The sequence below is a fragment of the Lactuca virosa genome, chromosome 6 (genome assembly GCF_052849685.1).
Source record: "Lactuca virosa cultivar CGN04683 chromosome 6, Lactuca_virosa_CGN04683_v6, whole genome shotgun sequence".
NCBI lineage: Eukaryota > Viridiplantae > Streptophyta > Magnoliopsida > Asterales > Asteraceae > Lactuca > Lactuca virosa.
In genome coordinates, this window is record NC_136431.1 from 59,028,964 (window position 1) to 59,101,052 (window position 72,089).

Sequence of the window (72,089 nt, forward strand, 5' to 3'; positions counted from 1 at the left end):
GGGTTAATTGAAAGAGCTTGTTTTGGTTAACTAAATAAGGTAAAAGAGATTATACTATAGCTTGTTAGTTTTTCTCAATACCAGCTTAGATAGAACGCATCTCTAATAACCAAATCCGGGTTAGTTGCATGATTAGGAAAGTCACAGCAGAACTGAAACCACTTTTATTATTGATTTTCGTTTAATTTAATATCACTGCATTTTTAGTTTTTAGTTTATAATTAAACCCCCTTTTCATATACAGTTTCATGACTAGATGTGCCTGATGCAAAAAGGCATTGACTTTTAGGCTGTGTCCCTAAGGATTCGAACCTGCTTCCATATGCTATATTTTTAGTGCAACCAACATTGATAAATTTATTTTCTTAATACGTGCATAACAGCGTGTTAACAAATTGGCGTCGTTGTCGGGGACACGGTGCTTTCTAATAGTTTATGCCAAGAATTTTTCATTCAGGTACACCTTTAGTTTTTGATCCAGAAATTGAGCGAACTGCAAGGAAACTGAAAGAAAGAAGCAAAAAAGAGAAAACAATTAGCTGGTTCATCATCATCTTCAGTACTTCCAGAAACCTGCACACCACAAGGCACTCCCTTGTGGAACGAATCAGATCCGTTTTTTCCAATAGTACCCCCATCTTCTCCTCAAAACAACCCTTATAAAAGATAGTCCCCACCCTCTTCCGTTAAATCTGAACCCATAGATTCTTCAGAATCCGAATAAAAAGGATCAAATATGAGTGGAGACGAAGCAGAAAAGACTCTTAGAGAGTGGGTCACTCAAGAGGTCAACCAGCAGCCCCTCTGCATCATGTTTCCAGAAGCCCATAACTTTGAACATGAATATGGGCTGATTCATCTTCTTACCACATTTTGCGGTCTAGAAAACGAAGACCCACATAAATTCCTCAAGGAATTTCATGTGGTTTGTTCCGGAATGAAGTCTCATGTTGTCACAGAAGACCAGATAAAGTTAAGGGCATTCCCCTTTTCACTTCAAGATTCAGCAAGGGAATGGTTATATCAACTCCCATCTGGTTCCATCACCACTTGGACCGAGCTCGCAAAGCTGTTTTTAGAGAAATACTTTCCAGAAACACGAGTTTCCAGTCTCAAAAGAGAAATCCTTGGGATCAAACAAGGAAAAAGAGAAGCTTTACATACTTACTGGGAGAGGTTCAAAAAGCTTCTGGTTCGGTGTCCACAATATGGGATCAGCGACTATTAACTTTATAATTGCTTTTGTGAATGACTGACACCCATGGAGAGGCGCCTGATAAATGCTTCCAGTGGTGGTTCTTTGGGTGATATGACACCAACTGAAATTAGAGAGCCGATCGAAAAGCTGGCGATCAAGTCTAAACATTCCAGAAATGAAGACGAGTGGTATCCAGATCAGCCAAGGGGAGTTAAGGAAGTCAGCAATGTTCATATGGAAGCTCGGATATATGAATTGATGAAATCCGTTCTGCTCTTGACAAAAGAAAAAGCAGCTACGAAGAAACCAGGTGGCATCTGTTTGAAGACGGAACATCCAACATATATATGTCTGTTACTACAAGAGGATACAACTGCAGTAAAAGCTATTGGAGGCTATCAAAATGATTACCAGAATAATTTTCAGCAGAAGCAGCAATATCAGATGCCATCAGGATTTCAGCAGCAGCGAAATTATCAGCAAAGACAACAATTTCAACCACCATCGGGTTTTCAGCAGACAAACTTTCAACATCAAAATTTCCAGAACCCGAATTACTAGAATCAGAACACACATCAGCAACCCAGTAGTTCCAGCGTGGCCTTAGAAGATATAGTGAAGAATCTTGCCACGAGTACCCAAGCATTCCATACCGAAATCAGAGCTAGTATTAAGAATCTGGAGCAGCAGGTGTCTCAACTTGCCACTTTTGTGGGTCGTGTAGACTCTTAAGGAAAGTTACAAGGGCACACAGAAAATATTCCAAAGCACAATGTTAGTGTTATTTGCTTGAGAAGCGAGAAAACATATGGAGGCCCAAACATATCTGAACCAGACGAAGCTGATGAAGAATTTGAAGAAGTTCTAATAGATGAAGGAGATATGGATGAGACAGAAAAAAGAGCTGAAGCTGAAGAGTTTGAAGAGGTGTTGGTTGAAGAAGAATCTGAAAAGTTGGAAGAAAAAGAAACTCCAACACCAGTCCAACAGAATCTGAAAGATTACAAGCCTTTACCTCCATTTCCATCAAGATTGAGGAATACGAAGCGCGAAAGAGACGATGAAGATATTATGAAAAAAATTCGCAAGGTTGAGGTAAATATCCCACTTTTAGATGTTATCCAACATATCCCTCGCTATGCTAAATTTCTGAAAAATTTATGTGTCTCAAAGAAAAAAATGAAATTTAATGAGATTGTAAAAGCTGGCAAAAATATTTCTTTAATTTTGCAAAAAGGTTTGCCTCCAAAGTGCAAGGATCCGGGAATTTTCTTAGTTCCTTGTAAATTAGGGAACCTTGATTTTCCAAAAGCTATGCTTGATTTAGGAGCTTCAGTCAATGTCCTTTCCAATTCTGTTTTTGAAAAATTAAAAATGAGAACTTTACAAGAGACCGGGACAATTATACAGTTGGCTGACCACACGACAGTACACCCAAAAGGTGTGCTGGAGGATGTTCTTGTCCAAGTGGATAATCTGATTTTTCACGCTGATTTTTACATTTTGGACATGGAAAACTTGGACCCTTCAAATACAAACTCTATTATTTTGGGAAGGCTTATATGAAAACTGAAAAAACAAAAATTGATGTTTTTAATGGAATGATTTCAATGGAGTTTGATGAGGAAGTGGTTAAATTTCAAATTAATGATGATAATGTTCCTTCTGAAAATATTTTTGTTAATTATATGGGTACCAGCAGTCCTTTGTCAGAGGGCTGCTGTGGGTTTTCTAATGTCTCTGTGCAAGAAAAGTTTGCATATAGGAATTTATCATATACATTGGAGGAGTTGGCTAAAGTGTAACATCCCGGAATTTGCAGGTATTTCTGAATCCTCCCTTTTATTATTATTTTGTCATTTTTAGTCCTTGGGGATGGAAGGGTGTAGCCATGAGATACCCTAGTATGCTGGGCATACACTTGTGTACGTTGGGCGTACTCACGTCAGGTGAAACCCTAATATTTAGGGTTTGGGTGGTATATAAGTATCCTTATAGCTCATTTCTCCCAACACTTTCAGCCTCCATACCATTGAGACGTTTTCCAAACCCTAGCCTTGTGTATGTGTGAGTTTGAGTATGTGAGAGTTCTTTGGGTTGAGAAGAAGAAGAAGAAGAGGAGACTCCTTGAAGAGCCTTGGTGTGGATTCAAGCTTTGGATCTGTGATCTTCATCCCTTGGGGAAGCTCTAGAAGGTAAAAAGCCTTTACCTTTACTTGTATTTCCCCATAGATCTTGCATGGAAATTTTATGAGTAAATAGGTCCCTTTTCTTGGTCTTTATGAGTTAAGCTACTCTAAGACCAAAGGATCCGTCCTTTTAGAAGATGTAGAGTGTTTTGGACCATAAAAATGCTATCTTGTCCCATTTAGGGGTTTCATGCAAGCTATAAAGGTCTTAAATGGTTAATACAAACAAGGGTTTTGAGTTTATGGACTTCTAGGGCATGCATAACCATGAAGTTGGAAACTTTATGGTTTGGGACATCTTTTTAAGTGTAGATCTAACTTGGGACGTCTGGACGAGGTGTATTAAGAACTTAATGAAGTTTTGCATGGCCATAGCGTACGCTGGGCGTACCAAGGCGTACGCCGGGCGTAGGTGGTCAGCATCCCGTTTTTCGGTCAAGGTGTTTACGCCGAGCATACAGCTGAGTACGCCCCGCGTACTCAGCCTGTTGGGCTTAGCTATTTTGGGCTTCGGGTATTAGGCCATCTGTTGGGCCTTGATGCTTGGGCCCTACTGGATCATCTAGATAAGTGTAATTGTGCGCTAGATAGAGGACCAGATCTTTGGTTAAGGCCCAATAAGGGATTTAGGCCTAGTTTGGAAATTGGGCCAATTATGGGCCTTGTATATTTGGGCCTTTGGATCAAGAAATTGGAATTGGGCCTTGGCCCAAATTGGGAAAAAGTAAAATGGACTATTACCCTATGTTTAGACCCTTAGCCAAAATTGGTATTCAACGGTTGTGGAACTCACTAAGCTTCTGGCTTACAGTTGTGGATTTTGTTTCAGGTACATCGGATGATCGTGGGAAGGCGAAGGCTGATCGTGCACCTCCTCATATTTTATGACTTTGATTTCAGGGATTCTATGATATGAAACTATTTTGAAAACATTTTGTAATAACTAATTGTAACATCCCGAGATTTTGCAGGTATTTTCGAACCCTCCTTTATCATTACCTTGTCATTTATAGTCCTTGGGGTTGGAAGTGTAGAGTCAAGATGAGTTTAAGGGCCAAAGTTGCAACATTGGGGCCAAGAAGGAGTACGTTGCGCGTACATAAGAGTACGCTAAGCATACTAAGGTCCGCCTTAGTACGTTGGGCGTAAACTTGTGTACACTGGGCGTACTAATGTCAGGAGGAAACCCTAATATTTAGGGCTTGGAGGCTATATAAACATCCTTATGGCTCATTTTGCTCTCATCATTCTCAGCCTCCATCTTACAGAAAACGTTCCAAACCCTAGTTTTGTGTGTGAGTGTGAGTTGGTGTGTATTTTGAACTCTTGAAGGTGAAGACATTGCATCAAGTGTTGGAGAAGGAGAACAAGGCTATAGATCTGAAGTTGTGTTGTGCCCTAGAAGCTCCAGAAGGTAAAAAGCTTGGAACTTTATACTTGTATGTTATAGATCTAGACATTTTAGCTTAATGGAAACATTCTTTTCCCAAAAGTCCCAAAATGGTGCATGTTATGTTTTGGACGGAATGAGCTGTCCTTTCAGACCTTAAAAGAGGTCCTAAGTGATAAAAATAAGGTCCCAATAGCTGAATGTGTCCCATGCATGGAATAAGAAGGTCTTAATGGATTAAGACCAAGTATTAAGAGTTTTCTGGACGTCCAAAGGGATAAAGTTCGTGACTTTATGGGTCCTAGGGACGTTAGGTCTCTGGATCTGAAGTTTGGGCTTAAGTGCTTAAGCCATTAAGCACTTAATAAGATTTTGGCAAGACACTGCGTACGCCCAGCGTAATGGGTCAACCACCCCGATGGTGTTCAACATCTGGACGAGTACGCCCCACGTACCAGAGGAGTACGCCCCGCGTACTTCCTCTATTGGGCCTTTGTCAATTGGGCTTCGAGTTTTGGGCTGTTTATGGACTAATTGGATTTGGGCCTTTGCTGGACTTCATGAATATAATGTTTAGGCCAAGTTCTGATAATGGATCTTGGGATTAGGCCCAATTAGGGAGTTAGGCCCAATTTGGTAAATCGGGCCAATAATGGGCTTTATGTATATGGACCTTCAAGTTAAGGACTTGGTATTGGGCCTTGTCCCAATGAAGATAATGGATTTAATGAGTTGCGTGGACACTTCGTCAAGAAGGTTATTTTAGGTATTAACTTGAGATGGCAGTCAGGGTGGACCAGCAGTGCCCGAGACCATTGGTCAGATGACACCAGATGAGTTGGATGTCAGGATTAGGGAGATCCTGCATGATGAGGTTGCTACACTTCTCCGGGGTTAGTTGCCGGAGATGTTTGGATCTATTAAGACCGCTATGGTTGAGTACATTGATGAGCACTATGCAGCCATTGTTGAGACAGCTACCGCTGCAGCTTCCGCAGCCGTATCAGCTGCAGGTGGTCGGGCCAGTCGGGCTTTTCAGTATCGGGACTTCGATAATATGAAGCCCCCGACCTATGATGGAGTTCATGACCCGGTCATAGCCATGAGGTGGCTATATGACGTGGAGGGATGCTTTTTCACATGCTCATGTCTTACTCACCAGAAGGTCAAGTGTGCTCTGAACCTGTTGAGGTCCGGAGCGAAGGACTGGTGGACATTGATGGCGGGGTCGTATTCTGATGAGCAGAGAGTTGTGGTTACATGGGATCAGTTCAGGGAGATGTTCCATACTCGCTACATTCTGCGGGTTGAGCAAGAGCGGCTGACAAAGGAGTTTTTGGATTTGAGATAGGGATTGGAGTCGGTGACGGAGATCACCCGTATGTTTACTGAGACGACGCTGTTTTGCCTGTAGTTTGCTTCCGAGCATACTCAGATGACACATTATTTGAGCATGCTCAAGACCGACATCAGACAGTTTGTTGCTACCCAGCGTTGTGATACATTACTGGATTTACAGGAGGCCGTTATGCGGCGTGAGCTTGAGCTTGAGTTACAGTTGAGAGAGCAGAGACAGGCCCCGACTCAGTCGCAACCGGCGCTGAAGCGGTCCAAGACCGCTGATTTGTTGGATTTAGTGTCTAAGCCCATAACTATAGTTGGGATGTACTTGACCCGATAGTAGCATGGTCCTTTTGGGTTGCCTTCACCAGTGTAATTTGATAGGATGGACTTTTGAGAATAAGGTTATTTATGATTTATTAATATATTATAAGTATAATATATTAATTGAGAAATCATATTATTTAATTAGTATTGATCAAGAATTAATTTGGAATTAATTTTGTGATCAAAAGAGACTAATTAAATATGTGGGGATTGATTATGTAAATCAATGATTCTTATAGTGTGGGCTAATGATCCATGGTTATTTAGGATGGGCTAAACCAATGAGATAGTCCATGGATAGTCCATGGAGGTTTAACCCATGGATCCTAAGTAATATGAAAGGTCATTAGGGTTTGCAACGTGTAACCCTAGCATTTGCTACACTATAAAAGGACCTCCCTAGAACCAAAATCGGTTACACCATTGATTCTAAGAGAGTCATAATCGATTTTGAGATAAGTAACTTATTCTCTCAAGCCTTCTCTTGCATTTGGTGTTTGTGACACATTAGAGGCATCACACTTGAGGTGCTTAAGCTTTCAATGGCCAAGAACTACTCCCTACATCAAGAGGTATTCATCTAAACTAGTTTTTATATTGTATAGCTTCAATTATATGCTAGTTAGGATGTATGCTTTGGAAAATTGAAAATGCATTTATAATTAGAGAAAAATAGATCCAAAGTCAGTCTTACCGTTAGTAGGCCTCATTCACGAAGCCGGTCTATAAGGGGGGTATAAGGTTACTGCCTATAAAATGGCATTTTAATGGGTGTCCACTCTCACCCACCGCTTCCTGACTGGTGGAGGGTCGTTAGCCGAACGGGTAGGATAGGACATTAATTCTCGTTAAAAGTATAATGATAATTATAAAGTAACTAAACTTTTATTCAATTCCCATTCTTAGTTACTTTAGGAAAATGTGAAAATGGTGCTAATCCATGAAATTACACTTTGCAACTTGTTAAGTCGTTAGTGGAGCGTGTGTGGTTAACCGGCACACTAATCTGGGACTGACAATGTGTGGTAAAGGGTAGCTTGATGTTAATCATAGATCAATGGAGCGTGTGTGGTTAACCGGCACGTTGATTAGGTGATTTGTAACATTGAGTGTACCAAGCTAATTTGCATGGTTATTCACACCTTGTTTGTGATCCTCGGCATCCCAGTCGCAAACTTGAAGGGCACAATCGAGATTTAAACATGTCATTGAAAAGTTCAACGAATCTCATAGAATCTAGGAATTTCAATCCATTTAAAACTTAATAATCTGTTTCGTTTTTCATGGTGGAAATTGGTAAATCGTCATTTACCTACCTTCAAATATTTTACAATTGGATTACGGCATCCCTCTTCGCAATTGTAAAATATTGTGTTGGGTCCTAGCCTTAATATTTTGTTTTGGGTGTAATATTAAGGACTTAAATCAACTAACTTGAATTTCTCCCATTATAGATTTCTAGGTCAGACAACTATGGTCTGATGGGTTTTATACAAACAATCCTATGTGTGCATGCAACCCTAGTATGGATCTATGTTTTCACTATTAGTCATACAACATTATGAACACAAAAGAAACCTAACATGCTCCTAGTAATTTCGAAAATCATAAGGAAGAATGAATTACATACCTCTTGTTGTTATATTGTAATAACAACTTGTTTCTTGAATCCTTTTATCTTTGAAAGCAAGTACCACAAGTGTAGTACCTCTAATGGCTCACAAACACCAAGAGCAATTAAAGAAGCAAGAGAGAGAGAGAGAGAGAGAGAGAGAGGAGAGGTAGAAATTCGGCTCTAGGAACTCTAGGGATCAAGTGCCCGAATTTCTTATGCCAATGGTCCTTTATATAGGTATAGGAATTAGGGTTTCAATCTTTATCCTTATCTGGTTGCTTAACCACCAAGCAGCCTAAAGGATAATTCTAGAACCCTTATCTTGGACGAATTCTAAGGCCTTATCCCCTTGAATTCGTCCACCCTATCATATAGGGCTTCCTTGCCCAACTTTGTAACTATAACATAATTACAGTTCAGTCCCCTAAGTTCAATTAACTTCTTTTTTATCACAAAAATCAATTCTTAATTAATTCTTGACCAATGTTAATTAACCAAATATGATTTCTCTTTTAATATATTAATATTATAATATATTAATAAACCATAATAACCTCCTTCTCTATTATTTCTCCAGTCAAGTTGCTTTGGTGAAGGCAACCCAAAAGGACCATGCACAACCGGGTCAAGTACTTACCAAATATGGTTACGGGCTTAGACACTAAACCAACAGTCTCCCACTTGGATAAGTCTAGTAATCATAAAAGCAAGTACAACCCGATTAGCAACCGTACCTCTCAAATATGCTGTCGAATTCTGATCTTATCAGTAACCTGTCCTTTAGATAAGGGATCGTATAATCCTCTGTTCTAGATATCGTGTGGACAATTACATGGAACATAGTCATACTTATTGCCCAGCAATTTGTTTCTCGATCTCAGATTCGTTTGACATAGAACTTAATTGAACACATCAATTCAATCCTGACCGGGCCCGGCACATAAGTCAAACCAAACCATCGAGGGGCCCTAATATCACTTTTACCCTCTTAGGATAAAAGGAACAGATAAACTTCGACTTATATGCATTTACTATTCATTAATTAAATCATACACAACAATGCGTTTTATAACATCAAGTTACTGATGCGTTTACGCATTATCAATGCATAACCAATTAGAAAACAATAAACCATATATCTAGGTTTTAAGACCATATGATATTAGCGTCTTGCGATCACTCGTGATAAATTCCATGAAGTGATTCCAGCAAGCGTGGGTTTATTCCAATGCTCAAAACTTGTTCCTAAGCACTCATGAACGTTGTAGAAAACGTTTGCTATGTCTAATACACTTTAGACAATCTACACACCAGTTCATGACAGTCTTCATTCATACCTACTTCCAACATATGAACGACTGTGGACCGTTCGAATAAATTTATTATTCAGGAAGTCAAAACATGCAAAATGAAACAATAGGTAAACAATTAACATAAGACAGTAACTTTACTAATAAATAATACTTATTTTTTTAATCATCAAATGTCAATTACATTTATCTATTACACGTTTCTAAACTATCTAATCCAAATTAATATCGTCCTTCAGCCCAATGCTCCTAGCGTGCTGTAAGTGCTTAACCCTACTCAGTCCCTTCGTAAGCGGATCTGCTGGGTTATCTTCTGACGATACCCTCTTTAATACGAGGAGTCCTTCTTCTACCCGATGTCGAATAAAGTGATATTTTCTGTCGATATGCCGAGATCTACCATGATCCCTCGGTTCCTTGGTCAAGGCAACCGCTCCTTCATTATCACAGAAAATTTCCATAGGCTCCTGTATGGCTGGCACTACTCCAAGGTCTCCAATGAAATTCTTCAGCCATATTGCCTCTTTTGACGCGTCGCTTGCTGCAATGTACTCTGATTTGCACGTTGAATCAGCTACGGTCTCTTGCTTGGAACTTTTCCAAGTCACTGCTCCTCCATTAAGGGTAAAGACCCAGCCCGACTGCGAACGGTAGTTGTCCCTGTCGGTCTGAAAACTGGCGTCATTGTACCCTCGCACCTTTAAGTCATCACTCCCACCGAGGACTAGGAACCATTCCTTGGTCCTCCGAAGGTACTTAAGAATGTTTTTGACTGCAATCCAATGTGCTTTTCCAGGGTTTCCTTGATATCCGCTGACCATGCTCAAAGCGAAGGCCACATCAGGGCGAGTACAAGTCATCACATACATGATCGAGCCAATTGTGGAAGCGTAAGGTACTCGGCTCATTTCTGCTATCTCGACTTCGGTACTCGGGCTTTGAGTCTTACGCAACTTGGCATTACTTTGGATCGGTAACTCCCCCTTCTTTGAATTCTCCATACTAAAACGTTTTAGTACCTTGTCTAAGTAAGTATTCTGACTAAGTCCTATTAGTCTCTTACTTCTGTTTCTCACTATCCTTATTCCCAAAATATAGGCAGCCTCTCCGAGGTCCTTCATAGCGAAGCACTTCCCAAGCCAGGACTTAACTTTCTGCAGCGTCGGGATGTCGTTTCCTATGAGCAGTATGTCATCGACATACAATACGAGGAAGCTTACTATACTCCCACTGGCTTTGACATATACACATGATTCATCCTTGCTTCGCAGAAAGCCAAACTCTTTGACCTTCTCATCAAAACAAAGATTCCATCTGCGAGACGCTTGCTTAAGTCCATAAATGGACTTCTCAAGCTTACACACTATATTGGGATGCTTCGCATTGACAAAACCCTCTGGCTGAGCCATGTAAACATCCTCAGCCAACTTCCCATTAAGGAAAGCGGTTTTGACATCCATTTGCCATATTTCATAATCATGAAATGCAGCAATGGCCAGCATCACCCTAGTAGACTTTATCTTTGCAACTAGTGAGAAGGTTTCATCATAGTCAACTCCGGGAGTTTGAGTAAAGCCCTTTGCAACCAATCGTGCCTTATAAGTGTGCACATTCCCATACATGCCGGTCTTCTTCTTGAAGATCCATTTGCACCCGACCGTCTTACGACCTGGTACATGATCAACCAAGTTCCAAACTTGGTTGTCATACATGGATTGAGTCTCGGTGTCCATAGCCTCTTTCCATTTCGCAGACGTCGGGCCTGTCATGGCTTCCTTATAGCTGTTAGGTTCATCCAGATTCACTAGTGTACTATCACTAATGATCGTATCCCCTTCTGTAGTAATATGAAAACTATAAAACTGGGGTGGAACACTAACCCTTTCGGAACGTCTAAGAGGTAAGGACTCGTCAATCGGTTCAACCGGAGTTTCCTCCCCGGGTTGAGCGCCAGTGTTAGAGGTTCCTTCATCGCTTGACTCTTGAAGCTCTTCAAGATCGATTTGCCTCCCACTGTCTCCTTGGCTTATGAGCTCTCGCTCTCGGAAAACCCCTCTCCTCGCAACGAAGACAACATTGTCACTCGGTCTATAGAAGAGATATCCAAAGGATTTCTGCGGGTAGCCGATGAAAATACATCGCTCACTAAGAGGTTCGAGCTTTTCGTGAGTCTCTCGTCTTATGAAAGCCTCGCAACCCCAAACCTTGATATGTGCTAACAAGGGAGCCTTCCCTGTCCACATCTCGTGAGGTGTTTTGGCAACCTTCTTCGTAGGGGCTAAGTTAAGGATACGGGCGGCAGTTTCTAAGGCATACCCCCAGAATGAGATAGGTAGTGAAGCACGACTCATCATGGAACGAACCATGTCTAGAAAGGTTCGATTATGCCTCTCAGCCACATCATTCAACTTTGGTGTCCTAGGTAGCGTTAATTGCGAAACAATTCCGCATTCCTTGAGGTAGTCGTGGAATTCAAGACTTAGGTATTCTCCACCTCGATCAGATCGAGGCATCTTGATTTTCCTGCCCAACTGATTCTCCACTTCTTTCTTGAACTCTTTGAACTGTTCAAAGGTTTCTGACTTATGCCTGATTAAGTAGATATAACCATATCTGCTATAATCATCGGTAAAAGTCACGTAAACGCAGCACGCATCCCTTGGGGTGGATCTAAAAGGTCCACATACATCTGTATGTATGAGATCCAATAAACCCTCACCCCTTGCACAAGTGCCAGTGAAGGGTGACTTGGTCATCTTTCCAAGCAAACAAGACTCGCACACATCATCGTCCCTAAGGTCGAATGACTCCAATACTCCATCATTTTGGAGTTGGGCTATGCATTTCTTGTTGACATGTCAAATACGACAATGCCACAAGCATGCTTTATCCAAATCATTGGAAGAATCAATACACAACATATCATTTCCTAAATTGTCTACAACCATCATAGTTTCATATATTCCATTACAAGGCAATGCTTCAAAATATAAAACACTATTAAGATAAGCATAAATAGAACCCTTTTCATTATCAAATGAATATCTAAATCCTTGTCTATATAAACCATGAAATGAAATCATGTTTCTTGCCATATCTGGCGAATAGCAACAATTATTTAAATCTAAACCTAATCCATTACTAAGAACTAAGGAATATACTCCAATCTTGGTGACAGGCGACGATCTTCTGTTTCCCATGATTAGGTTTATCCTTCCACGCTCCACATCCCTATTTCTTCTTAGTCCCTGCAAATCAAAACATATGTGAAAATCACATCCTGTATCAAGAACCCAAGAAATAGCATGCGATGAATCATTAGATTTAATAGTGTAAATACCTGCAAAGGACGGCTTAATCTTTCCATCCTTGATAGCTTGCAGATATTCTGGGCAACTTCTCTTCCAATGCCCTATCTTGTGGCAGTGGTGGCACTCTGCCTCCTTAGGGTTAGAGTTGGGTTTAGCAGAACCAACTTTGGTTCCACTAGAAGAGGTTCCATCTTGGGAATTTCCCTTGTGGTGGCTCTTTGAGGGAGCCTTCCTCTTCTTACCCTTCCCTTGCCCTATTGCCAAGACAGGGGCAGCAGCGGGAGTTGGAGTTGATACAACATATTTGTCCATGAGGTTGCTCTCAGCAGTTCTCAATAAGCCCTGAAGCTTGCTCAAAAAGACCTCCTCATTGTTCATGTGGTAGGTCATGCGGAACTGGCTATAGTAGGAAGGCAAGGAATGAAGGATGATATCAATTGCCAGCTCTTCATCAAAGTTCACATTCAACTTTAGCAGGCGATCGACATATCTCTGCATCTTTTGCAGATGAGCGGTAAGGGACTCTCCATTACCCATTTTGGTAGTGATCATCGAAGTGATGATCTCGTACCTTTCTTGCCTAGCGCTCTGGTGGTACCGGTCCAGCAGATCTTGATGCATCTCATAGGGGTACATGTCCTCATAGGACTTCTGGAGTTCTGCAGTCATAGTCGCCAGCATGATGCAATGAACTTTCGTGGCATCACGCTCGTGGGCCTCAAAGGCCGCGATCTCTTCAGCAGAGGCAGTGTTGATGTCAATCTCCTTCAGCTTCTCATCGAGTACATACTCTTTGTCCTCGTAACGAGTGACCATTCGAATGTTGCGGATCCAATCATTGAAATTGGTCCCGTCAAAGATCACTCTCCCACACAAGTTTATGAGTGAGAACGAGCCAGAGGAAGTTGAACCAGAAGCGTTGTTGTTGACGTTCGACATCTGAAAAGAACAAAGAACAAAGTTTGATTAGAAATGAATCCCCAATTAAACACCCAAATGAGAAATTAGGGCTAGGATCCAACAACATTATTTACAAATTAGAAGAGGGATGTCGTAATCTAACAAGTAAATAATTTGAAGGTAAGTGAATGACGATTCACTAATTCTCCACCATGAAAAACGAAAAAGAGATTAAGTTTTAAATGTATTGAAAACTCCTAGATCTTTTGAGATTCATTGAAATTTTCAATGGCATGTTTAAATTTCGATATGCCCCTCTTGTTTGTGACTGGGATGCCAAGGATCACAAAGCTGGTGTGAATAACCATGCAAATGTACATGGTGCCCTCATTGTTACAGTCACCTATTCGATGTGCCGGTTAACCACACACGCTCCATCGAACTATGACAAACATTGAGTCACCCTTTGCTACCTTTTCTTAGAGCCCAATTAGTGTGCCAGTGTGACATCCCCAAATTCACGGCCAGAAAAGACCGATTTAATTTATGCTTTTAAAATAATTTCAGAGTAATCATTTGATTAAAAGAGTTGCAGAATTTGTTCCCAAAACGAAATATGATAAAATAAGATTTACCAAAGCATTTCTTAAAGAAATGTATTTTCATTATATAACAAAACTCGGGATGTCATGTTCCGATACAGACCAAAAGCATAAACGGCACATTATAAGCCTTACAACAGTTATATACACTACAGGCCTATAGTCAAAATATCTTGATAAGTCGTTCAACTTATGCTCTCGCGCCACTACCTGTAATACAAAGAAAACTGAGTGGGTCAGGCTTGGGAGCCTGGTGAGCATATAGGGTTTTCAACCCACAATAAATAAATTTATTAATTTCATCAAACAACAACAACCTGATTACCCATTCCCGTTATCCTCACTTTACGTCCCTAAAACAACTATCACAATGGACCTAGTCTAAGGATTTTCATCGGGGCGACAACACTACTTTGGGGGTTTCCAAGCAATTTATGTCAAATAAGGCAACCATGTGGGGGATGGAGTACAGCAAATGAACACCCAAGCTCATTAACACCTACAGGTTGCGAGCCTGCCAGCGTTCCACAGGACTATCTAGAAACGTTCGTGGTCGTCATCCATACTCCGCTAGATGACTGGATCACAATAACATCGAGGCCTCTCACCATTTTATTTCATCACACATCAACTATCTACCTATGTTTTACTCAACACATTTGTAGATAAAAATACATATACAGTTTAATTTATTTAAAAACCTGTATAAATCATTCATTCATCATCCATCTCAAATAAATAAACTATATATGTATATATATATATATATTCACATAGCATGTATTTTATATAAAATACTTCCTATCTATGTGTAAGATGAAAGTGACTATACACTCACTTAATTTAAGGATAATCGGGCAGCACTTCGTTTCCTAAAACGATCGTTTTCGATGAAACCGGGAGCTTTTTAATGAAAAACCGGGCCTTGCGAAGGTTGAGCTTCAAAACCGAAAAGGTAAATTTTTCCGGGTCTTCGGGCACTTCGGAACGTATTTCAGGTGTTTGGTATGATCCCGGGGCTTCGGGGGAAGTCGAAATGATAAAAATATTGTTTAAGGGGTGAAAAGTGGCAATTTTCCAAATTATCACCAGGAGGGTTCGCACGCTTCTATTTATAGGGGCGAGTCCGAAGATCTACGGCTGAGAAGGCTCCACGCGGCAGCAGATGCGAGGCTCGGATTCGGAGGGGACGGACGCGCGTCGGATGCGAGGCAAGGGCAGGTGGCTCGCTTCGGATCTGCCACCTGTGCGACGCGTGTCGAGTTCTTACTAGGCCGCACCTTCGGTCGAATCAGCAACTAGCACGTGGCGGACACGAAGCGGCCTGCGAGCGAGGGTGACGTGGCCGAACCCCAGCCATGCGAAATTCCTCGGTTTTAGCATGTTTCTCGAATTTTGTGTCCCAAACTTCTAAAATCCATAACTTTCGCATACGAGCTCCGTTTTTGACGTTCTTTATATGCACGCATAGGTAAAATTATGCTCTACAACTTTCGTTTAGACTCCGTCGGCTAATTTTGACTTTATTTTTAATATTATATTTTTAACGGGCCGGAACATGAAAAGTCCGTTAAAAATTCATAACTTCTTCATCCGACGTGCGTTTTCGTCTGTCTTTTTACCGTTGTACTACTATTGACGAGACCTTCGATTCTCATTTAGCTTGTGTCGGCTAAAAATCACTCGATCTAAAATTCGAGTTTTTAGCTGTCTACTACTAAGCTGAGACTTAGAAAAATCATAACTTCCTCATACGAAGTCAGATTTGGGCGTTCTTTTTATAAAAATTCCCGGTTTAACGAATACTACGACTTTTATTTAGATCTCTAAGGCTAAAAATCGTTCTATCGTAAATTCACTATTTACGTCACGCAGTGGCATACCGGTTCTGTCGCGAAACTTTGACAGGTCATACCTTCTTCGTTATAACTCGGATTTCGGTATTCTTTATATCTCCGGAATCCTTGTTTCAGACACTACAACTTTCTTAATAGATATCGGTTTTATCTAATATTTATTTTCGACGCTTATTTTTATCATTAATCATAATAATTAAGCAGATAAGCACATAATTCACATAATATTCACATAATTCATCTTTATTACTTCAAAATGAGTTACAAAGGTTAACCTAGACTATTACGTCAATATTAATGCCTAGCCTAGAAACACGGGCGTTACAACCGGTTAACCACACACGCTCCACTAACGTCTTAGCAAAGGTACAAAGTGTAATTTCATGGAATTGCATCAATTCACTTTTTCCTAAAGTAACTAAAATTTGGGAATTTTATAAAACATTTAGTTACTTTATTAACCATTATACTTTTAATGAGAAATTAGTTGCCCTATCCTACTCGTTCGGCTAACGACCCTCCACCAATCAAGGAAGCGGTGAGTGAGAGTGGACACCCATTAAACGGTCATTTTATAGGTCATAACCTTATACCCCCTTATAGATCGGCTTCATGAATGAGACCTACTAACGGTAAGACTAGCTTAATCTTATACATATATATAATTATTAATCTTATAATATTATAATAGTATAAGGGTGTACTTTAAACATTTCAAAATACTAGGGTTTTAATCATATTTAAAATTTTCGAAAATTATAACCTTTTAATTTTAAAATCTTAAATATTAAAACTTTAATTTAATAATTATCCCAAAATTAAACAATTAATTTAAATTATTAAATCTTGAAGGATTATCTTATTAAATTAAACAATTAATTTAACCTAATCCCTTAAATCCCCTAAAATTCGAAAATTTGGATGGGATAATTCAAAAATCTTTAATTACCATATTTAAACAATTAAGGGATAATTACAAGATATGGCATTATCCAAATCCCTAAACTTTAGGGTTCTTATCTTGGAGAGGAAGCAAATTTCGAAACCCTAGGGTTAGATAACCCTAAAATTCGAAATCTCAGATGCTAAGGAAAGGGTTTGGGAAACCCTATCAAATTTCGAAATCTAGGGTTTATGAACCCTAATTTCGAAAATCATGCCATTAGGGTTTATTGGCTATAAACCCTAATATGTCAAATTCATACTTTTGTATAAAACTAATTGAAAACAAAAACCTAATGCTTTGATACCACTGATGGGTTTTATACAAACAATCCTATGTGTGCATGCAACCCTAGTATAGATCTATGTTTTCACTATTAGTCATACAACATTATGAACACAAAAGAAACCTAGCATGCTCCTAGTAATTTCGAAAATCATAAGGAAGAATGAATTACATACCTCTTGTTGTTATATTGTAATAACAACTTGTTTCTTGAATCCTTTTATCTTTGAAAGCAAGTACCACAAGTGTAGTACCACTAATGGCTCACAAACACCAAGAGCAATTGAAGAAGCAAGAGAGAGAGAGAGAGGGGAGAGGTAGAAATTTGGCTCTAGGAACTCTAGGGATCAAGTGCCCGAATTTCTTATGCCAAGGGTCCTTTATATTGGTGTAGGAATTAGGGTTTCAGTCCCTATCCTTATCTGGTTGCTTAGCCACCAAGCAGCCCAAAGGATAATTCTAGAACCCTTATCTTGGACGAATTCTAAGGCCTTATCCCCTTGAATTCGTCCACCCTATCATATAGTGCTTCCTTGCCCAACTTTGTAACTATCACATAATTACAGTTCAGTCCCCTAAGTTCAGTTAACTTCTTTTTTATCACAAAAATCAATTCTTAATTAATTCTTGACCAATGTTACCAAATATGATTTCTCTTTTAATATATTAATCTTATAATATATTAATAAACCATAATAACCTCCTTCTCTATTATTTCTCCAGTCAAGTTGCTTTGGTGAAGGCAACCCAAAATGACCATGCACAACCGGGTCAAGTACTTACCAAATATGGTTACGAGCTTAGACACTAAACCAACATGGTTTTCCCGAATCTATTGGAAAAGGCTTTCCATAGGAAGATGATATTCCAAAATATCATACTTCACTTCCTCCACCTCCTCCAATTATTCTCCCTGACCTACATGTTCGAAGACTTGAAAAGTTCAAGGTCACTCAGGCCCTATTGGTGAGCAAACATGAAGATGGAAGATCTGTGTGTGCACATGTCTTGGAGAGGAAGTCACACATTGACAGTCTGGGAATGTTAGGAGTCGATGTCTCAAGGAAGTTGGCTGTTGACTTGGTTCTTCAGTCACTTCCCGAGTCATATAGTCAGTTTGTTAAAGACTACTATATGACAACTTGACCCTTATTGATCTTACCTATTTGCTTATTGCTGCTGAGTCTGCAATGATTTGGCGCACTGGTAAGGCAAATTTGATTAGAAGATCTACTTCCCAAACTTCCATGGACATTGACAATAGAAACATTAGAAGTCCAGAAAAGGTTTCTCTTCCCAAGGGAAAGGGAAAGGCTAAGTCTGAGATTGTCCCGTGTACCATTCCAGAAGAGTTTGTTTGTTTCTATTGCCAAGAAAAGGGACATTGGAAGCGAAGCTGCCCTGACCACCTGAGAATTTTAATCAAATTGTATGGTTCTACTTCAGGTAAGTCCACTATCTAACTCTATTAAGTTCTTGTTTGTATATTCTTAATACATGATGTGATAAGTTTACATTTTGATGTTTTGTAGGATCAAAATAAGCTTAAAGGAAAGGCATGCAAAGTCTGATCGCGAACAGATGGATTTCGATCGCATGGTTCGATGATCGGATTTTTGAGCTGCTGCTTAAGAGTTATGATAGATTGCTTATAAATTTGTAATAACATAGTTTTCATTTGTAATTGACTTGTAAGGAAAAGTATTTCCGCAATTATATAAATAAAGAAAAAGATTTATTTTATCTTACTTTATATTTCCTTGCAATGGCATATGTGAAAATTGATGTTTGTATTTTTAGCAATATGGATTTGATTCTTTCGTTTGTGGTAGTGTCTAAATTTATCAAATAAGGAAAGATTCTCATCACCCAAGTTTCAATTGGACAGAAACTTGGGATCATGCAACTTGTATTGTATGATGAATGAGAACCTTCATCTTTAGGAAATTAGGACTAATTCCTTGTTCACATACAGAGGTGAGTTAAGTGAAGGACCAGAGAATCGGGTACACTTGGTTGTGCGCTGGTCAGGTCCACCACAAAGAACGATAAGACTATTTGTTATGGTTTACTAAAGTTAGTAAATATAGTTATGGTTACAAGATTAAGTATAATTATGAGTCATTGAAAAGTCTCAATGTATAGCAAAACGAATAAGAAGAATCAAAGTCGGCAAAAAGATAAAAGTTTCTCCAATCTGAAAAGATAGGAGAGTACTTGAGTATCGTGTTTTATGATCATATTAATGATTATGAAAACCATATCACAATTTGATCCTCTAAGGATGCCTTAGTGCATTTGTTTGGCTAAGAAGAGGAATCAGGAATTGTTGAAATGGTTAAATCAATTAAGATGAATCATACTTCATTCCAAAATCAAATCTTAGAGTCATACTCCAAGATTGTATATTGAGTGACATATCAGCAAATGTAGAGTAAAATGTTTTCTACTCTTGTACATTTGAAATTGGTAAGTTGTAATGTTTTGGATAAAAAAAGATCAACTAAGACCGATTGTCAAAAGTGTTTGTCTTGATAAGAAATTGCAGTAACTCTTGAATATTTGTTGTCAAGTAAAGTTTCTTGACAAAGAGAATCTTATATGTCAATAGGTCAGTGGGAGTCTTAAAGATCTTGAAAAGTTTCGATAACTAATCAAGAGTAAACCCATTGTTAATCACTAGCACACGACTTGAGGTTTGTAACCTATCGTGTTGACATATTCTTGTTTCCATGCCCATTCCAGTTGAAGTTGACTATGCATGTGAGTTCTATGAGTTCTCAATTGTTTACATAAAAACTTGGAAGCAATGGTAGGCCCTTGTGCTACCGAGTGGCAAGGAATTAAGATTAGATAGGTTCAGTCCATATGAGTTTGGATTTGTCACTAACCTTGTCTTAATATTATGGTTATGACAAATTCACATGGATAGGAACACATACACCATAAAATCTAAGTGACAAAGGTTTCTCTCCTGTTCATGAAAATGACTGTGAGAAAAAACTTTCACTAAGTAGATTTTAAAGAGTTAGCAATTGTGATATTTGCATTCTCAAATTCGATTATGACTACGGCATCCCTCTTCATAGTTCGAATTGTGAGAAATGGCAAATGGTCTAAACATTTGAGACTTATTGCTGTAAGTTCTAAAATTGTTTAGACACATATATGAGCTTTCTAATAAAAGGTGTGTGAGCTTAGATAAAGGCTTATCGAAGCATCTCGTGTTAGAAATTTGAACTTTGGTAAGAAAGTCAATAAAGTATTCATTTCTAGAAGTCCAACTGATTTCTAGATTTATGTCACGTCTAGTGGGAGCATAAATGTTATGCAAGTATCAAAATAATTGTTATGATAATGGGAGCATAATTATTATGGTAAGTGTTGCAAGTTAGCAATGTTAGTTATAGAAAACAAAGTTTTCAATTCGCAAAGTTGCAGGGTTGAAAAGTTGTTTTGCTATAATTAAGGGAGAGGAACTTATACTTCATTTTAATTATAAAAGTTTAGATTGAGATTTTAATCAAATTTAGTCAAGGATTTATATGAATACCATGTTGAAATGCTTCAACATTGGAAATTCTATATATGGAAATATTATAGCAAAAGACAGGTCAAGTATCATGTCTTTATGTAAGACATTATGAATCGTATCCCATATGCTTCGGGTATAGGATCGATTGCATATGTTATAATATTCATAAGTTCTAATTTTCCAAATACCTAGGGCATTAAGAAGGAAAAAGGACTAGAACTGGATATGACTAAAGTTATTAAACAACTGCTAAGAACAATCCAAGGTTCGCCAAAGATTGGTTGCTTATGGATAGTTGGAAGTATAGTAATGATGGACCATATTGACATTATTATGAATAGACAAGATTCTATTAACAATGAGTTGTCATATGGAAAATATGGAAATGTTTCCATAATGGGAGTTGGATATCAAGAATCTATGAGAAAGTTAGAAACTTTTATGCAAGAAGGATGTTCAAAGGAATGTGCTTTGAATATCAGACTTCGGATCTATGGAATTGTCTTGTAACAATATCCAATGGAAAGTTTTGTAATTGGCAAAGTCTCTGTGACTTGTGTATAAAGTCATTACAAAAGGATCGCTGCATATAAGTTTAAAATATAACAAATTACAGTAAGTGGCAAGAACTTGGTATTCTTACACTTACGATAAGCGTTTGGAATTGTGAAATGAGTATCGTTGGAAACGTTTACAATTGATATATTTCACAAAGTAAGGACCGTAAGTAAACATAGTGTGCATGCTTGGAGCATGGGATAGCTATTGTTTTAATTCAAGTATTAGTTGATAAATCGAAACAATATACAAAGAATAATGTGTAATCAATATGGTGATTAAATAAAAGGTGTTTTATTTATACTCAAAAGTTTTGGGGCCATATAGGATTAGTATTATTCTTGTGTTTCACTTTGCATGTTTTGACTTCCCGAATAATAAGATTATTCAAACCATCCACAGTCGATCATAATTTTGAAGTAGGTAATGAGGCTAGACTGTCATGAGTTGGCTTGTAGATTGTCTAAGGCGTTAGACATAGAAAAAGTTTGCTACACCATTCGTGAGTACTCCTGAAATAAGATTTGAGTATTGGATTAACCCACACTCACCTGAATCACTTCATGGAATTTATCACGAGTGATTGTGAGACGATAATATCATATAATCTTCAAACTAAGATATATGAGTTTTTGACTACGAGTTGGTTGTGCATTGATGATACGAAAACGCATCAGTAACTTGATGTTATAAAACGTATCGTTGTGCATGACTTAATGAGTAGTTAGTAAAAGCATATAATGTCGAAGTTTATCTATTCCTTTTATCCTAAGAGGATTAAAAGCGATATATTGGTCCCTCGATGATTCTTTTTTCACTATGTGTCGGGCCCGGTCAGAACTAAATTGATGTGTTCAGCTATGTTCTATGTCAGACGAATCGGAAATCGGGAAACAAATTGCAGGACAATAAGTATGACTATGTTCCATGTATTTGTCCGCATAGATATCTTGAGAACAGAGGAGTATATGATCCCTTATCTAAAGGACGTGTCACTGACTGCGTCAGAGTTCGACAACGGCTTTTGAGAGCTATGATTGCTAATCGGGTTTTGGAGTTGCATTGGCAGTTATAGTTATTAGACTTATCCAAGTGGGAGACTGTTAGATTTAGTGTCTAAGCCCATAACTATAACTGGGATGTACTTGAACCGATAGTAGCATGGTCCTTTTGGGTTGCCTTCACCAGTGCAATTTGATAGGATGGACTTTTGAGAATAAGGTTGTTTATGATTTATTAATATATTATAAGTATAATATATTAATTGAGAAACCATATTATTTAATTAGTATTGATCAAGAATTAATTTGGAATTAATTTTGTGATCAAAAGAGACTAATTAAATATGTGGGGATTGATTATGTAAATCAATGATTCTTATAGTGTGGGCTAATGATCCATGGTTATTTAGGATGGGCTAAACCAATGAGATAGTCCATGGAGGTTTAACCCATGGAGCCTAAGTAATATGAAAGGTCATTAGGGTTTGCAAGGTGTAACCCTAGGATTTGCTACACTCTAAAAGGACCTCCCTAGAACCAAAATCGGTTACACGATTGATTCTAAGAGAGTCATAATCAATTTTGATCTAAGTAACTTATTCTCTCAAGTCTCCTCTTGCATTTGGTGTTTGTGACACATTAGAGACATCACACTTGAGGTGCTCAAGATTTCAAAGGCCAATAACTACACCCTACATCAAGAGGTATTCATCTAAATTAGTTTTTATATTGTATAGCTTCAATTGTATGCTAGTTAGGATGTATGCTTTGGAAAATTGAAAATGCATGTATAATTAGAGAAAACATAGATCCAAAGCATCTAGGATTGCATGTTCACCATAGATTGATCCCTCGATAGTGGAATCGTAGGGATAAGCTTGGATTTTCTGTCCATAATGGAGCTTACCGCGTTTACTGGACGAGTTCAGAAAAAAAGGAGGGGTTGGTCAAGCTAAGTTTTTATAAACGAATTTTTGTGAAATGGTTTTTAAAAAATACATTGTTTTCACAAATTTAATTCGGCGTAAAAAAAATTTTCTCAAGCTTAGTTTGACTTATTAAATATGAAATCCAAATCGTTAATATAAAGTATTGAGACTGTTGTCTAGGTAGTGATTTCATTGGAGCTTCCTCGTAGTGAAATCTGATCATGTGAACAAAAAAAGAGTGAAGTATTTTGATAGAGTTTAAATTTTTAGTTTCCTTAATCTTGTTTTAGTTTATATTCTAAGTTCCTTTTTATGTCATCTACATCTTTCCATATGTTTATATTGTTTTATTCTTTTTTCTTACTTGAGGGCAAGTAAGGTTTAAGCTTGGGGTAATTTGTTAGATGCCATTTTATTCATCTTTTAGGGTAGTTTTTATTAGCATTTAGGATCATATTTTGTACATTTGCATGTCATTTATGTAAATAATGTTCGGCTCATGTATTTTGTTAGAATTCCCGTACAGCTCATGTTTTTATGACAATTTCAGATAGTTCGAGTGGAGTAGTGCTTTGGGAGCAATTGGATGCGCGTTTGGAGCTTAAAATGGAGTTGGAACTGAAGGAGGATGTTGAGGAATGCTTGGAATATGTTTTGGTCAAGAAACATTTGATCAAATTGATCACACGAAGATAGAATCTACAATCTGAAACTAAAGGATGTTGTTGGCAACTTTGAACCCCTGCCAGTATTTTGACCATATCTCATGAACCATAACTCCGATTGACGAGATTCAAAATGATCTGAAAAGTAGACGAAATTTTGGATGTCTTAGGCAAAACATGCGATTGCAACTCTTGTCCATGCAATCGCATGGAGCCTTTATGAGATTGCAAGTTTGGTCGCAACTTGTCTTCGAGGTTTTTTAGTGCCAAAAATTCATCCGAGAGTAAAAAATCAAAACATGCAATCGCAACTTTGCTATATGCGATCGCAACTTTGCCAAAAAGTGTTGAAATAGCTTCCTAATTCATTAAAAAGGCTCGTGACGCGTTTATTTTCAAACCTGCGATCGCAACCTCAATACATGTGATCGCATGTTATCCGTTTCTTGTTCTGAAAGCTTCCAACTTGAGTATAAATACATCCCTCATAATCAGTTGTAAGAGTTGGACGATTCCAGACGAAGAAAACCACTTCAGAAGGCGATTTTCGAAGTCTTTCAGTGATTTTTGAAGATCTGAAGGCTGCGAATCATCACACATATTTAGTTTAGAAGATTGATCAGTAGATGTTTCTTTTATCTAGTTTGAATTCGTTTTTAGCCATGTCTGGGTAAACTTTAGTTTTCAATTCTACATAGACTAGTACTTTTCATGTGATTAGTTTTCAGATTTGATTTTTTTTTGTTTCTATCTAGATTTTTAAGTTTTGAGCTTAATGAATGTTTGGTTTTAAATTCTTGTTAGTTTGATCACCTAGCTAGGGTTTTATCATTCTAGTTAATCAGTTAATAGAATCCGTAATTGTTCTTGTCAACTGGTAAAAGTAACAAGTATCAGATTGGTTCCGTTTTGGGATTTAACTCTAATATAAACTGTAAAAATCGTATCTTTACGCTTTCGAGCTTGTGAGAAGTATTAGGTACTGCTGGGAATTTTACAAAGAACTTAATGAAATTTTTCTGATTTAATTAAGAGCTTGTTTAATTGAACAGTAAAAATTTAAGGTTAATTCAAAGAGCTTGTTTTGGTTAACTAAATAAGGTAAAAGAGATTATACTAGAGCTTGTTAGTTTTTCTCAGTACCAGCTTAGATAAAACGCATCTCTAATAATCAGACTTGGGTTAGTTGCATGATTAGGAAAGTCGCATCAGAACTGAAACCACTTTTATTATTGATTTTCGTTTAATTTAATATCACTGCATTTTTTGTTTTTAGTTTATAATTAAAACCCCCTTTTATATTCTGTTTCTTGACTAGATGTGTCTGATGCAAAAAGGAATTGACTTTTAGGCAGTGTCCCTGAGGATTCGACCCTGCTTCCCTGTGCTATATTTTTTTAGTGCAACCAGCAGTGATAAATTTATTTGCTTAATACGCACGCGACAGCATGATAACAGTAAGTTGGTTGTTATTTTTAGTTATTTGTTGTTTTTTATTAAGTTGGTTGTTTGTTATTAAGTTGCATGCATGGAAAGGATTTAAGATGTTAAAATGCATGGCAAGGACATATATGGGTAATTATAAAATGTCGACCACATGCTGTCAATTTTAAATTGTCACAGATTATGTCCTTTTGACAATTTGCACACAAGGGACCACTACTGCACATAACTCAATTTAATTTTAAATGGACCAAGTGTGCTCCATATGCCCGACAATGTGGTTCCCACAATTCTATTTTAAATGGATCACATACATATCATTAAGTATACAAAGGTACAAACCAAGTGGTTCCCACAATCTGAATTATATATTATATTGCAAAAGAAATGAATATAAGTCTTTCAACCATTACCATTGCCATTCATTTGTTCACGGGATCTTTCATACATACACATACAAAAGTTGTTAAAATTACTGCCATCCAAAATATATATCTACCTTACATTCACTATCCTGGTCATGTACCATCCATCCAAAACCCAACAAAATTTCTACTTTGATGATCATCTACACATACACTACACAAAAGACTGGTTGGAATTATAAATCATCAACCATCAGTACTAGAATATGATTTGTTGCACTTCAACCATATCCCAATGAATGCAATTACCAGAAATATGATCAATCACTTAGCAATTCCCAGGTAAGTCTTCATCAGAGTGTTTTCCTTTTTCAGTTCCATCAACTCCATGTCGAAAAATTCCTTCTCAGCTTCCCTATCTTGCTGCAACTTAACCAATTTCTTCTGTTCCTTCGCTACCTCATTGTGGTCTTCCTTTCTGCATAGCTCAAACCTCATCTTACGAAGCTGGTCTTTGTAATACCCCTCATCCATTTCATCGTCTTTCCACATAAAAAATTTACATTTTGGACCTTCAACTGACTGATTAAAAAGGAAGAACATAATTAGGGTTACGATTAGAGAAAATGTGTACATTTTCCAACTACCGATAACAAATAGAGTGTAAGTAAAGAGAAGGAATACTCACCAAGGAATTTTTGTAGTTCCAAAACCTTCGGGCTACATTATCATCAGTCCACGCTGATTCCATCCTTACAGCCACATGGGGGACATGTTTCATCATTGTCATGGTGTCGAGGACGAAGACTGTTGACGGATCGAACAGAAGATGTAGACATGGCTTTGGTTTTAACGATCAAGAAGGGGTATCGAGGGTGAGGGAATGACCTAATTTGGGGTAACAACGTATCATTTCTGGTTCGATAGAGAGTTCCATTTAAGGAAGGTATGCCACCGTATACAGTGACATGGTAAGGTATAAGTCCACGTATGTCAAGACACGTCAGCGTGTGACCCGTTAACCGGATACAATTCCCTCAAGGATGTAATTAGTCGGTATTTCCTAACGTTAAGGACTAATTGAGCATAACACATACATGAGTGACTAAATGTGCAAAGTGGCACAACTTCGTTGTGCTACAGTGCCAAAAACCCTTTTAGAAAAAACAAATATTTACGTTATGTTAGGTCTTCTTTATATAGAAACAAAAAAATATCAAATCAAACATAAATACCCAGATGACGCATGCTATGTACAAGATATAAATGATTAACTATATTCAAAATCAAAATAACTAATGTCTTTACGATTTTTGTTGACAATTAAAATAATGGACATACATTTACATAGTATTTAAACTAGGTGTGAGACTCGTGTACTACACGAGTTGATTAGAAAAAAATGTTTAATATCAAGGTGTAAACATTAATTTTTTATACTAAAATGAGACTTACAGTTCCATCGGATTACAAATTCCCTCTAAGTTAATTTCGTCAAAAACATCACAAAGCCATATATATCTTAAGATTCATATGCTCCTGATCCGATCAAACAATGCATTGTAGGATGTGAAAAAAAAAATCAAAATCACATTATCAGGAAACGTAATTGGAAAAGCATCAATGTTTGATTATAAACACCCAATATCTCAGTCCACAACATAATAGATAAAAAAATGTGTTTATCATTATTACCAATTAGAGGGTAAAATGGTCATTTACCTCACACCATGTAGTTGAATATAAATTATTATAATAGTAGGATTTTTAGTAAAAATTCAAGAATTTTTTTTGTAAATCTTAAAAATGTAAAAAAGTATAAACATAGGCGGTTCCTTGTCTGGTTCTAAGTAACAAACCAGTTTTTTTCATGATCTTCAAAGAAAATACAAAAAAAAAAAAAAAAAAAAAAAAAAAAAGCTCATGATCTCCATCACTCCATGGATAGTTTGTCGACACAAAATAACAAAGAGTGATATGAAAGAATGAAGAGACATGGATCCTATAATTCATAAATAGTCGATGGGTAGGACTCGGTGATTGAATGGTATGGAGCAAAGTCTGTGTGAAAATGACGACCACCATTCAGCACTCCATCTCGTTCCCTGTTATAGACATTGATCTTTATCAATTTGGAATTCTTTTGGGGAATTCTAAGCTTAGTCACATTATTTTCACTTCAAAGGAAAATTCTAACCTCCTTATTTCAAAATACATAATTTATTATTCAAATATTATTCAAATATAAGATTAGCGAATAGCAATGTGCCCATACATTACTAACGCACATTTTTTAAACAATAATATATCATAATTTATTTTTAGATTCAATTAGCATAATATAGTTCAATACATATCGATGGAAAGCAAACGGGCAACAAGCTGCGCCGCTAGCCCTTTCTAGATGGCAAAACTAATCCTTTTGAAAACAACATCTGTGGATCTAGGAGATATGACGTTAGAGTGCATGTCATCTGGTCTAAGTGTGAATCTTCCATCCTGCGGGTCCGTCAAGAAGTTTACTGACGCTTCTTTCTTCGCAGAAATATCAGCACGCCGACAAGCATCAAAGAGAACATCCCTAACCACATCATGTTTGTACTTGAAACCAGGGAGCTCTCTACAATGAACTGTATGTTCCCCAAATGTATCCAAACATGCCTTGCGGCAAACTGGGCATATCTCGTCAATTGGTAATAGAGGAATCATGAGGCGGTAGCGAATGATAGTTCGATACTCCACAGGAGACATATGCTGGCCAAGGCCATCAATGGGGATAGTTAGCAGAAAATCCTGAGCATGAGGTGCCCGAAGACACTCAAAAAACTGATTTCTGTCTAACAGTCATGTCGAAGTCGACTTCCATATCTTTGACGATTTTGCTAAAAATGGCACACGCCAATGCTTTTTGGGATTTAGGGGGGACGGAGTCCTTATTATTGAAACCGCTACAGTCGAATCCCGGAATCGTATCGCGAAGACATATGTAAAATAATTAATAATACGTCAAAGTTTACAAACCAAAGTTAAAATATGTATAATACAAATGACACTATTTGAATTCCACATTCTGTTAATATTAACTATTCTCTACATCTCTACTGTCTTATATAAAAAATTAAACAAAAATGATCCAAAAGGGGCTACTGAAGGTCTGATAGTGTATGGGATTGCAAATACAGTTGTTAAGAAATAGCAACATACTTTTTTATACAAATTGGATATTTGTTCGTAATGCTATCATCGTTATTTAATTAATATGTTGTTGTTATTAGGTAAAATATAAAGTATATTGCCCATATTATATCTACAGTAAGGTTCCTTCTAATAATTGTTTCAAACCTTTCACACATACATATGGAACATTGATTTAACAAGAACAGCCAACTGATCATTCAGGAGTGACTCATACTTGTATACCTGTAATAAAAGATAAAATTTCATTTTTAACTCCCGAAAAAGTTTGTAATAAAATTTCCTAATTAAAGCTTGTAGCCTCGGGGTTTAGCACTTATTTCAATAAATACATCCTATACTTATTTGGTGATAAAGTAAGAATCTCAAATCAATGTCCATTTCACTCCTGATCAAAATTGCCAAAGCACAAAAAAAAAGTCATGCATCATATGCATACTCATTCAATTATTTACTAATAATTATAAAAAAAAAATTTAAAAACTAAAACCCAAGAGTAATTATATTAATTATATATTACTTATCACAATTTTCATCAACTTATGTTATGGCCAAATAACAAAATTAAAGAAATTTCAACAAACAATTTGTAAGCATTTCAACAAACCAAGTTTATATGCAAAAAAATGAAAGTACATTGCCATGTCACCTCTAATATACACAAACAAATGACCTTGGTTTACAGCACTGACCTCCTTATTGCTTAGAATTTGAAATGTTTTCTGCAATTATGTATCTCACATTACAACCTTCAAGAAGTGGACAAGTGCATTTAAAAAACCATGGAATTAAGTAGATCAAATTCCATATGTGGTAAAAACTACTTAAAATCTAGATAGAACAATGTTTCAGTCGTCACATAGGTAATGTTGGCGAGGGTCAAAATTAATTATACTGAAAAGGTAATAACAACAAAATCCACCTTCATTAAAGCTCGCATGCTAGCTACTACTAATCATTAAGAAAGAAAACACAAATCTTTTACAAGCACAAAATACCAATCATTAATGTTTTACTAATATATATTGGAATTATCAGGTGTATTACATAATAATCATCTAAAGAAATCAAAACAACTACATGTTTGCATATATACAGGCTATAAAAAACAATCAAATAGATAAAAACACATGTTAGTCGTAGAATATTATGATATTATTTTGTTGAATCCAGAAGAACCAAAGAATAAAGTCTAGATTCAGCAAGATTAAACCTTACACACACCTCGTTGGTGCCTTAGTGGATCCAAACAAAAAGAAAAGAGGTGATGGGCGAAGAAAAATATCATAATCACAGCGGAGAGTTCAGTCTCCTCCATTCCAGTTTCAACCTTTAATTAATACATCAGGAATCGAATTAGAACCCTGAATATAGGTAGATGTATGGATGGGCTTAGATTTAGGAGAAGAGATCGAGATGGCAGGTGTAATGAGGACACGTGTAATGAGGAGTTGTGCCATGTGGAATTTTTTTTCTAAAATTACCATAAAATTACATTTGGCAAAAGGCATGAGAGGATGACAGTCGGCAAAAAGTTCTTTATTTATTAAAGAGGATTACAAGACTAGGGTGGTGGATTGCAAGTCTTATGTATGAAAACTATTTAATAAAACAAAAAATAAAAAAATAATATTTATTCTTTTTCTAGTTTTTTTTTTAAATGTGAAAATTATGTATAAAAAAATAAAAACTAATATTTAGAATGGCTTATAAACGAGCCTGGAGCATCCATAATAGAAAAGGTTTTTATGGGGATTGTCTAATGAAAAAACTCAAAAAGTAACAAAGCCTATTATACGCATAGTTTTTTCAAATTGATTTTCATAAATAAAAAAAAAAAAAAAAAAATTATATGTTGTCAAATTATAATCGCTGAAATAACATGGGATCCACATAATCTTTGAAAAGGCTCATAACAACAGCTTGCTAATTAGAAAGCAAATTGAAAAGGCTTCAAGTAAGCTCTCTGCATATTAAGTCAAAAAGAAACATCCTTATATAGTAGTCTGTAGTTCATATTAACTACTTAACCCTGTTAAGCTCATTAAGTCAAAATCAAACAACCCCTTAGACTGACTACAACAAATGAGACTCTTGAACACTTTCCAAATTAAAAGAAAACGAAAAAGCTTGATTATGAAGCTACTGAAGAACATTCACTAATATCTGGTTATTGAAACAAAACCCTCTGTTTGTTATCATCATTGCGCTCATGGCTGCAATTGGTGAGAGACAACGGACAAGTGCCATCCTTGTGGGCCCAGAAGCTCCCTGCCTGCAAGATTAACCAAAAAAAATATTTCATTTATGGACCAAAACGAAGGGCAAATTAGTAATTATGTTGATTTGGAGAGAGTCAAAGGCTATTTTGACCTGAAAAATAGACGGATACTGGAAGCATCATACTCACAACCAGCCAAGAATCGCTCAATGTCTTCAAAATTTGCATTTGGAGGAATTCCTTGCAGTAAAACCTGCACACACATCTCACATTTTTAGAAAACTAAATGACCATTTTACCCTTATATTAAAACTTCATGAATATTTATCAAAAAGAAGAAGAATTTGGACTTACATATTTCCCATCATATGGCTGGATGTAATCCCAATTTGAACGATCAGCCTGATATAAAAAATTCAAAGCATTTTAGGGAAACTTCTTAGTTTACAATGATATGAATAATGTTTTGCAATTTGTAATAAAGTATTTGTGAAGGAATTAATTAGTAATTACCCTTTCCATTCTATACAAGCGACCTTTCTTAGCAACTGCCCTAAGAGCAGCATCATAGGCACTCCTGGAAGAGAACTGAACTATCCTGCTCATCAACCACATGATAAAAATGGAATTAATCACAAGATTGTTTCAGTTGATGCATTGCAATGTTGAATTATAACATGGAAAAATTACATTCCAGTTGGTGAGTATGATGGATTGTAATCAACTTTGAGATCATCACTGCTTAATTTGCATTCTTCAAATAGACTGAGAACATCACTCTTTAATGTGTTCTTTGTAATGCCTACTAATTTCCCATAAACCAAACCTGTAATAAGCACATAACAATAAGGAAAATAGAAGTAAGTTATTACATGAAGTCATGAAAAGAGATGCAAATCGATGTGCCATTTTAGTAAAACTTTTTACAATGAGAACTAGTGAAATCAGTAATTACAAGCTAATAAGCTCAATAAATTTATAACATCCAGTATCCAACAGATTCGTAGCATAAGTACATATCAAACCCTAATTCTTTTACCATCAAATACCAACACCAGACTGAGAAATTCCACTAAATTAAAATGAATTGATGAGAAGCGAAACCATAGTCGGTATCAATCACAAACGTGAGATTGCCCTAGCTTAATAGAAACGCTAAAATTTGGAAATGATGAAACGACATTTGAAGGATGAGTATTGAAACTACTCAAATTTCATGCAAGAAAATTGTTAATGTTGAATAATATAGTACCTGAAGATGGGGTTTGGAATAATGGTTTAGTGGAGGAGGACTGGTTAGTCGGTGGTGCAGATTCCGTCGAGAATCGACGGAGAGACGCAGAGCTGGACAGAAGTGATCTGAGCCCATGATGTGGATAAACATTCCGCATCAAATAAGTCGACGAAGATCTGACAGTGTTATGGAGGAGATTCATATTCAATGAGGTATTCAGCTGATTGGCCTTCAAGGTTTTAGGCAATGGAGGTTTTGTTGTGGGTTGTCGATCACGAAGATCAAGACGACGTCGTGTCCGTTTCAAAGTATGGGCTCTTGGCCGGGTTGGGCTAGGCTGGGCAGGTCCTAGGCCTCATTGATAAATTTCAATTTAAAAAAGAAATTCAGATTTACAATTACATTTTTTAATGTAATTTGTTCGATTAATACACGTTTGATAAAGAAAATAATAATTAAATTATTTAGAAAAATTAAAAATTGAGGAGAAACTTTCTAGTGTACTTCAAAAAGTTAACAAAAAAAATTATAAGTGTTTATAGTGTAGTCGAAAAAAAGTTAAAATTTACAAGAAGTGCATTGATTTGTATATGAAGAAGTTAAGATTGTGTTGAACTACTGAATTGTTGAAAATTCAAAGTATTAATAATCAACCTTGTAAAAAGATTTTTATAATTAAATAAGTTAGTTTTTTTTAGTCAATAATATAAATCATTTTTATTCTACTAAATGATTTTTTGACTTTTCTATTTAGTAAGATAAATCCGGATCAAAAATGAAAGAATTTTTTTTGTGAAATGTAAGAAATTTTTTAATGCACCAACAAAATGAACCATTAGATGAATCAAAATTAAGATAATTCACAAAAAAAAAAATCAAAAAAAATCAAAAAAGCTTTTATGATTAATTTTTCAGTAAATCAAACAAAAATTCATTTTTATGACAAGATAACAACAAAATCATCGCAAAAATTAATCATTGAGATGTTTTTTAGGATTTTTTTTTTAATCATGTTATTTTCTATTCATCTGATGATTCATTTTTTTGTTTGCCAAAAAATTATACAGAAAAAAAAAACTTGTTACATTCCTACCAAAACTTTCTTTCTTACTGGATCTAATTCCTTAGTAAGACTAGCAAATATATCTATGAAAACCAACCAATATGTTACCAATCGAAACAAAAATATCGATGATGAACATGTTTGGTTGGTAATTTGAGTAATCATGGTATGATAATGATATAAAATTTTCAAGATCATTATATATATATATATATATATATATATATATATATATATATATATATATATATATATATACTAGTAGTTAACATGCACAAAGCGCCGGGCGGCGAATAATTTTGTTCGGCAATGAGTTTTTTTTCGTTCCTTTATTGAAGATTTCATATCGACTGACATAAATTCGTAAATTTATGAAACTTCTGAATCAAGCCTTCATTTTTGGTCTTCAATATATTGGGTTAAATAAGAGTATTCTATTTTAGGTAGCATTGTAGATTCTTATTTTCATTAAAATCACAATCATTTAAATCACAATGAAAGTCTATTTAATTATTCCTCAAGTTGCCATTTTTTACCTGAAAGTCTATTTAATTAGAAATTTAGTTATCAAATTAAAATTAAAGAGGTAAATCACGATATTAGTACAAACATTATTTCAAAATAAATTTAAAGCGATGTAATCAACATGAGAAATTAAATATCCTTCTACTTTTGTTCCTACAAATTCTTCTATCCAATTAAATGATTACATGTGTCATTTTATTATACTTACATATCATTAAATGAGCATTAAATGTAACACATGTCATCATTTAATTGGATAGGAAGATTTTTAGAAACAAAAAATAGAAGGATATTTAATTTCTCAATCAACATTTGCAAATTGCGACAACATTTGTACCATAACATCATTTATTCCAAAATTTCAAAAATAGCAATGTAAATCGTTTAATTTACTTATTACAATTTTCATCTCCTAAGCATCTTTTAATATTTTGTAAAAAAAGGATTTGGAATTAAAACCATTTTAGCATGAAATAAAATAATAAAATAAGGAGTATCATATAGAGCAAAAAAAAATGAGAAGTGACCAATGAAAAATCATGCAGGTTTGCTAGTTTTTGATAGAATATCACAAAACAAGCAAACATTGTTGTATATGCAATGCTGAAAATAATAACTATTTTACATCAAATTCAAAATTTGTGATCCTTATATTTTTTTTTAATCTAATAATGTAAATAAGGCCACAACGTTTATTTGTTCATTTACATGTGCACCTTTCTAAAACTAATTTCTCCTAATAATTATTAATCGTGTAGGTCATAATAACTTCAACCAGTTTTACCTCCAAAAGCCAAAGACATTGTAACCACAGTATGTAGGTACTTTTGTTTACCTGATGAACTAAAAAAATAAAATATTATAAATGAAATGTTGTAAAGAATATCATCAAACTTCACTATCGCTACCTATATAAACAATGTACATTTTTTGCTTAATAGCACTATACCAACATTTTTTTACTGAAAAAAGTAATATACTTTATCTTTTTATAATACAATATTATACTTTAAATAATCTACAAATTATATTGATTACAATTCTTTCTTTAACTTTTTTTTAAAGAAAAAAAAATAATTTATCCCAACACCACTTGATGGTTTATGCTACCAAGCCCAAAGAAAAGAAATGAAAAATAAATTAAATTGTCTGGCATAAAGAAAGCTCGAGAAATATGATTACCTTGTAAGTATTTACACCACTCATCAACGGTCCTTTCCAGATCATCCAATATGTTATCTGTATTTGGATGCAACAAAACAGTGGTGTCAAAGTTCCCACCTTCTTCGTTTCTTGCGACAATTACACGAACAAATAAAGGCTATTTTTTATGACAGGGGCATTTTTGTCTTTTGCAAAAAAGTGAAAAATTTTGGTTCATACATACCCTAGCACCACCAATTTCCTCAACAGAATGAATTCAATATATACAAAATCATCAGGATTTATAGCACCAAGCTTCAACTACAATTAAATATTAAATTATATTAATAGCAAAAACCTAGCTAAAAAAATATACAAACATTAAAACATGTTTACAATAAAATTGACAAAACTGATGTAATTCAAAATTGTAGCCGATTTTTAAGACCAAATACATCAATATCTTTTATGCAGGAAGCAATTCTAAAGAAATTAACTAATGGTTGAGACAAAATCACCTCCTTATTTGCAGATTTCATTGGTAGTGGTGCTATGACCTTAAGTTCACCATTAGGTCATCGGTTTCATCTTTTGTGTCTCGATCTTCAATAAACCATTGGAATTATCTCTAGAACGGCAAACAATATAAAATGAGATCATAAGAATAATATTTTACAAATGATAAATACAAATATCAAAAGCAGATAATGTGATTCAGTTCATAGTTATGTTAGTTGCCAATACGATGTACCTTTTGAGAATCTTGGTTTTCTTTGGATTAGTTGCAACAATTACATCATCAGCAAGAAACAATGTGTTAAGACTTGCTAATAGAATTTGGTTGCAAGTTGTTTGCACAAACATGAGGGACCTGGTTACTATGTGCAATAAGATTGGAAAACAACCAATGAAATCTTTTAGCATCAAGCTTAATTTTTTCTAGTTATGCCATTCAGCCATTATACATTGAAATTGTTTGGGTCAGGGGATAAATTATTATATTATAGTGACAATACTTTGAAACTCAACCAATTATAAAGTTCAACTTCCAATTTTTCAAAATAGAGTATAATACTTTAAAAAATCTACCCAATTAGAATTATAATCAGAAATCTGTCACACCCCCGAACCAGACGACGGAAACGTCTGGGGGCTTGTGCGTGACTTCATCTTGAAATATCATTACAGTGAATATAATTGAAACATAACATTATCATCATCACACATGTAATATAACAACATTCATTGTTTACATCGAGTATTGTATTTGAATATTACATGCCAAAATAGTAAGAATATGATGAAACAAAATATAACACAATATCCATTAGTTTGTTTCGTTCATCCTGCTTCAACGGTTTCCTGAGAATACAAGTTATTTTGAAAAAAAAACGTCAACATATAATGTTGGTGAGTTCATAAGCATGTTTGTGAAAATGATTTGTATAACTTTGAAACCACCAGAAAATCCGATATTTTCTGCAAACTGTTTAGTATGGTTGTGTCAGACCTTGTATTAATGCATGTATGTTTTTGTTTATTTGACTAAAAGGGTAAAGAGAATGTAGAGAGAATGTAAAGAGCATGTATAGAGAGTATTCCCAGACAACCCGATGTTGTCTGTAAAAGAGAAGGGTCTTCCGTAAACTTCATAACGTTAATTCCTCTAAGCGAGCCGTCATAACCATACTAAATAATGACAATTTCGCCTGTCTTTGCGTCTTTGGGACGCCGCCAGAATAGAATAAGGTTTTTGTCACCCTAGACTGGCCTAGTCTAACTGTAGCGAACAGCTCAGGTGTGGGGTGTCACCCCCGTATAGATCTATACACAAATCCCCGCTCTCCCTCCAAGAGACTCTGGTTATAACTACAGGCTACGATTGTACACTCAAAGGTGCCAACCGACATGTCTCACTAGATCCTTAATCGAATTTACGCGAAGAAAAAGGTATAAACTCATTCCAGGCCCAATGATCCATGTAAGTGAACCACTAAGGCATCGCTAAACATGTAAATCATTTCAAGACCCAATTGGAATGAGATTATATAACATGGGCCCGAAATATATATGAAAGGACAACTAAGGCCCATTTCACATGTAAGGTATTTACAGGCCCAAATAGCACAAAAATAGTATCCAAGGTCCGTCGCATATGTTAATGGGTCAATGAGGCCCAATAAACATATAAATAGTATACAGGACCTCTCACACATAAAAATGGGCCACTAAGGCCCAATAACCTAGAAAATGATCAAATTAATCCGTTTGTTAGTTTATCGTTGGTTTTGGTTCAAGTATTCACTAAAATAGCATAAAAGCCCACTTTTTGTAAAAATGATGTTCTTGGCCCAATAAGCCAAAAATTTACAATTAAGGCCCAATTTTTGTAAGAATAACACTTTAGTCTCCATTTTGTTTAAAACTTGTGTTGATGACTAGTTTGTGGTAAAAATTACATTTTAAACCCATTTTAGTCAAAAATATCATTTTTGGCTTGATTTTTGTGAAAATACACATTTTTCTGGTTTTGGGCTTTTCTGACCTAGTTGTTGGAAAATTCGTAGAAAATTCATCGTAAGTCGAAATTTGGATCCGTAAATTATTGAAGTTTGGAAATTTTGTCTACTTTGTTCACAATGTTTCTCAAAATTTTTAACGGCTTCTAACAAGTGTGAAATTGCTCACCTTCATAGGCTGGTCCGAAAATATTTCAAATATGATAGGCAGTTTTGTAAAATTCGCCAAAAATTGTAGACAAATCGTACGAAAACGTGAGAGTAGTCATTTTAAAGGTATAAATCTGAACTTTATCCATGTAAAACAGTTTTGAAAAATATTTCCATTAAGAGGGTCAAAACAGTTCGAGATTGGGCTAAAACTTTCCTGTCAAAAGCTGATTTTTGTGTATAAGTTATAGATCTTTGAGCACAACACTCATTTTTGCTATTTTAAGTGTATAATTCCCAAATCTACAAGTTTATATGTAATATATGTGATAAAACATACTTTTCTCAAGGTTCTTATGAAGATCCAAGTGATAAACTTCAAGTTCTTAACATATTTTTAGATTAATGAAGAAATCAACACATAATCAACAAATAATTCATGGAAAACACACATAGTCATGCATATACACATAGATCTACACATTTTACTTGTATTCTCCCCCATAAAACTTATGAAAACCGAAAATAGAGGGGTATGAACTCACCTTTGCTTGGATGTTTCGGTTAAGAAGAAGAATGGAAGAAGATGATGTGATTTTTGGTCCTAGCAAGCTCCTTGGGAGGTTTTTGGGCTTGGATGGGTTCTAAGATGCAAGATCACGAAATTTCATGAGTTAAGAGGAGATTTTTGAAGTAATAAGGAAACTAAACCATGGATCTAAGCAAAAACTTACCAATGATGATGATTTTGGTGAAGATTCCTCTTGAAGCTACACTCAAAAGCTCGAAATTTTGGAGGAAGAAGGAGGTGATCTAGAGAGTGTTTTGAAGATGTTTGAAATGAGAAATGGAGGTGGGTGGTGGGTGTCTTGGCCGAGGTTAAATAAGAGAAGAGAGAGGGATAGTTTGAGGTGATGTTTGCATGGATATCCACCATGCAAACATGAGGTGTCATAAGCACAAATTTCCTCATTTTTCCTTTTTTTTTTGTCAACTAAGCATGGTGGGCCGAGAATTGGGCTTATGAGAGATGGGAATGAAGTAATTTGGCCCATTTTTGGTTTTGTCAAATTTTTATGGAGCCCAAGAATTATTTTTCGGCCCATTGGGCTCTTAAGGAGACTCACGGCCCAAATTGGTTTAGGGCCCCTTTAGGGCTAATTAAATCCTTTATGGCCCATCATGGCCCAAAATGCTAAAGCTTTATGAATGTGATCCATTTGGAACCCAATTAGGGTTTCAAGGCCCAAAGTAGTCAAGTGGAAGGTTTATTGGTCCATTAGACCCAATAAAGAATTCGTAGTCTATAATGAATTTGAGCCGGGATTTCTAGGGTTTCCAACCCTTATTTGAACATATGAGATGTATTTGAACGAGAATAGAGTATGGTATTCACTTAGAGTACAAGTTATTACACTAGGTGAATGATTGCATGAGAGTGAAATTTCCTAGCAAAAATGCTAGTTGTGACATCATCCCCCCGTTAGAGGGAATTTCGTCCCGAAATTCTTTCGAAAGATAGGTTCATGAATGAGAGAATAGGTGAGGGTACTTCTGCTTTATATGATCCTTGCGTTCCCATGTGAATTCCGGTCCATGCTTAACGTTCCATCGAATCTTCACAATCGGAATGCGACTTTGTTTAGTACGCTTCACTTCTCTGTCCATAACCTCAACCTGTTCTTCGACGAATAGAAGATTCTTGCTTATCTCAATCTCTTCCAAAGGAATGACATGAGTCTCATCTGATATGCATCTTTTCAGATTCGAGACGCGGAACACGGGGTGTACATTGTTGAGTTTGGCAGGTAGCTGCAGCCTAGAAACCATTGGACCAATCCGGCAAGAATATCGAACGGTCCAATGTATCACGGGTTCAATTTTCCTCATTTCCCATAGCGAATCATTCTCTTCCGAGGAGAGTCCTTTAATAACACGCGATCTCTGACTTGACATTCTAATGGCTTACGCCGCTTGTCAGCATAGCTCTTCTGTCGGTCTCGCGATGCTTGAAGTCGAGTTCTGATTTGGATTATCTTCTCTGTCATTTCGCGAATGGTTTTCTGGTCTCGTGTGAGTACTGACGAGTGATCTGCATTTACGACCATAAAGAGCCTCGAAAGGAGCAACCTTGATGCTCGTGTGATAGCTGTTATGGTATGAGAATTCAATCAAGGGCAACCGGGTATCCCATGACTCGCTGAATTCAAACACCCAGACTTGGAGCATGACTCCGAGTGGTTGAATGGTCTGTTCGTTTTGGCTATTGGTTTGAGGGTGGTAAGCAATGCTCATGACTAGCTATATTCCCACAGCCTTTCGAAGTGACTGTCAAAATCTTGAAGTAATTCCGTTATCTCGATCCACGCAGTGCTACCTCCGCGATGTTCTCCTACTTTGATGCTTTCCAAGGCCGGTCGTAGGTGTTGACAGTGTTTTATTCTTGCTTCGTGAGCAGACGAGTATGCTATTGATGAAAAATAATGAAAAGGCTGACTAGGAATGGTTGGGAAAACTCGGTTTGTAGGGTCCATGAATACCGTGGGAGCATTCGTTAGACCGAAGGGTATCACAATGAATTTGAAATGCTCGCGACGAGTTCGGAAGGCAGTTTTTGGAATGTCGTCTTCTTGGACTAGAAGTTGATGATAACCGGTTCTTAGATTTATTTTAGAGAAGTAACTAGCTCCTTGGAGCTGGCCAATAGATCGTCAGTCCGAGGGACTGGGTATCGATTTTTGATAGGGAGCTTATTCAATTTCCTAAGATCGACGTACCTTCTGAAGGATTCGTCTTCTTGAAGAACAAGACCGGAGCTCTCCAGGGTGAGAAGCTTGGTCCGATGGATCCTTTGCTCAAAATTTTCTTAATTGACTGGATGACTTCTGAATTTCGGCGGGAGTCAACCTATATGGTGAATTGGCAATTGATGTGGTTCCCGGTATGAGGTCGATTCGAAATTCGACCTGTCTCTCTGGGATATTCCCGGAAGTTCTTCGGGAAATACATCCGGAAAATCGCATGCTACGGGAATACCTTGTATGCCTACTTCTTCCTTGGTCTTGTCCACAACATGAGCGAGGAAAAACATAGTTCTTTTGGTGCAGACACTTCAGTACCTTGATGCACGAGGTAGGACGAGGATTGGCGCTAGGTTTATCACCATAGATTATTAGGGTTTTGTGATTGGGGAGGTGAAGGCAAACGGCCTTCTCGCGACACATAGTATCAGTACGGTGGGGGCTTAACCCAACTATGCCGATTATCACATCAAAACTCCTAATATTTACTGGCATTAAATTTGATTTGAAATGAATGGTTGTTTAGTGTTAAGGTGTACTCCACATAAATATCCTAGGTTAATTCGGTTTTTCCCATTGGCCATGTCCACCGTAAGGGCTTAGTTTAGCTTCTGGGGTTGTTGTTTTAGTAAGTGCTCGAATTTGTTACTAACGAAGCTTCACTCAGCTCCACTATTAAATAAGGGGTAAGCAAAAGAGTTGTTAAGTGGGAACGTACCAGTAACAACCGTTGGGTCTTGGACTGCTTCGCCTTGACCCAAGGTCGGGACCATTTCTGATCCTTCTGCACCTTGATTGTTATCCTTTGGGCAATTGCGCCTGAAGTGACCGGTTCCTCCACACCCATAGCAGGTGTGACTGGTCTCATCATTGGTGTTGTTGTTAGGGTTGTTGCGATTGTTGTTGTTTTCATTTGGTTGACGATTCTGGCATGGATAAGTTCTACAGTATTTGGTGGTGTGATTCTTTCGGTTGCATTTCTTACAATGCATCTCCCGGCAGGCTCCATTATAATGGAAATTGCACTGGTTGCATTTTGGAAGGCTTCCAGCATATGGTCTCGTGGTTGTTGGTGTAATAGGGGTCATGGTCGCATGAACAGCAACAACATGTTGCTTCTTTGAGAACCCTTGAGTGGGTTGTCCCTTTCTCTTACTTCCAGACTTCCGCTTCCTGCTCTTAAGCTTGGGGTTTGGTGTTCCTTGATAAGCTGTTACTTGTTGGTTTCCATGTTCGTTCCCTTGGCTGGAGTTGTCAATGCTATTTCCGCCTCCATTGGTGTTGCTTGCATTGATTTGTGCCATAGCAGCGGTTACTGCCGCTGTTACAGCAGCTTGGAATGTAGCAGAGTCCATCTGCAGGAGTGGTGTCTCGCGGGTGCGCTTGTTATTCCTGCGGGATGACATTTTCCTGCTGTACGTTGATAAGCCAGACCATAAGTAATGATCGTCATTCCTGGTTGTACTCTATAAATTTCGAGTCTCGTCGTATGATTCTCATTGTTTCCATCTACATCCCTATGATGTATTTACGGTAGTAGGTAATCACAGATTTGGCACGATCGTTACGTTTATCCTTAGAATATATAGGTTGTTTTGGTTTTGAGACCCTTAAGTATCTAGCGGTTTTGAGGGTTCGGTTGTGCATATAATTGAATTTATGTAATAATCTGAAATAAAGATAGCACATAATTGTTCCATTGGTAAGTACCATCTTAGTACACGAAAGAGAGTCATATCGGATAGTAGGGGGGAAAAAGAAAAGGCTGATCCTAATTGTGGCGGAAAGTGTCTGGTGGTGGTGCTGATGAAGTGGATGCACCTCGGAGACGAGCTACTTGTTGCTCGGTATCTCATAGTCGTACCTCCCAAACTAACTGTCTCGCTCGGGAGTCTCCGTTCACTTCCTGTGTTTGTCTCTCATCTCTCTCAATAGCAAACCGCATTTGTTCCGTTCGATTTGGGGTGTCCTGAGCTTGGTTATCAATACCTCGGGTACGCCGCACCATGACTGGGAGGGCCCGATCAGCTGTCCTCTATGACTACGATCGAAGAGACCTCGGTTCCTACCGTAGTGTGGTCGTATCCCCTGCTCGTGACTCTATCTCCAAATATCGTGTGCCCACGGGGGCATGGGGCCACCGGGGCCCATACGATAAGTCGGTACTCTGGCTTTACGTGGAGGATTGATGACATCGGATTCTGCATCCGAGTCATCATCATCATTGCCCTTGGGCACTTCCTCTTCGAGGTTCACTTATTGAGTCGGCGGGTCCATCTGCAAGTTCTACTTCGTGTTCCTCCTCTGGTTCTTCCTCTGAGTCGAGCCACCCTGCTATTCCCTGACTAAGGAGGTAGGGGTTTCGTGGCTAATGATACTCGTCTATAGTGTATTGCACGAAGCGTATAAATACTAGAAACAAATAGCATACCAATTACTCCTATAGTAATTTAAATTTTGTTTAGGTTTGGTTCTATTAAGCTTTTTGGATAATTAAATGGTATGTTTTTGATTCATTGACCATCACAATTACTCCCGAACACATGTTGGTCGTATTTTGAATGAATGTAGTTGATCAGGCTACATTCACCCCCAATACGACTACATAACTGCCCGAGTTTAATAGCGATGTTCAAATCCTCCAAAGACTTTTACTGTTCTTGTTGTGTTATTATTCTAAAATGCACACAAAGGTATGTATTTTAATTATTATGTTCAGAGTTGTTTAGTCCCATTGTATTCATAGTTGCATATCCTGTATGATTAGATATGCTAGTTCACTATAAACAATGCTCTGATACCAATCTGTCACACCCCCAAACCAGACGGCGGAAACGTCCGGGGGCTTGTGCGTGACTTCATCTTGAAATATCATTACAGTGAATATAATTGAAACATAACATCATCATCATCACACATGTAATATAACAACATTCATTGTTTACATCGAGTATTGTATTTGAATATTACATGCCAAAATAGTAAGAATATGATGAAACAAAATATAACACAATATCCATTAGTTTGTTTCGTTCATCCTGCTTCAACGGTTTCCTGAGAATACAAGTTATTTTGAAAAAAAAACGTCAACATATAATGTTGGTGAGTTCATAAGCATGTTTGTGAAAATGATTTGTATAACTTTGAAACCACCAGAAAATCCGATATTTTCTGCAAACTGTTTAGTATGGTTGTGTCAGACCTTATATTAATGCATGTATGTTTTTGTTTATTTGACTAAAAGGGTAAAGAGAATGTAGAGAGAATGTAAAGAGCATGTATAGAGAGTATTCCCAGACAACCCGATGTTGTCTGTAAAAGAGAAGGGTCTTCCGTAAACTTCATAACGTTAATTCCTCTAAGCGAGCCGTCATAACCATACTAAATAATGACAATTTCGCCTGTCTTTGCGTCTTTGGGACGCCGCCAGAATAGAATAAGGTTTTTGTCACCCTAGACTGGCCTAGTCTAACTGTAGCGAACAGCTCAGGTGTGGGGTGTCACCCCCGTATAGATCTATACACAAATCCCCGCTCTCCCTCCAAGAGACTCTGGTTATAACTACAGGCTACGATTGTACACTCAAAGGTGCCAACCGACATGTCTCACTAGATCTTTAATCGAATTTACGCGAAGAAAAAGGTATAAACTCATTCCAGGCCCAATGATCCATGTAAGTGAACCACTAAGGCATCGCTAAACATGTAAATCATTTCAAGACCCAATTGGAATGAGATTATATAACATGGGCCCGAAATATATATGAAAGGACAACTAAGGCCCATTTCACATGTAAGGTATTTACAGGCCCAAATAGCACAAAAATAGTATCCAAGGTCCGTCGCATATGTTAATGGGTCAATGAGGCCCAATAAACATATAAATAGTATACAGGACCTCTCACACATAAAAATGGGCCACTAAGGCCCAATAACCTAGAAAATGATCAAATTAATCCGTTTGTTAGTTTATCGTTGGTTTTGGTTCAAGTATTCACTAAAATAGCATAAAAGCCCACTTTTTGTAAAAATGATGTTCTTGGCCCAATAAGCCAAAAATTTACAATTAAGGCCCAATTTTTGTAAGAATAACACTTTAGTCTCCATTTTGTTCAAAACTTGTGTTGATGACTAGTTTGTGGTAAAAATTACATTTTAAACCCATTTTAGTCAAAAATATCATTTTTGGCTTGATTTTTGTGAAAATACACATTTTTCTGGTTTTGGGCTTTTCTGACCTAGTTGTTGTAAAATTCGTAGAAAATTCATCGTAAGTCGAAATTTGGATCCGTAAATTATTGAAGTTTGGAAATTTTGTCTACTTTGTTCACAATGTTTCTCAAAATTTTTAATGGCTTCTAACAAGTGTGAAATTGCTCACCTTCATAGGCTGGTCCGAAAATATTTCAAATATGATAGGCAGTTTTGTAAAATTCGCCAAAAATTGTAGACAAATCGTACGAAAACGTGAGAGTAGTCATTTTAAAGGTATAAATCTGAACTTTATCCATGTAAAACAGTTTTGAAAAATATTTCCATTAAGAGGGTCAAAACAGTTCGAGATTGGGCTAAAACTTTCCTGTCAAAAGCTGATTTTTATGTATAAGTTATAGATCTTTGAGCACAACACTCATTTTTGCTATTTTAAGTGTATAATTCCCAAATCTACAAGTTTATATGTAATATATGTGATAAAACATACTTTTCTCAAGGTTCTTATGAAGATCCAAGTGATAAACTTCAAGTTCTTAACATATTTTTAGATTAATGAAGAAATCAACACATAATCAACAAATAATTCATGGAAAACACACATAGTCATGCATATACACATAGATCTACACATTTTACTTGTATTCTCCCCCATAAAACTTATGAAAACCGAAAATAGAGGGGTATGAACTCACCTTTGCTTGGATGTTTCGGTTAAGAAGAAGAATGGAAGAAGATGATGTGATTTTTGGTCCTAGCAAGCTCCTTGGGAGGTTTTTGGGCTTGGATGGGTTCTAAGATGCAAGATCACGAAATTTCATGAGTTAAGAGGAGATTTTTGAAGTAATAAGGAAACTAAACCATGGATCTAAGCAAAAACTTACCAATGATGATGATTTTGGTGAAGATTCCTCTTGAAGCTACACTCAAAAGCTCGAAATTTTGGAGGAAGAAGGAGGTGATCTAGAGAGTGTTTTGAAGATGTTTGAAATGAGAAATGGAGGTGGGTGGTGGGTGTCTTGGCCGAGGTTAAATAAGAGAAGAGAGAGGGATAGTTTGAGGTGATGTTTGCATGGATATCCACCATGCAAACATGAGGTGTCATAAGCACAAATTTCCTCATTTTTCCTTTTTTTTTGTCAACTAAGCATGGTGGGCCGAGAATTGGGCTTATGAGAGATGGGAATGAAGTAATTTGGCCCATTTTTGGTTTTGTCAAATTTTTATGGAGCCCAAGAATTATTTTTCGGCCCATTGGGCTCTTAAGGAGACTCACGGCCCAAATTGGTTTAGGGCCCCTTTAGGGCTAATTAAATCCTTTATGGCCCATCATAGCCCAAAATGCTAAAGCTTTATGAATGTGATCCATTTGGAACCCAATTAGGGTTTCAAGGCCCAAAGTAGCCAAGTGGAAGGTTTATTGGTCCATTAGGCTTAATAAAGAATTCCTAGTCTATAATGAATTTGAGCCGGGATTTCTAGGGTTTCCAACCCTTATTTGAACATATGAGATGTATTTGAACGAGAATAGAGTATGGTATTCACTTAGAGTACAAATTATTACACTAGGTGAATGATTGCATGAGAGTGAAATTTCCTAGCAAAAATGCTAGTTGTGACAAAATCACTTTGTGTTTTTATGACTTCTTTAAAATAAGAATGATTTTTCAATGTACTAGAATACCCTAACAAAACTTTGGAGTGAAATGCAATAACTGGTAGAGTTTATGACATTCCTTCAATTATTAAAAACTTTAGGTACCTGATTTTAGACCTTTTTTTCTTTTGTTCCATATACAGATCGCAAATGGTGACCACATATTCATCGGAATACAAGGTTTAACCATTATAGTGAGTGGTGATGGTGTCTATAAGAGAAGACGAAGATGAGGAGAGACAACAGCTCCATTAAAGGTTGTCTGAGTCACGATGCTTACCTGGATAAAAGCATCATATAGATATAGAGAAAACAAAATAAGAATAAATATTACCTCTTTAAAATATTTCACTTCCCACCACATCGAGATCTTGAAATGGTTTTTGAGGGTTGTAACGGTGTATACCTGAGATAAAAACCGTAAACCCAAGGTTCTATTAACAATACAATCAAGCTAAGAAAGAATTCAAAAGAAAATAATATTTGAGCCAAATGTGAAAAATATAAATTCGTTTTTCTTACTTGGAGATGGAAGTGATAGAGAACCAAGCCTATTGGATCTTCACCTCACAACACATAAAACTCTCATGGATCTTTTACTATTTATGTATCGACACAATCAACAACATAATCTCTCTCTTTTTTTTTTTGCTGAAGATAGAGGATAAAAGTGGGGAGACTGTGACGTCGGGAGTGATTCCTTCATTCCAAATACTTCAAATCAATAACTCCATCGAAAAAATAATATTAGCATTATATTTCAAAACAAAAAAATACAATTGAAGTAAATTGAACGAATAATATAAAATATACAACAAAATCAGAGGAGGTTTCATGCAAAAAAGGATGATGCACGATCTATAGAGGTTTGATAGTGTTATAAATGCAGGAGTTAAAACAGAAATGAATGGTATTTACGGAGGAGATTGTGGGTATAATCAACTTAGTAAAATATGAATTTTGACATATGAAGATATATGAGGAAATCATGATTCATTCCTTAATACACTTTAACACACGATTAAATGAAAATCATTGATAAATTTGGTAACCAATCATTCATTAATCTTCTCTGATAAGATTAAGTATGAGCTGTTTTTGCATATGTAATTTGTACATTAAGTTTTATATTTTGTACCTCTTAAAATTCAAGAAAAATTGAATATGTTTAATAAGATAGTAAATATATATATATATATATATATATATATATATATAAATTTTAATATGTTTGGTGTTAAAGATTTTAAACGCTTTGATATTAATATTTATCGTATTAGTAAAGTTTAAAGTTTAAACTCATGTTGGCTTGTCTTATTTTCCTCGGTTGTTTTAACTTTTAAACTCATGATAGAACTTAATAATATTATTTTGGATCGAATTTGCAATCCCACTAATTACAAAATTCTTATTCACAAAATCCTTATTTACGTTTCACAATGCTCAACAATACCGAAGTCCTCCTTTACAAAACCCCCATATATGTTGGTATATATCATTGGCGACATGCATCAACTGAAATTATTGGTAGGGCTGTAAACGAACCGAACGAACACGAACGGGGCTTGTTCATGTTCGTTCGTTTAAGTTAACCGAACAAATGAACGACCACGAACGGTTAAATAAACGAGTTTTCTTGTTCATGTTCGTTCGTTTAACAAATTACATTGTTTATATTTGTTCGTTTATGTTCGTGAACATGTTAAATGAACATAAACAAACGAACACAAGCGAACAAAGATAAACAAATATATATGAACATAAATGAACATATAATATAGTATTGTAATCAAACACAATTAAACATATATGAACATAAAATGAACTTATATGAACGAACATAAACGAACATAATTGAACGAACTAGACCATTGTTCATGTTCGTTCGTTTAACTAAACGAACGATAATTTGTGTTCATGTCCGTTCATTTATTAAATAAACGAACTTCCCGTCGAACGGTTCACGAACAGTTCGTTGAACGTTCAGTTCGTTTACAGACCTAATTAGTGGTAGCCAAAGAAGTTGGTACCAACTATATTTGGTATGTTAGTGTTAGCAAAATTTTTATACCATCTATAATTGATACAGTATACGGTTTAGAAAAAAATAGTAATTGGTATCGTAACAGTTCCACCTTACTGTTTGATACAATTAATCATCTTTTATCAATAACGTTCTACTTTATCATCTTATTATATTTAAATATTTAAATCTCTATTATTATTTTCTTAATTAGTATTATTAAAAAATGTCATATCTAATACTAAATATCAGTAGTTTTTTAATGGTCATATGATATTTTTGTCTTTTTTTTTTTAATTTTATAACTATATGTATAACGGCGAAATATGAACGCTAGATTTAGTACGATTTATTTTAGTTTCATGCATTATTGTATATTAACTTTATTTAATGTTATTGTTGAATATTATTTTTTAATTAACTAATTTATTACATATTCTTAGTAAATAACAAACCATAAGAGGGGCTACATACCAATCGGTCTAAGGCACCAAGGCGGCCCATTTTATGATATGTAGTATCCTAGCTAAGATTGTATTATGTGACTTGTTAGTTGATATGAGCTAGGAAGTATGCTAGCGGTATATGTGGTATGTTTGTATGGAAGAGCATGGGAGAGTCCATGACACTTGGATGTAAGACCATGTGGAGAGCCCATGGCTTTCCTAGTATGTAGTAGTGTTTATTGTAGATTCGCTACTGATATGTCTGGTATGCTAGTGATTATGTGGTATGCTAGTTGTCTTTGTGATACTTGCATGGAAGACCATGGGGGAACCCATGACACCTGGATGTAAGACCATGTGGAGAGCCCATGGCTTTCCTATTAAAGACCATGGGAGAGCCCATGGCACTTAGGTGTAAGATCATGTGGGGAGCCCATGACATCCTGGAGTAAGACCCTGGGGACGAGCCAGATGTCGTATGCATGGCTTAGATGGTTTATGTAGCTTTTATAACTAATATGGATTATGTGATTATGTGGATTGTGTGTGGGGTATGCTCTAGGGAACTCACTAAGCTTCATGCTTACAGTTTTGTTTATTGGTTTCAGGTATCATCGATTTGGAAAAGAAGGGCTCAGATTGATCGCAGTGCACACACCCATGTTTTCTGCATTTGAATGATCTTGGGATGAACTCTGATAAATGTTTTAATTAACGATGTTTTGGATGTTTGGAATAAATGATATTTGTGTTTTGACTATATTAAAATGAAATTTTTACCCTTGATTTTTGGGTCGTTACAAGTTGGTATCAGAGCCTTGGTTTGAGGGATTCAGACATACTTTTGGGTGTGTCTGAACTCAAACTGATGATCTGTAAAGTTTTCAAAAAGAAAATGTTTTCAAGGAAAAAGTTTTCTAAAACAAGGAAGGGTGTGGTGCATGCAATCGTTCGGGCTCAAGTAAGTTTCCCAGAATACCCATATATGTATTTGTTATGACTTGGTTTATGAATCTGAGAATCGCATACTAGATAGGGCTAGGGGAGATGTCTTTATATGTTGTATGAGCTGGTAGACTTGCATGCTAGTGCGGAGTAGTCAGCAATGGATTGACGTGATATGTGGTGCTTGTAGCCTTGAAATATTGTATGCCATGCTTGAATGAGAAGGATTATTGGTATTAGTAACTGCTAAGTGTATGCTTTTAAAATTGTATACGGTTAGGATCTTATAGCCTTAGAATAATTGATTTGGCCTTATTTCCCGTTCCTCGTCTGGTTGTGGTCCTAAGGTAGAGTCTATTATTTGACATTCTATTAGATCCTGTTCTGTGTATAATTTGCATGCATAAGACAGCAGACAGTGAGGATGGATGGATGTGGATAGCACGGGCCGCGATATGCGGGTTGAATGTTCAATAATAGTTCTTTGGATCGGAGTGCTACTGCACGAATGCTACTTGCTTCGTACTTTGTGGAACTCTTGAGTGATGGGAGTTAGCCACTAAGTGGATATGATGATATCCAGAAGGTGGATGGCTGGCATCATGGGGAGTTCTTCAGCAGCTGATGGCAGGGTGAGGTTGGGAACCTAGGAAATCCTAGGACATGATCCAGTGAGCTAGTGGGGCGGTTCGGTGAGGTTGGGAACCTAGGGGAGCCTAGGGAGTGCTTTGGTGGATATTGTGTTGCTGTTTAGTGGATATTTGGTGCACCAGTGGAGTAGATGACTTAGATAATTCGAGAGGATTGCTGAGGAAAGTATGGATAGGTGTGGAAGGTAGTATGGGTCCGTACTACTGAAAGCACAGGATCCATACTCGAATCTGTGAGAGTCCTGGAGAATCTAAGAAGCTTATGGGAAGGAGAATTCTTGGTTATGTCTTGATCGTGGGAATATCTGCTTTGGATAATAAGGATGAGCACGTATAGGAAGGACCAGGGTTTGGTCCCGGCTCCGGTGGTGAGCCAGTTAGTGGAAGGACTGCCAGGGTTTTGAGTTCGCCTTGGATCTCTTGTACCAGGCGGAAAGGATTGATTGTGTGACCTATTGCATTTTCGGGACTGGAGACTATGTCTTGGGGGGGTAATGTGTAGCCCGGTTCAGAGCAGAGGTTGCTTCAGCTATTGCAGTTGAATTGTGGACGATTGAGCTAGTGAGTGTGTCAGAGTGCGAGACCCTGAATGTTGTGGGTCCCAGAGCCCAAGGGCGGAAGATCGATTTGGAGTACCTCGAGAAAAGAGGTTCAGGTTATGTGCATTTAATGGAGGGTCTCGAGAAGAGACCCAAGAAATTCGGATCAGATTTTAAGTGGCCAGCAGGTCGCGTTCAGTGCAACACTTGTGGAAACTGCATGATGGAGGTTCGTTCCAAGAGTTTGGAATGTCATTGGGATTGGAAGGAAGTGTTACCCCATGTCCTCAGGGTGGTCGAGGTAACACAGGAGGAGGAGGTCAGGATTCCTTCAGATGTTTGCAGAAATGCTATTTTCTGCAATTTCCAATGGATATCAGGAATTTGCATTGCTTTGGAATTGTGATAAGTTGGATCTCGGGTTGGTTATATGCTATTGTCTGAGTTAGCAAGAGTTGTCAGATACCAATCAGCATGCTGAGGAATCTTTGAGGAATCTTCAGATGGGCGTATCTCGCGAAGCGGGTTCCGCATGTACCGTGATTGTTCCGAGTCTTTGTCGGAATTTGTTCAGGGGTCCGACTTGCTACAAGTGTGGCAGGGATGGTCACGTCAGCAGGGACTGCCCACAGGGGGCAAGCCCATTATGTTTTCACTGCGATCAGGTGGGCCACAAGAAGGCCGACTGTCCGAAGATGAAGGGAGGGGTAGTAAGAACGTTTGCTCCAGATACTTTGAGGATCACTGATGGGCGAGAGGGAATGACATGAGCCCCAACAGAGAGGAGTCGGACTTTGCAGTGACATGCATGAGAGATCCGGATTACAGCAGGCAATGTTTCAGGTATGTATAAATTGCTCTTTTCGATTCTATCCGTATTATGGTTGTTCTTGCCTCGGTCTCGGGTAAAAGTATGTATGAGTTATCTCCTTGCTTGTATTCGGATTGTATTTGCGAAAAATGTCATATGCCAATTGCATATCGGGAATTATTAGCAGCTAGTGTAAGGTCATTTCCCTTTTCTGGTTCGAAGTGTTTAGTGTTATATCGGTTACGGCCGAGATGAGTTCAGGAGCATCATGTGAAAGTTTGCGGCCAGGGTCCGCAGGGTGGTTACCTACCATAGTCAGTACTCGGTGGTTTCAATCTTGGTGTTTCGGATGACTTTCGGAAGCATCAAGGGAAGTGGCCTATCACTGAAAAGGTTGATCTGAGCATTGGTTAATTGGACCTTAAGGTTTGAGTGGGACGTCAGATCGAGCATATGGGATCATCGGTAGAGAGATTCAGAAAGCGTTCATCCAGTTTTCAATAATTATGCGACCTTTGGAAGTGGGCTAGTAGTCGACCACTAACCAGGATGAGTATTGGTAACCGGGGCGTTTAGCTCGTAAGAGTGAGGGAATGGGAATCCTTCATTTATCAAGTACTATGAAGACTTAGTAGAATCCAAGTGGGGGAGAATCGTCCAGGGATTCAGAAGCAGAAGCGGTTGTGAAACCAGGATGAGTTTTGCGTCCTTGTCAGGGGGAAGAACGGATCAAGCGGCTGTATGGATTGGGTGTAGGGTGAATTGGAAGTTTGGAAAACTTGTCAATGATGAGATCGTGTCCTTAGAATGTTTGATGACTGGTTTCAGGAAATCCGGTTGAGAATTTCGGTCAGGATAGGAGTTCAGTTGGATCATTAGGTCGTGTGCGCATGCCTGACTTTGGGAAGGTGTTGTAAGACTGCGGGTTAGCCGTATCATTCACTAGCAACCAGTCAGTGTGGAAAGTATTGTAAGACTGCGGGTTAGCCATAACATTCACTAGCAGCCAGTCGGTGTGGAAGGTTTTGTCAGACTATGGGTTAGCCGTAGCATTCACCAATGGTCAGATAGTATGAGAAATGTGGTACAACTGCGGGGTGGCCTGTAGCATTAGTTGGCAGATAATGTAGAAGTGTTGTAAGACTATGGGGGTGGCCCGTAGCATTCACGAGTTGACAGGAAGGGTATAGTAAGACTGCGGGGTGGCCCGTAGCATTTGTTGGTTAGCCATTGGTATATGGGTATAGTAAGACTGTGGGGTGGCCCGTAGCATTCATTAGCGGTCAATTAGTATGGGAGCATAAGACTGTGGGGTGGCCCGTCACATTCGTCGGACCCTTTTCGGCGGTGAGAATGTGATAGATGTGTGATTCACTCACGGAATTCTTCAGATTGACTAAGATAGGGCGGGGCATCCGCACGGATGTGAGTAGGCCACAATATGTTTGGTCGAAAAGTGATAGGTCGTTGGGGACGAGGTACGATGTAAGACTACAACAGTTCGGGTAGCATTCACCTTTTGTAGTAGATTATGCTGACAAGGAGTGGTCAGACAGTGCGATCGGGAGGATCAGCAGGAATGCTGAAGCCATGAGCGGCAATGAGGATAGAGTAGTTTTGATAGCTGAAGCTCTCTTCAGAAGTCGCTGGAAACGATTGAGAGATTGTGCTTGGGTTCAGTAATCGGTAGGAGTCCTGTAACCCAGATAAATATAGATCAGTGGGGACCAGGATGGTCTCAGTTTATCCAAAAAGCGGATAAGAGATAGTGGGATCTTCAGTCAGGATTAGTGAAAATAGATTCTTGCGTGTGGCAACCAGTTGATCGGGAGACGCTAAGTCACTTACAGCAGGATTAAATAATCCCAGAGGGAATAATTTGATTATGTTGCCCAGCTCTTGTATGAGTCTAACCATTGCAGGGATGAATCTTTTACTCGAAGGATTATCTGACCCATTCGTTGGGTTGGGTGTTCGACATCGGGTCATAGTAGGTGGAAGCATTCAGTGGGTAACAGTGAAGGGACCGACAGTGGGAGTGACTGGAGATTTAGTACAGCGAAGGATCTGTTTTTCACAGAGATAGGAAAAGTTGTTGCGTATGTGCAGTTGCCTTAGGAAGGCCGTGGACTGCGCAGAGAAAAAGGGTGAACCCTTTGGATATCAAGTGTAAGTACTCGGGGAGTACCAGAATGAATGTCGGATGGTTAAGGGCGATGTACCCGATATTGTTAGTGATTAGAGTGCTCTCGAGGTTTTACCTCCAGGAGTTTGCTTTTGCGGAGAAACCGGATGGAAGGCTTACAGAAGCGGTCCACCGAGGATTGGACTGAGCAGACGAAGTGTACATCGTGTAGGAATAGAGTGAGAGGTTGCGGGGTAGTTGGCCGTAGCGGACTTCGAGGACGAAATCTAGTTTAAGTGGGGGAGAGTTGTAACACCCGGAATCCAGAAGGCCAATAAAGGAAAGAAAAACCCCAAGTCAAGAGGTCCACTCGTCGAGTCCATAGGGATGACTCGACGAGTAGGAGCGAGTTTTAGGGCATGAGTTAAGTGACCTACTCGACGAGTTGGAGGACCAAATCGGCGAGTTGGTCTGGGTTTGGGAAACCCTAAATTCAGGCTTTTATTCCCTATTTAAGCATCTTATTCTCCTCCCATTAGCCCCATTTCCATCCTACACTGCCCAAACCCTAATCCATAAAACCCTAGTGCCTTCCATAAGCTTTTGAGCCATTTATGAGTGTTCTTGAGTGCTTGGAAGCTTGAAGAAGAAGGAGAAGCCTTGGGGATACAAGAAGAAACTAGTAGATCCAGAAATCCCTTGCACTCCTCATCATTTCCTGGTAAGAAAGCTCCAACCTTGATCATTATGCACTTAGATCTCTTCTTTGTCACTTTATGGGGGTTTTTGGTCCAAGTATCCTAGCATGTGAAGAATGGACGTCCCAAAGGCTTACATTTTCAGATCTAGAACCATTAAGGGCTGTTATGGCATAAAGGTGCAAACTTTATGCCATAGGAGTCCCCATGCAAGCAATAGAGTGTTCTTTTGGTCTCTTTAGCTCAAAAGGGCATGTATGGAAGGAAAAAGGCAGGAGGTTTGCATGGTTATGAGATGTTTGGGTCCAAATCTATGTTTGGATGCATTATTTTGGTGTATGGTTGGCTTGTGGACCAAGATCTAGGCCCTGAAGAGTTAGGATATGAGTTATATCCATTAAGTGAGGGTATTGACGGGTAAAGTTGGAAACTTTACCCTCCTAAGGTCATTTCCAGAGTGTATTCGAAGTTTGGAGCTTAGATATGAAGAATAGTGGCTTAATCCACTAAGAAAGGCTTAACAGACTGAAGAACTCGCTGAGTCCAGGGAAGGACTCGACGAGTTAAGTTGGTAATGTCCCGAATATGTACATACAGAACTCGACGAGTCTGTGAAGGGACTCGACGAGTTGGTTCGTGGTTTCGCGACTATGAGTAGTATGGGAACTCGGTGAGTCAGGGGGGGTGACTCGACGAGTTTAGTCAACTCGGAGCGTTGACTTTGGCCGTTGACCTTGACTTTGACCAAGGTTGACCTAGTTTGACTTTTGAAGACCTTTGGACAAGAGTATGTGAGGGGTGGAATGGTCTTCTACCCCAGTGAGGACTTATGGTTAAGTTATAAGAATCCCGGACTTATCTAATTTGTATGATGATCGGTAGCTCGGGGAGTTGATAGATCAGCAGTTCGGGGATCTGCCAGCCAGCATCGAGGGGTTTATTCGCGGGATTCAGCAGTCAGCTTGTAAGGTGAGTCTCCTCACCATACCAATTGGTCTAAGGCACCAAGGATGGCCCATTTTATGATATGTAGTATCCTAGCTGAGAATGTATTATGTGACTTGTTAGTTGGTATGAGCTAGGAAGTATGCTAGCGGTATATGTGGTATGTTTGTATGGAAGACCATGGGAGATCCCATGGCACTTGGATGTACGACCATGTGGATAGCCCATGGATTTCCTATTATGTAGTAGTGTTTATTGTAGATTCGCTACTGATATGTCTGGTATGCATGTATAGGTGGTATGCTAGTGATTATGTGGTATGCTAGTTGTCTTTGTGATACTTGCATGGAAGACCATGGGGGAGCCCATGGCACCTGGATGTAAGACCATGTGGAGAGCCCATGGCTTTCCTATTAAAGACCATGGGAGAGCCCATGGCACTTAGGTATAAGACCATGTGGGGAGCCCATGGCATCCTAGAGTAAGACCCTGGGGACGAGCCCACGACATCCCTATATGTTGTATGCATGGCTTAGGTGGTTTATGTAGCTTTTATAGCTAATATGGATTATGTGATTATGTGGATTGTGTGTGGGGTATGCTCTGGGGAACTCACTAAGCTTAATGCTTACAGTTTTGTTTATTGGTTTCAGGTATCATCGATTTGGAAAAGAAGGGCTCAGATTGATCGCAGTGCACACACCCATGTTTTCCGCAATGAATGATTTTGGGATGAACTCTGATAAATGTTTTAACTAACGATGTTTTGGATGTTTGGAATAAATGATATCTATGTTTTGACTATATTAAAATGAAATTTTTACCCTTGATTTTTGGGTCGTTACAGGGGCTGCTAAAAGTTGCTCCAAAAATTGCTGGAAGACTGGAAACTGGAACTGCTGCTTCTTAATGTGCCGGAAAATAAAATCAAGAACACTGACTTCTGAAATGTGGTGCAAATGATTGCAATGAATGCGATTTACAGTGTCCACGACGTAGGAAAGTGTCGACCACACCATGTCGTCGAACGAGGGAGAATATGAATAATAGTATGGTCACGACGTGGTAAGTGATAACCACGACGTGATATCTAGAATTACAGCTTCCTTCTTGCGATGAAAAACTCCCCCACGACATAGGAAAGTGTCAACCATGTCGTGGCAGTCGGGACAATAATTCTGTTTCGCGTCCAAATAAAACTCCATGGCATGGGAACAACTCTTCCATGCAATATGAATCAATGTATAGTTAAAAACGCCACTCTTCGAAATAATAATCTCTCATAAAATCGACGCGCACCCCATACTTATTGAAAGTCATGGCCCTCGATTGTCAACTTCAAATTCTCATACAGATTTTTTCGCGTGACAATTCAACATTAGACCCCAATTGTTGAAATTTTTAAAAGCATTTGAAGGGCAAAAATTCTGCAAAGATCTGAAACACAAAGAGCATCAACATGGAAAACAAAAATTTTAACAAACTAAAAATAAAAATAAAAACTCACTAAAATAACTAAAAAAATAGCAAGCCAAAATAACTAAAAAGGATATCACGATCACTCGTCTTCGTCGAAATCAAGCTACAATTGTTGATTAAATCTCTTGCATGCAAGAGGTGGTTTGTGAAAACAAAAACTTTCGGGACTTGTCAGACTATTTCCTCTATTTTCTTTGCACCATTAACTAATAAGTAGAACAAGAGTTGACCCAACTAGTCGAGAGTAGCAAGAGTCTGGTTTTCCACTTAACCACCACGATACGCCTTGCTATACTACGCATCGTGGATTGAGTTGGACAATTCACCAAAGTATTACACTAAACAAGTCAAGAATTCCCTAATCGCTTGCAATCTCGAAACCCATGCAAAAAGTAAAACCAAGCAATGCGTATGATCATGAATTCCTGCACAAAATAACAAAAACCTTCACGACAAGTGACATGATATCAACGAAAATAAAATAAAAATAAAACTAAAAACGGAAAAAAATAACGAATAATCAAATACACCAAATTAATTGAGAACCGTTCCCCGAGAACGGCGCCAAAAACTTGATGTGTATATTTAATGCACTAGTTTTTTATTTATAATTCCTAATTTATCGCATCTAAACCACACCTTACAGGCAGTGAACCCGATCAAGTATAATATAGTTTTGATAAGAAACGATGTTGAACTCAAGGGGAACGGTAGTGAATTAATATTAGAATGTTTGATTATAGGTTACACAAAACACACAAAAGCAGTAAGAAAGGTTTTATTAAATCTCAACAAATGACTTAATAGAAAATCTCGATAAACTAACTGGAAGACAAATCTCTTTAGGTACTTTGGTTAAGAAAAATTACATCTTAAAAGTATAGATAATTGCACATACAAATTTATTTATTCATGTTCACCGATTTCTAATATGATTAGGTTCATGTTCACTATTACTAATCCTTTAGTAAGCAAGTCAATTCAAGCAGTGATCAGTTGATTAAACTAACAAGTTTCCTAGTGTTCAGTTCGAATCAAACAAGACTTGTAATAATAGTTAATCAAATTGGTTGGTTCAATTAACTCATATGTGGTTGGTCATCACACATGCTCACACATTAATTTACTTATTTTCTAATTAACCCTAGGTTATGTTCACAACACTAGGCTTACAATCTTGATGGTCATCAAAATCATAAAAGGCAAGTAATCAAGCAGATGTTCATACAACTCAATATACTTGCTAATTAACAGAAAATAATTGTCATTAACACATGAGGATCTTTTAACAAGCTTAACAAGATTAATTAAAAACGAATAAAACAATCCAAATAGCAATTAATCCACAAAATCAAGGGTTCATCTAATCATAAACACAAAGCAAAGGGTTTTAACACCCAAATCAGAAAGTAACTGCATATAGAATCATGTTTGATTGTTAATATTGGTCAGAACAATGAACCACATGATTACCGGCATGAATCTGCTCTCCAATCCTTAAGATCTTCGCTCCTGTCAGCTTAACGGCCTTTCGGCCGCCTTCTAGACCCTCAAAACGACTTCTTGGGGGTTTATAATCCCAGGAATCAATCTAGGGTTCAAGATATATCATTAGGGCTAATTTTCGGCTCTATTTATAGTTTTCAGCGTCAAATCTATGAGTTTGGACACCAACTCGGCGAGTTATTCATTAAAATCCTGTATTCCCCAAGTCAGCGTCAAGCATCGCGAAGATTCCATTCAACTCGGCGAGTTTGTGATCAACTCGACGAGTTCATTGGGAATCACCTTTTTCTTAAAACACGAAAGTCGTCCAAATTGTGTCTAGTTTTCAGAACATTTAGAATCTCATCAATCGGAGTTACGAGTCATGAGATATGGCCAAAACACTAACGAGGGGTCAAGCTGTCCAGCAACATCCTTTTTGCGTCTTTTTAGCTCCTTTCTCCTCATTTTGCATTCCAGCTCCCATTTTAACTGTAATTTAACATTTCAAAGCGTATTAAGTATCTTTTAGTTCTAAACACAAAGCAAAGGGTTTTAACACCCAAATCAGAAAGTAACTGCATATAGAATCATGTTTGATTGTTAATATTGGTCAGAACAATGAACCACATGATTACCGGCATGAATCTGCTCTCCAATCCTTAAGATCTTCGCTCCTGTCAGCTTAATGGCCTTTCGGCCGCCTTCTAGACCCTCAAAACGACTTCTTGGGGGTTTATAATCGCAGGAATCAATCTAGGGTTCAAGATATATCATTAGGGCTAATTTTCGGCTCTATTTATAGTTTTCAGCGTCAAATCTATGAGTTTGGACACCATCTCGGCGAGTTATTCATTAAAATCCTGTATTCCCCAAGTCAGCGTCAAGCATCGCGAAGATTCCATTCAACTCGGCGAGTTTGTGATCAACTCGACGAGTTCATTGGGAATCACCTTTTTCTCAAAACACGAAAGTCGTCCAAATTGTGTCTAGTTTTCAGAACATTTAGAATCTCATCAATCGGAGTTACGAGTCATGAGATATGGCCAAAACACTAACGAGGGGTCAAGCTGTCCAGCAACATCCTTTTTGCGTCTTTTTAGCTCCTTTCTCCTCCTTTTGCATTCCAACTCCCATTTTAACTGTAATTTAACATTTCAAAGCGTATTAAGTATCTTTTAGTTCTAAATAGCATAAAAACATAGTATAAAATAATAAGAAAACGTCATAAATATATGCGTAAAATAGACGTTATCAATATCAATCCAAGGGTCGGCATTGGTGCCTTCGACCAGTAAGTTAGTGAGAAAACTCACCTCACAAGCAGCACAGAACTGATAAGGTCTGACTCCTAATCTCAGCTCACAACTCAAATGCCTAAAACCACCATGTGACCAATTCCATCAAAAACCAATGATACCCAAAATACCCTTAAAATTCAAACTTGGTCAAACATGGTCAAACTTGGTCAACTGGTCAAAATCCATAAACCAATTGAGTCAACCCAGTCGGGTCAACCCAATCGAGTCAACCCAGCCGAGTTAACTCGCAAACGGTTGAACCACGCGAGTATGCTGGGCGTACTCCGAAGGTACGCGTAGCGTACAGAAGCTTCGTATTTGACTAAAAAACGGGGACGTTGACCAAGTACGTGGGGCGTACCCTCACAGAGTCCAAAACCTCAATAAGTGCTTAATGGCTTAAGCACTTAAGCCCAAAATTTAGATCCATGGCCCATATGCACCTTAGAGTCATAAAGTCTCCAACTTTATGACTTTAGATGTCAAAAAAGTCCTTAATACATGGTGTTAATCCATTAAGACCTTCCATAAGAAGCACAGAGCCAAACTAGCTAAAGGGACCTCATTTTTATGGCTTAGAACCCTTCCTAGGGTCTGAAAGGACAACCAAAAATGTCCAACACCAAACATGCACAACAATGGGACTTTTTGGGACAAAAGTGTTGGGTTTTAGTATACTACAACATCCTATGGTGCACATACAACCCTAAATACCTTGGATCTATGTTTTCTCTATTATACATGCAAATGGTTTCCAAGGCATTAAACCTATAACTAGCATGCATTTGACATAAACCATATAATATACTAGCTAGGGAAACATACCTTTTATGTGGCTTGAAGTCTTGATGTATTTGGCCTTAAGAGCTTAGCACCAATAGTATGAAATGCCTCAAATGGAATCACAACACACCTAGGACAAAGGTGGCTCTTGAGAGAGAATTCCATGCACCAAAACACCTCCATATTTCTCTAAGAAAAGAAGTGGTGATTTTGGCTATGGAGTAACCTATTTATATGTAGGATTCCAAGGGTCATGGGTATAACCCATAATCCATACCCATGGGTTTTATGATCCATGGTTCATGTGGCCCAACTCTTTATGTATCCATACATAAACTTGGTCCAACATGGATCGTAAGCCCAACACATATATATATAACTAATTATCATAATTAGTCCCCATAGATTTAATTAGTCTCTTTTGATCACTAAATTAATTCCAAATTAATTCTTGATCGATACTAATTAAAACATATGATTTCATATTAATATATTATAACTTATAATATATTAATAAACCATAAATAACCTTCTCTCAAAAGTCCATCCTAACAAATTGTCCTGATGATATGCAACCCAAATGGACCATGCTACTCTCGGGTCAAGTACATACCAATAATAGTTATGGGCTTAGACATCTAATCCAACAGTCTCCCACTTGGATAAGTCTAAAACTATTATTGCAAGTACGACTTCATAACCCGACTAGCAATCGTAGCTCTTAAAGCCGCTGTCGACCTCTGAACAAATCAATGACGCGTCCATTAGATAAGGGATCATATATTCCTCCATTCTAGATATCATATGGACTGATACATGGATTATAATCATTCTCTCTGTCCATTTGTTGTTTCCCGATTTTCGATTTATGATGACTGACTGATTGAACAAATCAAATCAGTCCTGGCTTGGCCAAGCACTCACATGTGTCATCGCTAAATCATCGAGGGGCCCACAGATATCGCTTTTACCCCGAAGGTAAAAGGAATGGATAAACTTCGACTCATATGGCTTGTTCTACTACTTGTTGAATCATACACAAAGGCACGTTTTATAACATCGAGTTACCAAATGCGTTTTCGTGCAATCAATGTATAATCAACTCATAGTAACAACTCATATCTCTAGGTTTGAAGAATATAAGATATTATCGTCTCATGATCACTCGTGATAAAATCCATGAAGTGATTCAAATGAGCGCGGGTTGAATCCAATACTCAGAACTTATGAGCACTCATGAGTGTTGTAGCACCACTTTGTCCACCAACTTGGACCTCTACAAACCAACCCATGACAGTCTTGATTCATATCTACTTCCAACATATGACCGACTGTGGATGGTTTGAATAACTTAATCATTCAGGAAGAGCGACTTAGTTATTCTGGAAGTCAAAACATGCAAAGTGAAACACAAGAATAAATGAATCAAATATGGTATCAAACCCTATGAATATAAATAAACACTTTTATTTATCACCATACTGATTACTCATTATTCATTGTTTCGGTTTTATCAACTTTATACTTGAATTAAAAACACTAGTTGTCCCATGCTCCAAGCATGTACACTATGTTTTTCTTAAACAATAGCTTTGCCATACACCAAGTATGCACTCTATGTTTGTCTATGATCCTTACTTTGTGAAATAAACCAATTGAACATAATTTCAATGATTCTAATTTCACACTCCCAAATCCTTATCGAAAAATGTGAGAATTTCAAATTCCTATCATTTATCGAAATCTGTTTAGATTTTAAACTTATATGCACTGACCCTCCTGTAATGAATATGTACAAAGTAACAAAGACTTGTCAACAGTCATTATAAGGTATTCCAATGGAGATCAACTCCATGGAAACTAAGTCTCATATTCAAAGTACATTGCTTTGGACATGCTTCTTGCATTAAGTTTTCTAATCTTACACAGATAACTTCCACCTATGGAGACAACTCCATATTCTCATTTTGACTATCACTTCTGAATAAGAGATGCCTCTTTTCAGAATATGTCAATATGGTCCTTCCAAAATTAGCACTATACTTCCAACTGTCCCTGAGCAACCAATCTTTGGTAAACCTCAGATTGTCCTCGACAATTGCTTAATCATTTTAGTCATATCCAATTCTAGACATTTTCCCTTCTTAATGCCTCTGGGCATTTGGAAAAATTTAGAAATGACAAATATTATAGCACATGCAATCGATCCTGTAATATTATACCCAAAGCAAATGGTACACAATTCATTATGTCTCACATAAAGACATGATTCTAGACCAGTCTTTTGCTACAATATTTTTATTTGCCATGTTTTCAAAATTTGACTATGAAGAAGGATGTCGTAATCATAATCGAATTTTGAGAACGCAATATATAGAATTTCCTTAAGTTGAAACAATCCAACATGAAGTTAATATATATATTCTTGACTAAAGATGATTAAGGTCTCAATCTAAGCCTTTAGAACTGAAATGAAGTATATCCTCTCCCTTAATTATAGCAAAACAACTTTTTCAATCCCTGCAGCCTCACGAATTGAAACTTTTGTTTTCTATAATTAACATTGCTAACTTGCAACACTAACAATAATTATCATGCTCCCACTAACATGATGATTATTAGCATAACACTTATGCTCCCACTAGCTTTGACATGTACTCAGAAATCAGCTGGACTTCTAGAAATCAATACTTTATTGACTTTCTTACCAAAGTTTAGATTTCTGATACGAGATGCTTTGATAAAACTTTATCAAAATCATACAGCTTTCCTTAGATAGCATGCATGTGTGTCTAAACAATTTCAGAACTATGAAAAAGGATGTCGTAATCATAGTCTCAATTGTTTAGACCTTTTGCCATCTGCTTCAAATCTACTTGGTGGAAGTGTTTCCTCACCATCATTTTCATGAATCGGAGAGAAACCTTATGACCCTTAGATTTTATGGTGTATGTGTTCTTATCCATGTGAATCGTCAAAACCAAAGTCACAAGACAAGGATAATGACAAATCCAAACTCATATGGACTGAACTTATGCAATCTTAACTTCTTGCCACCTGGCAGTACAGGGCCTGCCATTGCTTCCAAGTTGTTATGCAACCAATTAAGAACTTTCAGAACTCCTATGCAAAGCCAACTTTAACTGGAATGGGCACAGAATATGTCAACACGATAGGTTATAAACCTCAAGTCGTATGCTAGTGAAGAACCTCAGGTTTTATTCTTGATTAGTTCTTGAAATTCTTTTTAGGATCTTTAAGACTCCCACTATCCTCTTAACATATAAGACTATCTTGCCAAATATTCAAGAGATAGTGCGGATTCTTTATCAAGACAAACACTTCACACAATTGGCCTTAGTTGGTCTTTGTTTTATCCAAAACATCACAACTTACCAATTTCAAATGTACAAGAGTAGGACACTTTTACTCTTACATTTGACAAGTGTTTTAAACCTTTCTTTAAGATATGTCACTGAAGTTACAATCTTGGAGTATGACTCTAAGAATTGTTTTGGAACGAAGTATGACTCATCTTCCTGATCTAACCATTTCAACAATTCATGACTCCTCTTCTTAGTCATAAGAATGCACTAAGATGACCTTTAGAGGACTAATTGTGATATGATTTCTAAATCATTAAGATGATCACAAACATGATACTAAAGTACTCTCCCATCTTTTCAGATTTGAGAAACTTTTATCTTTCTGCCTAATTTGATTCTTCCCATTCGTTCTGCCATACATTGAGACTTTTCCAATGTTTCAGAATTATACTTAAACTTGTAAGTATAACCATATTTACTAAAATTTAGTAAATCATGACGAATAGTCTTAACGAGCTTTGTGGTGGACTTGACCAGTGCACAAGAATGTGTACTCGATCCCTTTAGTACTTAACTTGACTCACACATCCATGTGAACAAGTCTTAATTTTCTAATTCTTGAAAGTTCTCATTCATCATACTATTCAACTTGCATGATTCCAAGTTTCTATCCAACTGAAGCCTTGGGAATGAGAATCTTTCCTTATTTGGTAAATTATGACACTACCACAAACGAAAGAATCAAGTCCATTTTTTTTTCAAATATTGCTATCAATGGAATCATATAAACAACCATTTTTCACAAATGCCACTTGTAAGGATATTTAAAATAAATATAAAATTAAAAACTTTTATTTTACTTCAAAACTTTGCGGAAAAAACTTATCCTTATAGTGCAAATGCATACGGAAAAACTTGTTGTTATCTATTCCTAAGCAATATATCATAACTCCTAAGTAACAGCTTCAAAATTCTGATGCGATCGAAATCCACCTACGCGATCAGAATCAACATATACTTCCTTTAAACTTTCTCTCTATTCTCTGATTCTTAAAACATCAACATGTGACCCAGTCACATCATGTAATGAGGATCTTAGAATAGAAACTTAACAGAGTTAGATAATGGGCTCTACCTGAAGTAGAGTCAGACTTATTGACTTTAACATCCTTAGGTAAACTTGGCAGCTTTGCAATCAACGCCCCTTCCTTTGGCAAAATAAACATATGGACCCTTTGGTAATGGGACTATCTCAGACTTAGCCTTTCTCCTTACCATTTGGTCAACCGGGTTGACTATGGCCAATCCCTTTCCATTGGGAAGAGAACGCTTTTTCTGGATTTCCAGTGTCACCATTGTCACTGTCTATAAAGTTTTTGGGAAGTTGATCTTCTAATCAAATTTGCTTTACTATCGTTCCATATCATTGCTGATTCAGCAGCACCAAGCAAATAGATATGATCATTAAGGTTCATGTCATAGTCTGTTTCATAGTAGTCCCAAAGGAACTCACTATGTGACTTAGAAAGTGATTGAACATCCAACTTTCTCAAGACTTTGACACCCAACTCTCCCAGCTTGTCAATATGTGACTTCATCTCTAAGATGTGATCACACATAGACCTTGCTTGCCATTAGGGCTTGAGTGACCTTGAAGTTGTGGGTTAGGGAGAATAATTGGAGGAGGTGGAGGAAGTAAAGTTCCAAGAGATTTGGGAAGATCATAGATGTCTGAACTAGACATCTTTTGGGAGATATTCAAGATAGTTGATCTAAAGTCCTTAATATAACACCCAATATGAAATATTAAGGCTAGGATCCAACAACCTATTTATAACTGGAAGAGGGATGCTGTAATCCGAGTTATAAAATAGTTGAAGGTAGGTAAATGACGATTTACCAATTTCCACCATGAAAAACGAAATAATGTAATTAGGTTTTTAATTGGATTTGAAACTCCTAGATCTTTTGAGATTCATTGAACTTTTCAATGGCATGTTACAATCTCGAGTGTGCCCTTCAGGTTTTGTGACTGGGATGCTGAGGATCACAAAACAAGGTGTGAAGTAACCATGCAAATATACTCGGTACCCTTAATATTTACCCCTCAATCGATGTGCCGGTTAACCACACGAGCTCCACCGATACTATGATAAATATTAAGTTACCCTTTGCCTACTTTGTTAAATCCAGGTTAGTGTGCCGGTTAACCACACACGCTCCACTAACGGTTTAAACAAAGTGCAAAGTGTAATTTCATGGATTAGCACCTTATTCACATTTTCCTAAGTAACTAAGATTGGGAATTTATAAGTGTTTAATTACTTAGTATTTATCATTAATACTTTTAATGAAGGGAGAATTATAGTCCTTGTCCTACCCGTTCGGCTAACGACCCTCCACCAGTCAAGGAAGCGGTGGGTGAGAGTGGACACCCATTAAACTGCCATTTTATAGGCAGTAACCTTATACCCCCCTTATAGACCGGCTTCGTGAATGAGGCCTACTAACGGTAAGACTGACTTGCTCTTTTACATATATTTATTATTAACTTATAATACTATAAAGTATAAGGGTTGAATTTTAACTTTTAAAATTCTAAGGGCTAACTTGGAATTAAAGTATTCATGGGGAAAACTTTACAAATTCCAAAACTTGAGGGCAAGTTTTGAAAATATTCAAAACTAATTAATTCCATAACTTATGTGTTTAAAGTAGTTTTAATTAAAAAACTCTTCAAGTTCCATAACTTGAGGACAAGTTATGGAAGACTTTAAACTAATAAAAGAATGTAACTTTTCTTTATTTTTGTAACTTATGGAACTAATTAAGGTTACACATTTTATCATTTAATGAAGTGACTCTTGAACCTCCATAACTTGAGGACAAGTTATGGAGTCATAAAACCATTTAATGAGGACAAGACTCTTCATTTTTGTAACCATTGCCAACTTTTTATGAGTTTTATGAAACTTAAATGTGACTTTTCATATAACTTGAGGACAAGTTACAAAAACACATTTTAGAATCAACTCTTAGATTAAAATGGATTGAAAACACATAATCAATTAACTTTTCTATTAATCTAATAAACTCATATGAACAAAGATAATTCACATCAAATTTTTTTTTCAAGTAATTAGCATAACTTTTAAACTAATACAATTCGATTTTTCAGCTAATTTTGCAAGTATAACAAGAAAACAAGCCTTGGCTCTGATACCACTGATGGGTTTTGCGCATTCTAACACTCCTAAGTGTACATGCAACCCTAAATACCTTGGATCTATGTTTTCTCTATTATACATGCAATTATGAACTTTCCAAGGTATTACCCTATCTAGCATACAATACTTGATACTTGGGTAATCAAATGGATAGAATACATACCTTTGTTTGATGGAGCTTGTCTCCATGAAGCTTGAGTGCCTACTGCCCCAAGTGTGACACCTCAAATGGTTCACACAACACCAAATGCACATGGAATGACTTGAGAGAAATGGAACACTCCTTGAAATCGTCTAGCCCTCATATTCACACATTAGTGCACGATTTCATGAGCCATGGGATTCTTTTATATGGTGGCTATTAGGGTTACACCATGTAACTCATAACTTTACCCATTCCTTATGCTCCATGGATTTTAACCTCCATGGAGTATCCATGGGTCACCCCATGGACTTAGTCCAACATAAGGAATCTTGGATCACAAGCCCACATATATAAGAATGAATGATTTACACAATCAACCCATATATTTAATTAGTCTCCTTTTGATCACTTAATTAATTCCAAATTAATTCTTGATCAATACTAATTAAATAACCTTATTAATATATTAGAACTTATAATATATTAACCAACCTTAAGTGTTATTTCTCTCATTATAGTCTATCCAAATGCATGATGCCATGCAACCCAAATGGACCATGCCGGGTCGGGTCAAGTCTTACCAATTATAGTTATGGACTTAGACATTAATCCAACAGTAACATCCCGGGTTTCAGGTATTTTCAAATCCTTCCTTTGGTATTTAAATATGTCAATTTTGGGTCCTTGGATTATAAAGATGTAGCCCTAAGAAGTCCTAGTGGCAAAATGGTAATTTTGGGAGCAGGAGTAGTACGTTGGGCGTATATGTGAGTAGGTTAAACGTACTAGGGTGCGCCCTAGTATGCTGGGTGTAAACATATGTACGTTGGGCGTACTAATGTTCGGGTGAAACCCTAATTTTTAGGGTTTGAGGAGTATTTAAACACCTTTATGGATCATTTAGCCTCATCCTTTCAGCCTCCAAGACCTTGAGTCGTTCTTAGCAAACCTTAATCCTATAAGAGAGTGTTTTGAGCTTAAAGTGTGTTATTTGTATGCTTAAGGAGAAGGAAGCGCATCAAGGAGTCTATAAGGGAAGGCAAGCTTGTGGATCTTGGATCATCATCTTCGTGGGAAGCTCCAGAAGGTAAAAAGTTGCTACCTTTATGCTTGGTTTTCTTAGATCTCATCTTGGTAGCTTTATGATGTTCTTTTTGTTGGATTAGATGTCTAAGCCCATAACTATTATTGGTATGTACTTGACCCGAGAGTAGCATGGTCCATTTGGGTTGCATATCATCAGGACAATTTGTTAGGATGGACTTTTGAGAGAAGGTTATTTATGGTTTATTAATATATTATAAGTTATAATATATTAATATGAAATCATATGTTTTAATTAGTATCGATCAAGAATTAATTTGGAATTAATTTAGTGATCAAAAGAGACTAATTAAATCTATGGGGACTAATTATGATAATTAGTTATATATATATGTGTTGGGCTTACGATCCATGTTGGACCAAGTTTATGTATGGATACATAAAGAGTTGGGCCACATGAACCATGGATCATAAAACCCATGGGTATGGATTATGGGTTATACCCATGACCCTTGGAATCCTACATATAAATAGGTTACTCCATAGCCAAAATCACCACTTCTTTTCTTAGAGAAATATGGAGGTGTTTTGGTGCATGGAATTCTCTCTCAAGAGCCACCTTTGTCCTAGGTGTGTTGTGATTCCATTTGAGGCATTTCATACTATTGGTGCTAAGCTCTTAAGGCCAAATACATCAAGACTTCAAGCCACATAAAAGGTATGTTTCCCTAGCTAGTATATTATATGGTTTATGTCAAATGCATGCTAGTTATAGGTTTAATGCCTTGGAAACCATTTGCATGTATAATAGAGAAAACATAGATCCAAGGTATTTAGGGTTGTATGTGCACCATAGGATGTTGTAGTATACTAAAACCCAACAGTGGTATCAGAGCCATGAGTTGTTTTCTATTATATTTGATGCAAATGTATCTTTTTTTTCAAGTTGAAGGAAAAAAAAAAGAAAAAAAAACATGAGGTTTGTCAAATTTTATGATAATTACTGGATTTTATGAAAAACTAATTATTTATAAAATTTAAGTCACTTTACTACAAGAGTTGAATTGGGTCAATTTATTAAAAGATAGAATGATATGATTATTTTATTTGTTTTAAAAGTTTGATCTAAATGGTTTTAAGGAGTTACAAATTTTGTCATAAAATTTTGGAACTCAAAAGTTTTTTTTAAAGTTATGATCTTAAGAGTTTTGAAACTTCCATAAGTTATGGATGTGAAATGTCTCATTTATTAACTCTTTAGGTTATGAATTCCAAGAGTCTTCAAAGGATAATTGTCAAAGTTTCAAGATTTGTATTAGTTTATATGATTATCTAATTTCTTGAAAATTGTTGATGTGAATTATCTTTACTTATGAGTTTAATCTAGATCATAGAAAAATTATTTGATTATTGTGTTAATTGGAATATTTGATCTTAATGGTTTTTATAAACTCCATAACTTGTCCTCAAGTTATGGAAAGTGAAGAGTTTTTCTTTTTAAACTGTCATTAAGTCTCATAGGTTATGAAAATAGAAGAGTCACTATTTTTAATGTCATCATTAAATGATTTAATGTCTTCCATAACTTGTCCTCAAGTTATGGAACTTGAATTTTTTTTTCATTAAACCTTAATTAAACTCATAAGTTATGAAAAATCCAAGAGTTTTGAAAGGTTTCAAAACTTGTCCTCAAGTTTTGGAATTTGTAAAGTTACCCCCCATGTATACTATAATTCCAAACTAGACCTTAGAATTTTAAAAGTTTAAAATTCAACCCTTATACTATTATTATAATTTTAATTATATAGAAATGTATAAGATAAAGTCGTCTTACCATTAGTAGGCCTCATTCACGAAGCCAGTCTAAAAGAGGGGTATAAGGTTACTGCCTATAAAATGGCAGTTTAATGGGTGTCCACTCTCACTCACCGCTTCCTTGACCGGTGGAGGGTCGTTAGCCGAACAGGTAGGACAAGGACTATAATTCTCCCTTCATTATAAGTATAATGATAAATACTAAGTAACTAAACACTTATAAATTCCCAATCTTAGTTACTTAGGAAAATTTGAATAAGGTGCTAATCCATGAAATTACACTTTGCACTTTGTTTAAGCTGTTAGTGGAGCGTGTGTGGTTAACCGGCACACTAACATGGACTTAACAAGGTAGGCAAAGGGTAACTTAATGTTTATCATAGTATCGTTGGAGCGTGTGTGGTTAACCGGCACATCGATTGAAGGGTAAATATTAAGGGTACCAAGTATATTTGCATGGTTACTTCACACCTTGTTTTGTGATCCTCGGCATCCCAGTCACAAAACCTGAAGGGCACACTCGAGATTGAAACATGCCATTGAAAAGTTCAATGAATCTCAAAAGAATCTAGGAGTTTCAAAACCAATTAAAACATAATAATACATTTCGTTTATCTTGGTGGAAATTGGTGAATCGTCATTCACCTACCTTCAAATATTTTATAGCTTGGATTACGGCATCCCTCTTCCAAGTTATAAAATAGTTTGTTGGGTCCTAGCCTTAATATATCATATTGGGTGTTATATTAAGGACTTAAATCAACTTTACGTGAATTTCTCCCATTGTTGATGTCTGGTTTAGACAACAATGATCTTCCCAAACCAAGCTTTCCTAATGAATATGACTTCCCGAGTTTGGCTCATGGAAGTCATACTTCTCTTCCTCCACCTCCTCCAATTATTCTCCCTAACCCACAAGTTCAAGGTCACTCAAGCCCTAATGGCAAGCAAGGTCTATGTGTGATCACATCTTAGAGATGAAGTCACATATTGACAAGCCGGGAGAGTTGGGTGTCAAAGTCTTGAGAAAGTTGGATGTTCAATCGCTTTCTAAGTCACATAGTGAGTTCCTTTGGGACTACTATGAAACAGACTATGACATGAACCTTAATGATCATATCTATTTGCTTGGTGCTGCTGAATCAGCAATGATTTGGAACGATAGTAAAGCAAATTTGATTATAAGATCAACTTCCCAAAAACTTTATGGACAGTGACAATGGTGACACTGGAAATCCAGAAAAAGCATTCTCTTCCCAATGGAAAGGGATTGGCCATAGTCAACCCGGTTGACCAAATGGTAAAGAGAAAGGCTAAGTCTGAGATAGTCCCATTACCAAAGGGTCCATATGTTTATTTTGCCAAAGGAAGGGGCGTTGATTGCAAAGCTGCCAAATTTACCTAAGGATGTTAAAGTCAATAAGTTTGACTCTACATTAGGTAGAACCCATTATCTAACTCTGTTAAGTTCTATTCTGAGATCCTCATTACATGATGTGACTGGGTCACATGTTGATGTTTTAAGAATCAAAGAATAGAGAGAAATCTTAAAGGAAGTATATGTTGATTCTGATCGCGAAGGTGGATTTCGATCGCATCAGAATTTTGAGCAGTTGCTTAAGAAGTTATGATATATTGCTAAGGAATAGATAACAACAATTTTCCATGTAGATTGTAAGGATAAGTTTTTCCGCAAAGTTTTAAAATAAAAGAAAATTGTTTAATTTTATTTATTTGAAGTATCCTTATAATGGCATTTGTGGAAAATTGTTGCTTATATGATTCCACTGACAACAATATTGGAAAATGGATTTGATTCT

The 72,089-nt window shown here is 37.0% G+C and overlaps 3 protein-coding genes across 3 annotated transcripts; 2 read left to right on the forward strand and 1 right to left on the reverse strand.

Annotated features, from left to right (window-relative positions):
• The first annotated feature begins 736 nt into the window (after window positions 1–736).
• Window positions 737–1,228, forward strand: LOC145121566 (uncharacterized). Its single transcript, XM_079057291.1, has one exon. The coding sequence runs from the start codon at window positions 737–739 to the stop codon at window positions 1,226–1,228; it is 492 nt and encodes a 163-aa protein (XP_078913417.1).
• Window positions 1,229–2,080: 852 nt separating this feature from the next.
• Window positions 2,081–2,764, forward strand: LOC145121567 (uncharacterized). Its single transcript, XM_079057292.1, has one exon. The coding sequence runs from the start codon at window positions 2,081–2,083 to the stop codon at window positions 2,762–2,764; it is 684 nt and encodes a 227-aa protein (XP_078913418.1).
• A 28,136-nt stretch (window positions 2,765–30,900) lies between these two features.
• Window positions 30,901–32,670, reverse strand: LOC145119049 (Ribosomal protein S24e family protein). Its single transcript, XM_079054689.1, has 6 exons — window positions 32,432–32,670; window positions 31,870–32,005; window positions 31,693–31,777; window positions 31,534–31,581; window positions 31,332–31,432; window positions 30,901–31,233 (listed from the first exon to the last, which is right to left on the reverse strand). Exons 1-6 carry the CDS (start codon window positions 32,613–32,615, stop codon window positions 31,101–31,103), a joined length of 687 nt encoding a protein of 228 aa, XP_078910815.1. The 5' UTR covers window positions 32,616–32,670; the 3' UTR covers window positions 30,901–31,100.
• Between the last annotated feature and the right edge of the window lie 39,419 nt (window positions 32,671–72,089).

Bases quoted from the DNA above. Each gene is read 5' to 3' on its own strand.
- LOC145121566 (XM_079057291.1), top strand. From the start codon at position 737: ATGAGTGGAGACGAAGCAGAAAAGACTCTTAGAGAGTGGGTCACTCAA.
- LOC145121567 (XM_079057292.1), top strand. From the start codon at position 2,081: ATGGATGAGACAGAAAAAAGAGCTGAAGCTGAAGAGTTTGAAGAGGTG.
- LOC145119049 (XM_079054689.1), bottom strand. From the start codon at position 32,615: ATGAATCTCCTCCATAACACTGTCAGATCTTCGTCGACTTATTTGATG. The intron at 31,778-31,869 runs GTAATTTTTCCA...GTTGATGAGCAG, and splicing joins TCATACTCACCAACTGGAAT to GATAGTTCAGTTCTCTTCCA. The intron at 31,582-31,692 runs GTAATTACTAAT...TTTTTATATCAG, and splicing joins GCTTGTATAGAATGGAAAGG to GCTGATCGTTCAAATTGGGA.